Source organism: Passer domesticus, chromosome 2 (assembly GCF_036417665.1).
Source record: "Passer domesticus isolate bPasDom1 chromosome 2, bPasDom1.hap1, whole genome shotgun sequence".
Taxonomy (NCBI): Eukaryota; Metazoa; Chordata; class Aves; order Passeriformes; family Passeridae; genus Passer; species Passer domesticus.
In genome coordinates this window covers 58,924,263-58,996,351 of record NC_087475.1, presented here as the reverse complement: position 1 = coordinate 58,996,351, position 72,089 = coordinate 58,924,263, and the positions used below count along the sequence as shown (strand labels likewise).

Below are 72,089 nucleotides of genomic sequence, written 5' to 3'. Positions count from 1 at the left end.
GATGGTTAATAGACCTGTTATTTGGGTGACCTAAACAGTTTTTATGTCATCTGAAAAAAATCCTTGAAAAATACTCTGCTAGCAGAGGAAGCACATATTAGAGAAGAAAACTTCTGACTGAAAACTTAAATCTATTCTTCTCACCAGATACACTTTCCTCTTGCATCCATCTTCAACTTCACGAATATCATGCCAGAGTTCAAGAAGCATTTGGACAACTCTTTAAGACATATGGTGTGGTTCTTGGGTCTGTCCTATGCAGAGCTAAGAACAGGACTTTGATGATCCCTGTGGATCCCTTCCAACTCAGGAAATTCTAAATAAGATTAAAAAAAAAAAAGATGGAGAGAAAGTAGATTATGTCATCCCATACTATCCCAATATTGACAGTGAAGACATAAAGCCTAAACTCAGAAAAAAACATGCCTATTCACAGCACTCAGATGACAGGAAAGAGATGTCAATTAGTACATTAAAGTCAAATGCCCATTCAGAAGTGCATTTTTTAAAACAAAAGTTTTATATGGAGAAATGCATTGGATGTCAGCGCACATATACACATTTCTACACTCAGTTTAACCAATATATTTTCTAGTAATTCCCATGTATTAATGTATTGCTTCCAATATGAAGTTTCCACCGTATTATATTTCTAAAAAACCACAATGTATTAAAAAAGAGAAAATGTTCTTTTCAAGCACTTTATAGTGTCTTTTAGAAAAATCCCAACACACAAAAACCCTAAGAATCCTTCACGGTCTCTAATCCAGTCCATGGAAAGAAAATAATGGGATTAGATCACTATCATGGTTTCTTTCATTGAATTAAATGGAGACGACTGTGCTCTTCAATACAGCAGAACATGGAAATACTTTTGTTGGCATTAAAGTCAGATGTCCTCATTGTGCTCATTATGTTTAATCATGTCATTATCAAAACCTGTCCTTCACCCGACTGAAAAATCCTAGTATTAACAGCTGCTTAAGACTAAATAAAGAACTAGTCTGAACTAATTTTCTGTCTGGAATTTTAAATCATTTGCTTCATTATTAAGTGACAGTATCTAATTTTGATCTCCATTTCACTGCAGTGTTTCTACTGTATCTGAGAAAGTTCTTTCATGTCTTCATTTTACAGTCCAGCCATTTCATAAATATGTGGGTAGCTGGTTTAGATGACCATTCCTGTAAAGAGACAATATGGAATTCATCAAAATGCATTAAATCTAGTAGAATTATGGCAAATATATGAAAGGATTTATTAAATCCTTTCTAGAAGGATAATTTATCTTTAATGTGATCATAACAGAACATTTAAATATATCAGTTATATTAGCTTTAGGCACATATATCCTGTGTGGTTTATTTTCAGCCTGTAGTTTTATCACATATACAGGTTCACTGAAAATGTAATATTTCAGGAATTTTTATTGAAAATGAAGATTCAGCCACATAGGAAAAAGTTACCTTTTAAAAGTTGATATTAAGTCTAAATTTAGATTTTACACACCACTCATACATATATATATATATACATAAGAAGTCATAAGCATACTTTCATATTAATTTGTCATGAAAGCAATAAGATGATAAAGAGAAGTTATTAAATATTATTTTTGTAAATTATTTCACAATAAGATTTCATTTCCATGTAAACTGCCCTGTAATATTTCTAAAGATACTATTTTTTTTACAAAAAATATTTAAGAAAGGATTTAGAATTTGCTGATACTCTCCTAATGGTTTTAATGTTTGTTGAAAATATTAAAATTAAATATTTTAATTATTATATGACATCTTCCTTGTTTATCTACACTGACTTTGCTTTTCCTATAAATTGCATTTCCTGAAGTATCATGGTGCTCGTCTTTACCTATTTCCTGAGAGGAGGCAGTTTAAATTTCTATGGTTCATCCTCTACTTATTTACATTATACTGTCTTAGGTACCTACAAATTTTAGATATAATTAGCAAGAAAAATGACAGAACTCAGGAAAAAGAAGAAAAAGAGATACAGGGAGATGGAGGGAATGACTTCAGAGTAATGATAAATAATCTAAAAATAAATGTTTAGCTAAACAAAAACTATGGGGGATGACAGAGATATCAAGACAGAGAGGGAGATAGAAGAGAAGAAAAGAAAATATTTTATATGGAAAACCAGTTATCCTAGAAGTAAAGAGGTAAGATTAACAAATGGAATGTTTAGACTGAATATCTGTAGATATTCTGACAGGGAGATGTAATAGGATTTGGAATAGTCTCCTAAGGGTAGTGGTAGAAGATTCATCATTTAGCATTTTCAACACTAGACAGGACAAAGCACAGGAAAAAATATAGTTGGAGAAAATCCTGCCTTGACAGAGAGATGAAATGAATAATCTAATAGGCCTTTTCCATCTCTAACTTGTTGCTATGAAACTGCCAGAAAAGACTAAATTTAATCTTCTTGGTGTCTTTTATTCTTTTATACATAAATTATCTTAATCTTTCCTGTGCATTTTCTACCTCTTCTGTCGCCTTTAACACAGATTTAGAAAGGGTATTTAAAATACTTGTATTCTATTTCCTCAACTTTTGCAAGTTAATTGTAGTTCTCATATGAACGAAACATGAAAATGAATAGTGGTGAGCTGTGTATTAGAGATGAGGCAGAAGTTTTTATTTCAGTGTTTTCTCTTGGAATTGTTAGGATTTTCACTAAATGTCTGTAAAATTGTAGACAGCAGTTCCAAATGCAGACAAAATTAAAAATAATCTCTAATTACTTGCCATGTTTTGAACATTTTATTTAGAAAGTATATTAAAAAGATGGTTTACGTAAGCATTTTTAAAAAATCAAGAGTGATACTGCTGAAGAAAACATAAATATCACTGAAATCATTCAGGCAGTGCATTTTACTGTTCTGTTACTGTTGTTGATTTTGTTTGCATTCATATGTGCCGTTTTCTTTCAGCAAAGGAAATGGCTGTGGATACTTTATTCTCAGAGGATTGTAAAGACATGTGTCACAGTGAAGTTACCCTACAAGCGTAACTTCTCATCTCTGAAATTGTCTTCAGAGAGCCAAGTGCCACAGGAGACTTGGGAGTGACAAGCCACAAGAGACAGACCACAAATTTCAGAGAAGGTCCTGTAAGAATCAAAGCTTTGTCACCCATGTCAGAATGGAAAATCACAAGGAGAGGGAAAAAAATATTCTTGTGACGTGCCAAATCATAAGTGGAATAAACAGTGTGATTTGTGGAAAAAAAACCCCCACACAATACACTACTTTCATTAATTGCTTTCAATGACTTAATTTTCTGAAGATCTCTAATTGCTCTTGAGGTCAGAAAGCCAGGTGGGTTTGGCATGTTTTGCTACTGGCTTAATGAGTCTGAGATAAGCAAATGTCATGATCCATGGAGGGATTAATTATTGCTAAATTGGTGATACTCTCACTTATTGCATGACTGAAGGAACTTGTGTTTTATTTACACAACTTTTGAAATAGCAAGTTTAGTTATGAAATTGAAATTTTCCTTTTCTCTTTGAACAGAAATAATAAAAGTAATTGAAAGTTACTGTTCTTTTAAAGATTTGTAGTTTATTTACCATTTCATGATATTACTTAATAGCTCAGAGAACCAAAAAATCTTAAACTAGGAGTTGTGCCTTCAATTTTTCTCAGAATTTTGAATAGTTAACTAGCTCAAAATATCGTGACTAATATGTTATGTAAATAATTCAGTTCTGGCAAAAGTATAAAGACAAATACCTGAAAACTGTGGCTTTAATGAGATGTTTTATTTTGCTAATGTAATTGAACAATGTAATTCCAAATCTCTTTAAGAACTTACGTGATATCAATGTGACATATTCTAAAACACACTTCTGGCATGAGAGAGGATGAATGTACTAAAAAAATAGTATTCATAGTTTTAAAATTTTGCAGCCTTTTTTATGTCACATTAGAAAGTAAAATACAGTAGAACCTTTTCTTTGCCCCTGAAGACAAGTGGCAGAGTATTTCTTCCTGCTTGTCACCTACAGCTAAACATTTTTTCTCCCCATAAACAGAATTAATACTGGGATCTTTGGAATCTTGGGAACAATATGGCTCATCAATGGCTCTTCCTCAGCCAGGTGCTAAGAACTGCCTGGAGAGTATTAGCTGCCATGAAGCAAAACTTCTAAGGTTGCTAGGGAGTGTGCTTGCCTGCTTTCCACTGTGCAGATATTCAAGGTGTTCTATGGTCTTGGGTAACCAGTATCAAACACCTACTCTGTTACCAGGATTTTGAAAATTATAAACAGTGGAACTCTTCCTTTCTTAGGGTTGTCCTCAGGATATTTCAGATTGGTGTCCTCAAATCACTGTGTTCTAAAAGATGTTTTCCTTTTAATTTGATAGGTTTTAAAGCAAGTTTCTCCTGAAAACACAAGTTTTGATATTTTGATATATTGTGCCTTTCCTATCAAATACAAACCCAGAATACAAAAGAGGAAAAGGAGATCTTAAAATAAATAGATAAAAAGGCAAAGCATGAACATCAGAGAAAAATCTCAAAACAATGCCTGTTGAAATAATACTTGACATTCAATTACACTGTCTAGAAAATTCACTACTGCACTGATATCTGCACATATGCATAAGTAGCTACTCTGATTAATATTTGCACAAGAATATGAAAAGAAGTAATGATTTGTAACTTATTGCAAAGACCTGACATGGAAGCCTGCTAAAAAATATGAAATTTCTGGTTGTTTAGGTGAGGATGGCACTTTAAAATATTATCCTAATAATTATTAATTCTTTTGATATTTACTGTGCTATCATTAATCCAAAAGAATTATTTTGCAATTATTGAAGATGTCATACAGATTTCTAACATTAATTCAACATTGTAACATTTAGAAATTGAGAAGTATTGTGCTTAAATTTTGTGTACATTATCATTATAAATAAGGGAAATACTTTGCTTCTTCTGGAAGCAAGAGGAAAATGAGTAGGAAGCTATATGATAATGGTACCAAAACTCTAGGCTACAGAAAGTCTTATTATCTATGTCCCCTTTATTGGAAAAATGTTCAGAATGGTGTTGTGAGAACCATCTTAAATCATTCAATTTGTAACTGTGTGTCTCTCATCCAAATACTCCATTTCTGCTTTAGCTAGGTACATTAGTGCAGGGAGGCTGTCAAAGTTCTGGCAGCTTTCTAAAGTAACAATAGATAAAAAGATTTCTTCAGGCTTACAGATGTGAGTCCCACATGTGGTTATCTTGCTGTAACATATGTGTGACTTGTCTGCAGTTCTCTGAGAAAGATGCTCACAGACCTCATAATCTCTCTCCTTGGATGCTGGGAGTATCAGCCTTTGACTTCAGGAGTGACTTTCATTCAGAGAGACTTTCTCAAACAGCCAGATGGATGAAAGTTTTGCACAGAAAAGGCTGGATATTTCAGTTGTACCTGAAAGAGGTACAACTTTACCGTCAGGTGCTCACCTCACTGGCAACAGTATTCACACTCATAATTTGCATAATGCCTGACATGGAAGGAAAGCAGCTGGGAAGCTGAGAATGTCCCATCAGTTTGGAAACATACCTTGAAATTAATATGATTGTGTAATGGCAATACTAATACTAATACCCTATTTAACATTAGAAATTACTAGTTTGTTACAGAACTTTTTTGATACATACAGAAAAGATGAAGAAGAAAATTATGAATCCCATTACATTTGCCACCAATTATTTAATTCAAATAGCAAGGTACTTTCCTGAATCCATTCTTAAATCTTATATAGAATTAGCAGTATGAAAAGCCCAAACAGCACCATTCTGCAAGGAATAGAACAGTCATGTCATTATTACAAGCTAGGAGTGATAAATGTTGTGTTGAATCACTAGCTTCCTAATAACAAAGAGGAAATAAAAAAAATATTAAAAAAAAAGAAACATGGAGGGATGGTGCAAAAGACTGACCACAGTGGTCAAAGCTAGGGGAAAAAATGATGGAGCAAAGTGAATTATGAAGTAAATACCATGATCACTGCATGTAGCTAGTGCACGTCAATGAGAAATATTAGGTGTCATTAAGTATTTTGCTTGGGGATAAAATGTTACTGAAATTTCCATTTACTAAAATGCCTAGTAATATTGAATCTTTGAAATATGAAAGGATTTGAAGTAAAACTCTTGTCTTTAATTCATTCTATGTGTTTTGTACAGCTTATCAAAGTCAGGGAAAAATTCATGTGCAATTATCTGACATGCTGCTATACAAGTTTTTGATCTGTGGTCTGTTTTTATCAAGAAAATGATAGTAAAATATTGCAGCTGCTGAGATTTTTGTAATAACACATTCCATCATTTATCTTGTCCCACTCTTGAGGGATTAGTCATATTTTTTAATATTTATTTTCAAACATGTTTGTTTGTTTGTTTCCTGTGTTTTAATTTTCCTTTTTTTTTCTATTTGATTTTGCTTTCATCCAGTATAATTTTACATATTATTGCCCTGATGAATCTATGCAGGGCAGTCATATTCAGAAGAATACAAAACATTGTTTCATAGAGCAGTAAATGTATTGCAAACTGAATAGTATTATGAATATTGTTCAAAATTTTCAATATGGTCATTAAAGCTGAACACTATAGTGTAATGTTCTGAAGTTGTTTCGTCAGCAGGTATTGAATCATTACTGTGAAAATACCCATAACTATGCTTTGTATTCCCTTCTAAATGAAAACCCCAGAAGATAGCTTATAAATTGCAAAATATTTACTGCCAAGTAAAACTTGTACTTCTAAAGAAGAAAAACATGAAAAATGAGAAGAAAAAAGATAGATAGATAGATAGATAGATAGATCAACAGATAGATAGGCAGATAGATAGTTTCACCTTGAAATTAAGATGACTAAATGTAGATGTCTAATTGTAGATGTGAACATTTGAATTAAGGGTTTAGTGTTCTATTTCTGCAATCTTAGGATACAGTTGTCTAACTGTGCTCTTTGAGATCATGTAGAGAACTCAAGACTCTTCTGTGGCCTGGCATTTGCAAACTAGGGCTTAATCTTTTATAGGATAGCTGAAGACAAGTAGGTACTTGACAACACCCAAAAATGCCACTGAAAATGTATGTTTTCCCAATTAATTGGCCGTAGTCAATCAATGTAACCTGTACAGAAATTCACCTCACCATAAAGTAGACACTGAGGACCCAAATCACCTAGTGTGACTAAAACACCTTAGGGATTCTCAAACATTTTGATGGAGTTGACAGAGACAGCAAACAACACATGAGATATTCAGGCTCTTCTGGAGTGGCAATTGAAAGAAAGGCAGAGCTCCCAAATGGTACAAGACTTGTGTATATATGCTGACAGAAGAAATTACTCTGTTTTATCTAGTCAGGTCAAATAAAACATATTCTAAACACTTAGACGCTTTGGAAGAAACTCAGAGAAGTTGTCTAAATAAAGAGATTTAAAGCCATCTCACAATCTGACATACCATAACTTCTGCCACCTAACTTCCAGCTGCCTGAAGCTATTTGAAACATAGACATGTTTGGATTCCTTTAACTAGAGTTATAAGAGATTTGTCAATTTATCAACTGCTTTAGCCTCAGTCATAAAACTTCATTAAACTTTAAATTTTTTTTTATTATTAGTATTTAACTTACAAGAAACAGAAGAGATTATAGAAGTAATTGGAATTTCTATATTTATTCTGAGCCCTTTTTTCCTTTTCACATTCCCTTTTACTTTACTCTCTCTACTACAGTGTTTAATTTTCTTTTAAGGTGTTCTAACAGGAGCTGTAAAATGTTCACTTCAAAATTAATATAAAAATAGTCAGTGGAAATGACCCTGTCTGATCTAATATGTTAAAACCAGATCTTATTTTTCTAAAAAAAAAAAAAAAAAAACAGAATAGGCAAACTCTCAAGGGTAAAAAGGTCAAGGAAGATAAAAAATCTGGAGTTTGACACCAACCAGGTTTATAGCCCAAGATGAAAAAAATCACTTTACAAACTTAACAGTTTGTGCTCACAACCTCTTAGGACGTTTTTCAGCCAAGGTTTGCCATCCTTAGAAAACCCAGTTATATTTTCACACATATCATGTGTAATTTTTTCTTTTTTTCTTTTTCTTTTTTTTAAATTTTATTTTATTTCATGTCTTATAAAACCAAGAATAGAATCTGAAAATATTTCTGGAATACAACTATAGACCATTTTGTCTAAAAATATTGAGGGTGTTTCTTAGATAATACAGACTAATTTGAATTCCAGACCTACTTGCCCTACTTTAGCACAGCCTCCTATTTGAGGACCACTGGTAACCAGTGACAGAAGTTGGTGTGACTTCTGAGAATTTTATGGCTTCTTACTTCTAATTGCTGAATTAATAGAATCTATTTTTCCTCAGGTCTCTCCACAAAAGCAGCTGTGGGTCTCAGAACACCTGGAAATCTAGTTTACTGAAGCTTGTCAAGGGAGCCAAGCTATTCTCAGAGGATGTATAAATCACAGACATTATAAAACAGAGTGGAATGCCTGGAATTTGAAAACTAGATATACTATTATTTACTTTTTTTCCCAGAGTACAAGTCAGAGAGTTTCAATACTGCTTTTTCAGTTAGGGTTCCAGGATCTGGTTAATTAAAAATCCAGAAAACAGACTAGCAAGTTGGTTGTGGGAGAAAATTTGGAGTTCTTTATCTAAAGACAGCTAGATAATGGGGAACTACGCCAATATATATCATGGCAGTTGAACAGTGAGGAAACTCATGAGAGAAAAATTTTGACAGCTACTTCAGAAAACCTTGAAAATGAAAAAATTCCTATTAAATGGAAATTATTTGAATTCAAAAGATTCAAAGACTGCTAGTTGCTTTCAATTAATAATGTTCTATTAAAATTAATTTTTCAGGTTCATCTGTAAATACTACTAGGTTTACATTTGTTTATGTCATGCTAACATGTAACTTTATCAAGAAAAAAGTGTGGCTTTTACAAACTTTTAAATAAAATATATTAATAAATGTTATCTTTTTACACAATTCTTAAATACTTCTACATGTAATTTTAAACACAGGAACTGAATTAGATTTTATTACCATTATCATTATAAAGATGTAATATTTTAAAGCTGCCATTCACTTATGTGACAAAATTACTTGCTGGGGGAACATCTCTTTGCTAGTGTAGTAGCACTGAACAATTAACAAAACAGAATAAATAAACCAAAGTAGTCTTGGTGTTGTAAATTTCTCATTTACCAATGCATTTTGAAGATATTTAAACAGAGATTTAGAGAAGACAAGACTTGACAGAGCCATGTCATTTTATTCTATGATGTTTCCATATTCTTTTCCTGACCTCTTTAATCAATAGTGAAAATTATATTGGCAAACAATAACTTTACATCTGGAAATACTGAATTAATTGATCTCTTAATGCAAACAAAAGAAAAAAGATAATTTTGCCGTTTGGTGTCTAGGTGAAATCTCAATTTTTAAACACATTAATATCTTGAAAACTATGTGACAAGGTTCTTTTTCAAAAAAATGAAATTTCCTGTCTTGATTAGGGACACAGAAAATATTGGTCAAACAACTATGTTCAAAATAATATCATGAGACAATGGTTGTCCATCAAACAACCTCTGGAGATTCACTAACAAAAATTGTAGAAGTTCAGTGGAGATACTTCTATCAGTTTTAGCAATCTAAAACCAAACCTATGTGACTGGAGCAAACACCTAAATTTTGGATTGAAAAAGAAAGGTGAAACAAATCCACATATTGAAAAGTCTTTCAACTTTATTTGAGCATGAATTATTTGGAATACTAAACTATGAGAAACTATGAGTGGATAGCACACTCTAGCTAATTGAAGATTAAGTGTATCCTGTTAAATCTTGAAAAGTACATAATTTTGTCATCACATTTTTAAGTATAAAATAATCCATCAGGAGATCAAGATGGGTGATTAGTGGATTTAGAGCAGCCCTTGAGGAGAAGGACTTGGAACCATGAATGAAAAATGGAATATGACTCAGTAATGCATGCTTACAGCTCAAAAAGCCAATTGTGTTCTGGGCTGCATCAAAAGAAGTGAGACCAGCAGGTCAGTGGAGGTGATTCTGCCCGTCTACTCTGCTCTCACAAGGCTCCACTTGGAGTGCTGCATTCAGTTCTTTGGCCCCCAAAATAAGAAAGACATGGATGAGTTGGAGTGGGCCCAAAGAAGACCACAAAAATGATCAAAGAGTCGGAACGCTTACCCTGTGAGCACGCACTGAGGGAATTGGAGTTATTAAGTCTAGAGAATGGAAGGCTCCAGAGAGATCTTCAGGAAAGATGGTGAGGGACCCTCTTTAAGGGAGTGTCAGGGTAGGATGAGGGCTAATGGTTTCCAAAGGAAAGAGAGTAGATTTAGATCAGATAGCAGGAAGAACGTAACTGTGAGAATGGTGAGGGACTGGAACAGGTTGTGCAGAGAAGTGAATGACCCATTCCAAGAGCTGCTCAAGACAAGGTTGAATGAGTTTTTGGACAGCCTGGTCTAGTCGAAGGACACCCTGCCTACAGAAGAAGGATTGGAACTTTAAGGCCCCTTCCAACACAAAGCATTCTATGATTCAATGACACCTTCTCTTGTTTCAGCAGGTAGACCTTAAAAAGTAGTTTTGAGCTATTCTTCAGCAAACAGTGTGGAGATAGTTTGGATCTTTCTTCATTGTGAGTGACAGTATAATACCCAGTGAGAGTACTCATATATGAAATCTCTGTTGCTTATGTATTTAAATTAATGAAGTGATTGTGAGAAGGTGATGGAAGAATTGAAACAAGGTCTGCAGATGAAAAAAAAAACAATAAGAAAAGACTTCATAATACTCCCTGTTTCCCTTTAATATGTTTGCTGCTGAAAAAGACACTCCCATTCTGTCCTTTGGCTCCAATCACACATTCTCTCTGTGCCTTTGTTTTGCAGATTTGAGTATTTAGGTGGCCTTGAGAGGAAAAAGAGGGAATTGATTTACTTGGTAAGAAAAAAATTTTGCATTATTTGTCATGTGATTGCTGAGAAAACTCAAGAACTGTGCAGTGAGGGAAGAGAGGGAAAGAAGCCAACCCTTTCCCTGGTAGCCCGCCCCCGTATCAGTTTAACTGATAGTGGAGTTATAACTAAAGTTAGTATTTTGGATTCAGTTCCATTAATGTTTTTATCTTAAGAGACACTTTAGAACACAAGTGTTTCACGATTTAGCATATTAGGAACTGTATAGTCTCAGCTGCAGAAACAAAAAGGTAAAAAGAGGAGAAAAAGGAAATTAGGAAAGTGGAGACAAACAGTAGTAGGTTGGGAATGACTAATGTGAAAAACTGAAGTATATTCACTAGCTGAGCCGTTCAAAGTGAAACCTTTTGCTCTGTCATTGTGATGATTAATTTAGGCAAACGGAAGAAACAAGAACTAACAAAGAAGTGAGAAGCACCTGTCAGAGAGCTGATGAAAAACTCAATTTACCCATCAATTGAGAATGTGGATTAACAGGGGAGACTAGTCCTGAAGATATTGGAACAAGCACTACTACACAGTAACAAGAGTAGGTTTGGGGGCTACTTGAGAACAAGCTAATAATAAATGGAATCTTCCTAAGACTTTGTGGCATTTTCATGGGAGTGGCATGAGACTTGTGGCTTTTTGGGTTTTGTACATCAATCTTATATTAAAAATAATTGAGCTAAATCACAGGATTGCACACTGTTATCTGTAGTCCTCGAGGGTTTCACTAAACATCAGAAGTCTCTGTGCTCTGATACTATTTAGCTCAACAACATATATGGGCATCCTGTCAAAATGTTCATGTGACCAAAAAATCTAGGAGTTGTCAGATTTCCTCCATTCTTAAGCTGGTAAAAGCAAGTTGCTTAGTCTGTCATGTTATAAGTAGGTATGAAGTAATTTGCTGATTTTAAGCAAATCTAAAGTGAAGGCAAGGTATAATGCTTTTAATGCCAGTGAGACAGATTTTAATTTTGTAATGGAAAACATTTAAAATTAGCAAGACATGAAAAGTTCTCATTCATAAGATAAATTATTGCCCAACCAGATAGTGTCAAGGAGTGTAGGCACATTTGAAAGGCTAAAACAATCCACATAAGGTTTTCTGCCACTTTGGAATGTAGAATGTATGAATTACCGAAGGCAAGATGATACACTTTAACCAAAGAAAAATATTTGCTTCAGATGGCAGGAGAATTTTTTTGTGTGGTTATTTTTTGGGTTTTTTTAAATAAATTATTGACAATTCAGTTTTTCATACAGTTAGAAAATCGCAAGACAAGCACCCAAAGACCAACTGTGGTTGTAGATTTTTTGGATGTGGCAGTCAATACTTTTCTTCATGATAGGAAGAGAAATATTTAATGCGGTTGGAGCACAGACTTGGGTAAGATTTAAATAGAGGAGACGGGTAAGATTATTTCAGAGCACTTTTGGAAGCATGCTACTGGAATTCACTGAACAGTTTGAATAACAGTTACTGATACGAATAATAATATCAATTTATTCTTGAAACTTGGAAGAGGCCTTTTTCATGCCAAAGATGATTTCCATATAAGGAAATAAATTTTTCTGAAATTAGTGAGAATAATTCACCCTAACTGCTGTTACAAAGAGGCATTTTCTTGCATGTTTTCTGCAGTGAAAGATACATAAGTAAGTTAGCTCTCTACTCTTGGGCCAATGCAGAATATTTTTTGTTTCTGATCCCGATACTGTTGTGAATATGCGTGTACTAACTTTCTTGTCACAGCAAATTTCAGATGCAGGTTGTGGCGGTATAGATGATGTCCCTTGATTAGTTGAGCACAAATTAGCACTTATTTAAAAATTCTACTGTGATATCTGAAGTATTTGCTTAAAGTCCTAAATACCTTGGCATGCCCTGCTTTTAAAGAGGATGAAATTACCTGTGTAGTCTGTTTTCTAGTATTTTAGTAGGAAAAAAATCCATAAATTCTTCAAGCTATAAATAACCTTTCACTGCAGAATTTTCATACATTTTTTTCCTGATAGTAAAACATATTGCATCACATGATTTACAGGCAAATTTGTGTTAATTTATACAATGTATTTATTACAATTTTAAAATCTTCTTTATGAATTTGATATTTTGCTCTAGTATATTATTTCATATCTGTAATATATGTATATAATATTTATGATGTAAATAATACCACATCTATCTAAAACTGTATCACCTGATATCTCTAAATTATCACCTGATAATTTTCTCTCTGATTTTTAATAATAATTTTAAAGATTACCTATTTTTATTAGGTGTAGCCCATTATTAGTCATGAAGATCCTAATTTTTTTCTTTCATTATGTGTCATTTGTTTTTTTTTCTTTCTCTCTCTATTAATAATCTTGATTTAAACTTTGAAGACAAAACATCCACTTTTGCTATCCATTAGTATAATTTGTCAAATGATCTCCTACAAATCTCTAGTTATGAACAAGACATTTTGAATTTAGGTTTCTTTTAAATATGTAGCTATTCAGTCATCTATTTAATGATGCACAATTGTCTAGATTATTGAGTTAGATTCTGAAATCTCGATTTAAAAGAGGTTTTAGATATTTTATTTTGAATAGATTTACTTTGTATGAATAAGCTAAATATTATTAGCAGTAATACAGGCTGTGAAACAAAAGTAGCATGCCAAAATATGTGTAAGCTGCTGGGCAGTTAACTCTATCGAAATAATTTATACCTAGAAGCATAAAGGAAAAGATTGCTAGAGGCAAATCAGATTATCTTTTTCTGTATATAACATAATAGTTTGCATGCATATAGGAAGTATCAAAGATACTGAAAGTACACAGAGAAACATCAAAGACATTAGAAGTAATTTTTAGTGCCATATAGAATCTGCAGAAAAGAGTAATAGCCAAGTCTTCTAATACCACCTTCATCTTTCAAATAATAAATAACCCATTCTTCTCTTCTGAGAAGCACACTCAGGAGACATGAAAGCTTAAATAAAACATTTTTCCTGCTGACAGAAGTGCTTTTTCGGCATAAAAATCAACCTTAAAAAAGAACATGATACATTTTATTTCTAATGAATTATGTAGATTCAGATATTAGAGATTGTTACTGAGTTATAAAGTAGAATTAAGAGAAGTGCTATCAATAATAATAATAATAATAAAATAGATGGCTTGAACACAGATCCTTGATGGAAAACTTAGAAGAAAAGGTAACAGCATATGTAGTGAATATTGCTATTAATTATAAGAAAGTTTTTATTAAATGCTATCTAAAGATCTTAAATATTTTCATATCAATCTGATCAATATTGATTTTTTTTTCACTTAGTGAATCTTATAGTAGCAGGATAAATGGTCTATTATTTGAACATTTATTGGGTGAACTGGGTTTTTGATGTTTTCCATGGTTTTAACAAAGCATGGGCAATGTGATTGACAATATATTTGCTCTAAAAATCTGTTTATTCATTTAAAGTCTTTTCATTCACCTAAAATTGACCTTTTAAAGAAAAGAAACAAATACAGTCCTTGCTCAAAATATTTGACCATTCAAAATGCAAATATAGGCATGAGAAATTGCTGATTACTAAACCAATTTGGCTAATTAGCTTGAATTTCAGAGCAGGGTGGGATTCCAGCCAGAGAATCTTGGGACTTAGTATGGCCTCATATATATGTGGTCTCACAATATGGTTTTTCTGGCTGTGTTTTACAGAAGTGTGTCATAAGCCTGGCCTTAGCAATGACAGTTCACCTAATACATCTAAATTATGTAAATGTCAGGCCACAGATGTCATTGAAATACTGTAAACATGTAAATTCACTTTTTAAGTATGGTTAGAATACAACCTTTACAACATGCAGGGTCTCATCTTCCTATACAGCTGATAAGGCACTTAATTAGCCAAGTCTTTTCAAATATGATAATTTTATCATTTAGAGAAACAACTCCTTATTGATTAACTTTTTTTTTAAGTTTTATCTTATTCCAAATAATCTTTTCACTGACAATGACCAATATAGATACTGTTTTCAGCCAATAGTATGGATATTTATTTGTAGGAGAGGAAATATTTGTCTTAAGCTGTTCTGGACTGAGTCTTTTTCTGACATTTACTCTTATAGATGGAGAATGTGCCGTTTTAATTTACAAGTACAGATCTAAGCTTAGATAACCAAATGTTATTCAATATTAAAAGAGAGGTGGAAAGCATTTGAATTTGTGGAAATTAATCTGTTCTCATGACTTCATAATAAGATAGGAAATGTGCTGAGAATAATTCAAGTGCATTTTTGAAGTAACTGGAAGTTGTAAAATTCAAATTATTATAGTAATTCAAACTATAGAGGCTCCCAAGGTTAAATCTCATTTCAGACTGAACTGGAAATTTTTAACACATCACTTATGTTAGTGCTGAGATTTCTAAGTACTTCCTCTTGTCTTAAACTCATCTTTGGAATTCAATGCAAACTTTAGTTTTTTACATAATGAGAAAGTCAAGGACAATCTGGAACTCTTGACAACACCACTCTAAATGCTTGTTTAAACCTGTTTACACCTAAGTATTTTCTTGCTGAAATAATAAAATCCTTAATGTGTTAACTAAACTGGCTGCATGGAGTTTAGTTACTACTCTGGAGCCAGGACTCAGAAGCATGTTTGATCAACCTTCTCAACATATAATTCATAATTTCAACAAACACATTCCATCTGTGAAAATGGACCAGCAGTAAACTGAAAGGCTCAACATTAATTAATCTTAATTACCTGCCAGTAGAAATCATCCCTAAAATACAAATGTTCACATATAAACTAGCTATATTAAGTTTCCTAGCCTGTAGAGAAAAATAGGAAGTTTTACAGCAAAGGCCTTTTAATCCTGAAACATTTGTCTGAGATAAGCCATATGAGTAGTTGCCCTAAATTTACTAATTTTTATCTATCTGACAGGAAGTTTTTGGTTGTGCACCATGTATATGTCTACAGGGTAGCCATGTAAACCTTGAAACCTACCAGCCTCATAGTAGAAATATTTTTCACTATACTAAAATAGACTAATGTTTCTGAAAACTCAAAAATAATTCATATTACATTATTTATTGCTAGTATTGTTTTCCAGTTGCTTAAAATTACTTTCAACACATCCATATCTGTTTGGTTCACTTAGATATGTCTGTGCTAACTGACACCATTCAATGTGGATTTGCTTAGTGTGGAAAGGTCTTTTTAGAATACTTTGGACTTGGATAAGGCCAAAGGTGAAACCGAGATGTTTGAATCATCAAAACAGTGTAATTCTTTGAGCAGAGGAAAACAAAAAATGGACTATGCTCAGGTTGTTAGTCCAGAGCCCTGAGCACTTAGTGTGATAATCATTATGAGACATCATAACACATGAGGTGTGTCTATCCATGTGGGCAGGAACAGTTCCTGCTCCCAACTCTCATAAACATCTAGGCAGCACAAAAGAAAATAATCATGTCTGAATCATCAGAGGTTTTGTCTCAGATCATAATGCCCAAGCTCCATCATCTTTCCCTCTCCTTTGACTGGTATGGCCAGCTACATTAGCTAGGAATGCAGAAATATTTGGCTTTGGATACAGCAGCTGTCATGACCTGACTGGGGCTATCCAGCCTGTGGGTGCAGAGAGACTCTGCCCTGGGTTAACAGGGTTCTATGATACACACCAACATAGAGGAGTTTACCTTATAAATTTCTCCACTTTATTTTTAGAGTAAGTGCAGCATGAGAAGTTCTAAGGGAGAAAAAGTCCAGTTTGGGCAAAATTAAGTAATTTTTCTATCATAAAGATGTAAAAAGGCAAAAAACATTCTGCTTTAGCAGCCAGTACCTATAGTTATTTTCTATTTTTCAGCTGGTATAGCCAATAGATAACAATATTTTCTCTTCTTGCAGACCAGTATTTATGTTTCCAGGCTGTTTTTCTGCTTTTGCAGAAAACTTGCAGTTAATGGTAGCTATAGACTCTTACGTTATCAGGATGTTTTTCCCTTTTATTTGACTATCTTTCCCCATTTCACAGGATAAATTACACTTGTAATTCTGTCTTTTTACAATTACCTGTGTTATCCCAGGATGTCTCTGGTTTCTAGGTACCCAGCTGTATTTCAAAGGTGCCAGCTGCAATTTTCAAGGACGGTTCTGGTTCATATGCCTAGTTCCCAGGCTGGTAGGCATTTTCTCTGTTCATATTTCAGCAAACATTTTTTTGTGTTCAATGACTGTTTCCTTCCATTCAGGTCATCTTTCTGACTGCTCACATCTATAGCTTAAAATACTGGGTCAGATTACACTGAAACAAATTTTTCACCTCTTTTTTTCTTACCACCTATACAGAAGCACCGTGGACTTGTGCACAGATGACAAATAAATCTGTAGGAGAATATGACACTTTGTATAATGTCTGTTCAAAATAGGAGTCCGATTTAGAAAGCCTTAAGGTCTTCTTTCTGCTCAACAAAGTTGTAAATGCGTGTTGGCTTGGGAAGGAGTGTGAAGAATGGTCTATAGATGTGCGTCACTCTAATTTAAGTAGGTCTGATGAAGATTCATGCCCCAGAAAGACACAATGGTGTTCTGACCAAGAACTTTTATCAGGGGCCAAATGTTTGCTTGACTCATCGCAAATTATATTCCTTTCCTATTGTGCTTATCTCAGCCCAGGCTGTACCCATACTCCACTCTTCTGCCCACAGGTACAGATAAGGAAGAAAGGAAGACTTGTTACTTCCTCTGGGCCCCTGCACTCTGAAGCAAAAACTGCTCTGTTATGTGAAGAATCCTCAGTCCTTACTTACAAATAGTAAGGCAAACATATTTCAACAACCAGAAGGATCAAAAAGCCTTAACAGGTTCTCAGCCTGTGGGCAGAGACAGGCACCAGGCACAGCTTTGTCCTGAGGGTACAGTCAGAGAGGCAGGATGAAATCTTGTAGGGCAGGATGGAGGCACTGACTGTCTCTCCAGTCAGACTGGAAACTGGCAATGAAGGAATTGCAGGGTCAGACTAGGACAAGCAAGATGGTGTGTTTACTGCCTTCCTTCTCATTCTCTTAATCTCCAGCCATCCTCTTCTTTCTGCTCAGCACCTAAAGCTGGTCCAGAGTCAAGCAGAGCTGGAGCCAGCAGGGGCTGTCACATTTGTAGAATGGAGCAGGCAGTGACCTCAGAGTGGCCTTCTTGGCCTCTTTCAGGGAATTTCACCCAGCAGAGCTGCATCCTCTGCACAGGACTCCAGGAATGGAGAACTCCAGGCTGTAGCTGTAGCCACCAGCCATGAGCACTACCCAGGGGTACACAATCTCTGCTATTGTACCTCTGGTGTATACCTGCCATGGAGGTGGACATGTGCACCTCCATTGCAAAAGCAGAATCACTGACACATAACTATTGCCTATCCTAAAGGCACACACTAGTGTTTCAAAAAAAAATAGACAGATACAGGCAGAAGGTGCTGAAAGTCAACAACTTCTTTTAGTAAAGCAAAAGACCCAACAGTAAAAAGGAATTCTGATTTTCTAGCAGAAAATGCCCCAGGAGCAGGTATATGCAAAAATGGTGCTCCTAAGCTGGGGAGATGTATCTTCATTGTTCTGGGCAGTTTTTGGCAGAATTAGCAGAGCTGTTCCACCAAGATATAACTAGCCACCACCTGCCCAGTTCCATCCTCAATGCTGCTGCTCTCTGCTTCACTGATGGACAGTGCCTGTGTGTTACAGAGCCACTTGAAAGTCTTCACTGGGCCAGAAAGAGAGAGAAAAAAGTGACTTGGGGCTCACAGCGCTCTTTTTCTCTATGTACAGACCACCAAAAATAGTGGAGGAGTGAGAAGCCACCCATGATCAAGCTCCTTGGGAAAGAGCTAGGACACCACAATGATGTGAGTGTTCCACCTTCCTCCACTCTGCCACCAGATGATTCCTCAGCTCAGCATCAGGTGTGTGACTACTCACCACTTTTTTCCCCTTTTTTTCCCATCTGCTGTGGACCCTTCTTTCCTCTTGAAAATTAGAGGCAGGAGCAATGGCCACAGGACAGATTTTGACAGTCAAACATCAATGTACATAAATCCTCCATGACAACACCAATATATTACATTCTCTAATATACTTCCAAGGACTTGACCCTGAAATTATTAGCACTCTGCGTCAGTTAGTTCATATATCCAGTAACTAGTGCCCTGTACACATGTAAAAATTGGATTGACTTTTTTTTCCCTGATTGGAAAGGTATGCTGGGGGAAAAAATATGGACACATATTGATTTTTTCAGCAGTCACAAAGAAATCTATTAGGTTGCTTTCAGTATTCTTTTCTTCCAAAATAATCTTCCTTCTTTTTTTTTTTTTTTTTTTTTTTTTACAGCAAGGCTGCAACTTTTGTTGCTAAACTGTGTCTGTACTACCAAGCTCGTTGTAATTACAAGATCTTGAAAAATAAATGACAGCTGTATTAGAAGATCAGCAAATTGCCCTTCTAACAGCTTCTGTGTCATTTCCATTGATGTACCAAATTTCGACAGAAAAATCTCACATATCATCCTGGTTAGAGAAGCAAGATGCTGGTGGCAATTTATTTACAGAACAAGAGTGTGAGGGGCACAAACTTCCTTTTGACGTTGGAATATCAAGATCAAAGTACAGATCATTCTTTTTGGAAGCCTTCAAAGAATATTATTCACATCCTAATATTGATCCTGTAGGTCTAGGCCTGTTTATTTAAAGAAAGACATCGTTTTAAAATAAACATGAACCTAATAACTTATTTGTCATTCTCTTTTCCCTTCTTTAGGTTCTCTGAAGAAAAAAAGAACCAAACCAGTTTATTTTAGTACATGTTTTAGTTTAGATTGAAAGACAATATTATGTCAAACCCATGAGAACTGATAGTTCATTGGTTGTTTCATTTAATGGAAAAATAAAAACAGTTTTTGTTACAATAAGTGTCCAGACTTAGCTACTCTGTAAATATTTCTTGTCTGTTACAAGAAGTCATCAGGATTGTTCTCACTGACTTATTTTAGTATTTTAAAGACAGATTGGCAACTATGTCTGCCCTTGCATAGCACTATTTATTTATCCAAACTGAGGAACTGACCAAAGTACAAAAAACTCTCTTTCAGCTCATACACATTGTTTTCTTACTTCAGAAGTCACGATATGCAGTGAAACAATCAAATCTTGCATATATCAGTAAAAGCCTGTCCATAGATAACTTTGAGCCTTAGTGATCTGGAAATGGAAACTCTGCTTAAAGGATAGTAGACATGCATATTTCTCCCTAACCTGACATGCTGCACAGTGTCTTCTACCATTTAGTTGGTTTAGAGTGAATGGGTATCTGCAAATGATTTGGTATAAATCTGAAGATGCCACTACAGATATAACAAATCATTGATGTGGTGGTAAGATTCATAGACTGGGTTTAGCAACTGCAAACTGAATAGGGGATTGACCTTTAATACTGTTGAACATTATTGATATGTTTTATTTGGCCCTAGCTAAACCAACCAAAACCAAACCAAAACAAACAAACAAAAAATCCCTCTAAACAACACAAACCCAACAAATGAAGAAATTAAAACAAAAATAAAAACAAAAACAACAACAACAAAAAAACCAAAACAAAAACAAAACAACATAATAAATAAAGACAACCATAGAAAGAGAGAAAGAGAGGGAGAAGCAGCTTCATTTAGGAAAGACTCAAAGCAGAAGTACTGCTGGCAACAATGACAGATTTGTGAGATTATGGAAGAAGTGGTTATGATATGAGTTTCTACAAAAACATCTCCCTTTGAGCACTACATTTATATGCATGAGCACTATTTTATTTTCAGAAGCAGACAGGTGTCTAATAGAAGATTTTAATAATTTCTAAGAATATGAATCCTGCAACTGATTGAAAGTAAAACTTTTTACATAGCTAGCACTGTAGCATGCCAGTAAAATCAATACAAAATATGATTTTTAAAAATACCAGAGTGACTATAAACATATTTGAACAGGATCCTAATGCTAAGCAAACAAGGGAAAATAAATCTGTTGCAAATATACACATGAAAAAAATTGTTACCAGTTCAACCATCATGCTTTACTTTTCATACAGGTACCTTTCAAACATGCACAACATGCAATTGTGGACTACCAATTGCTCATTTGCAAAACTGTAATTTCTGTAGGTCTTTAATGCTGATATCTCAGACAAACCTATGCATGAGAAAAGCTACAGTAGTGCTTTTATATTTTTTATCCGAAGAAAATGATACCTTTAATGTGACTCACCAAAATGGCAGATATCTAATTTTCTACAATATCTTTACTGTTGTAAGGAAACCAAATAGATCTGATAAAAGACTGATGAGCAGCAGAATCTTACACAAATGGGATGATCGTAAGATAAGGTACTGGGAGAAGGTGTGATGGAATGTGGTACCAGAAACTTCCCATATTCCTTCTTGTCCAAACAAAGCAACCTCAACCACTTCTCATAAGACTTCTTTAGACCCTCGACCAGCTTCTCCATTCTTCTGTGAACAGTTGTGTATGTTTGACAAGTTAAAAACAAACGTGTTTTACATACAAGCTTTGTGCCAGATCAGTGCCTCATTTTGCATTACTACTCCTCGTGAAATAAAAGGACCGTGATTTTATTAAAATAATTTAAAAATTATTTCTCAGTTTTAAAACCATGAAAATTAAAACAAAACAAAACAAAAAGAAAAACCAACAAAAACCTCAAAACAAACCAAAAATGGCAAAATCTTCAACTTATAAAATCTGATACTACATTTTGAAATATACACAGAGAAATGATACCACAAAATGGCTGTGATTCTAGTACAGGTATATGTTTTTTTCATTAATTTCCTTCAGTAAGCAAACTCTTAGGTCACATAGTTTGATAAAGTTAGGATTCAGTTTGGTTCTGGGTAAAAAAAAAGTTTCACTCCACACTTGTTTGTGATTCACCAACAAATAATTTTCAACTATTTGTTCTTGACATACTTACACAGACTTTGACACAATGTATGTACTTCATTAACAAAGGTTATGACAGACAGAGAATTTCTGTTTTACAGTGTGTTAGAATAGCCCCAAAATACAAGTGGCTGGAATGAGAAGGGCAAGCTTTATTCCCTTTTTATATTCATATATGCCTCATTTTTCTTGGGTTTCTCTGTGCAACAAAGCAGCCTGTTAATAATTGGCTTTCTTTTCCTCTCATACAATGCAAGGTTGTAGGTTAAGCCATTGGACTTGCCACAAAAATCTTGATGTCCCTTGAAGTCAAATGCCTTCTTCTCACATAATAACCAAGCATAAAACAGAAAACACAAAAAAAACAGAATTCAATGTATTTCTTTTCTGTAAGGATTCTTATTTATTCATGGTTCCAAGATATCTGTTGTAACTTTAAAGAGTTTGGCTACTGCAAAACTAAGTGCTTCATCAGTTACCACATAGTTGTTGATTCTGTATTGCCCAGAAAAATTGATGTTCATGGAATCCTAGAATCAGAAACTCGTTTGAGTTGGTAGAGACTTATAAAGATCATCAGGTTCCAACCTCCCCTCCACAGGCAGGGACACCTTCCAAATCACCAAGTCATTCATAGGCCTACCAAACCTTGACTTGAACACTTCCAGGGATGAGGCATCCACAGTTTCTCTGGGCAACCTGTTCCTTACTACACTCACACTAAATAATTCTTTTTCTAATATCTAATTCAAAACTGTATTTCAGTTTAAATCCATTCACCCATGTTCTAGGACTACGTGTTTTTGCAAAATACCTCTCTCCAGTCTCAGACTGCTCTCACCAATCAGGGAATACATATTCTTTTCATATTTCCTGAGAGAGTAGCTATTGCATGTGATGTAATATTTCTACTATTGCTCATGATGTAACATTTCCTCCAAAATAAATTTTCAAGTTCAAAGAAAAGACCATAATTTGAAGGCAATGGATTGGAATAGATACATCTACCAAGTATCAACCTTACTGCACTGTTTTCCCTTACAGAAAACTTCATATATGGATATTTACACAAACACACACAGACACACAGACACAGACACACACACAAACAACAAACAGATACAAGCATAGTATGCATATTAATTAAAAATATCTGCTATGTTTGGGGGCAAAAAGAATGAAAACCACAGACTAGGGCAGCTTCAATTATCAGTTCACAAAATGTGAAAAGTGCAGCTCTATCACCTAGTTGAGCAGGGTCTTAAAGGTACCAAGGGTCAGATTTGTTCACTGGGTGGCTTCTAAGGTTTTGATTGTATTTGGCATTTTAGCAATCAGAAATTGATCCCTAACACTCTTTCCATCATGTTTTGGACTGGAAGACTCAAACTGCTGCAAGTAATAGAGATGTATCGGCAAGACCTACTTGGTAAAGTCTGTATAGCCTCTTTCTGCCATATACCTGGCCCAGCTAAGGTTTTTACTGCCTATTGATTCCTTTCATAAGCAGTACATTTCATCAAAATCATCCCCACGCATGAAATTGGTACAACACATGAGGAACATTTATTGTGCAGTCTATTATTGTCCCAGCTCAGTGAACCATCAACAATGAAGTGAATCACTGAAGCAAAGCGAGTTGAACTACAAAGTCCTGAAATTAGTAAAAAATGAAACTATGTTTAGGCTGAGGGATTTTTATTTAATTTTTCTAAAAATCCTCTCTTTTGTGATGCCTCTAGTATGAAACAATTTTCTGCATTTTCCTCACTTTTGCCTTATCTTCATATTTCAACTTCTGCAGTGCTCACATATTTAGGACTTTCTCCAAATCCTGTTACAGAGTGTCTGCTCTGTTTTGATGCTTGCAGTGTCCTCTTGATGACCAAGGAGGGGTGGGATGGGCCGGGGCTTGGTTGTGTTCACTTTAGGGAGATGGCTACCATGGCAGTGTGGAGGATGGAGGCTCCAGGAGGAAGAGGCATCTCCCCATGAGGTTTGCCAAGGGCAAGCACTGGCAGTATGGACTGTCCTACTGCTCCAGGCAGGACAGGATTGGGACATCTGGAGAGCAAGGGAAGTCCCAGTTCTGGGAATTGTGCACTTTCATGGTAATGGGGACAGACCAAAGCTAGGCTGGTACATGGGCTTAATGATGGGGGATCAGGCTAATGGCAGATCAAAGCAATGGCTGGGACATGGCAGGGGTGGAAATTCAGGTGGACACTGTGCACGGGAGCTTCAGCTGGAAGCATCTGTCACAGCTGGAGAGGAAGCTCTTCTGAGGTTCCCTAGCAGATATATTTGTGAAAGTTAGTGAAACATCTTCCGTTGCTCTCTTTTGGGGTGACCAGAAACACACTCTCTAGCTTGGTACTGAATCCAAATGTCTGTACCCTGGTAAGGAGGGGACTCAAAGGCAGGATACTGACCCACATTCCTAGCAAAATTAAATCATCTTATTTTTGTGCATAGGCTGACCACAGAGCAGCTGAAATCAGAAATTCCACATGATCAAATGAGTTTAAATGACTGCAGCCTCTAATGGCTGCATTAAAATAGAAAACCTTCCAAAGCAGTAAAAGCTTAAATAATATATGAACTCCACAACATCAAATATGTAAATTTATAAAACTCTATTTAGCACTCACCATGAGCTAATTTAGTACAATTTACCATAAAGCTGACAAACAAGGTCAAAAGTAATTTACAAAGGACTTGAGTGTGAACTACAGAACATGTATATGGCTGGAAAGGTGAAGCAAACTGCCTGAGCTATTAGATGTAGCTGACAGATCAGAAAAAAGATCCCATGTGAAATGAGATAAACAAATAATCTCTGTCATGGTGAAGGCAGTAGGTGTGCTTGCTCTACTTTGAACAAGGATGAGAAATGCAGAAGGATTTTTCTAAGCAGACACCCACTTTCTCACTTTCAGTACTCAAAACAATGTGTGGCTGCCAGGAATTTCTTATACATTGTAAACAGGGAAAAGGTATTTTAACTCTGCCTCAGAGCTTTTTGTTAGTAATATAAGTCCCAAAGACTGTAAGTGTAGAAGAGTAGTACAGAAACAGTGAGTGTCACAAAGTGAAGCATGTTGGAAAAAAATCCGAATTTCAGGCTAACCTGAATTTTTGTCTAAGACAGGAGAGAAAGTATCATATATGTCATCTGGGGATGCCACAGATGAATTCAAAAAACTGAAGCTGAACAGAGGGCAAAAGGGCCATGAAGAACATTGTAAAAAACCCCTCCATCAGTAACATCAGGAAAGAAAAAGGGAAAAATCATCCTCTGTGTGGCAATCTGAATCAAAAGCAATCAGGAAATGCAAGCACTTGCCAATCAGTAAAGTGCAGTTGAACAGTGAAAGAGAACTTCTGGCAGGTAAATGCTTCAGCCTCATCTACAAGGACTCAGTAACCTCACATCAAGCTCTTCCACCCTTCCTCAATGCCAAGCATTATCCTCCACTACAAATAAAGCATGACTATTTGTGGGTCAGAATGGCAGAATAAGAATCTGAATGATTTGTGACGCTGAAACAAAGAGCACTTTATCCTAGTCACTGGTGGAAATACTATTCAAGTAATCACGGTTTGTTACAAGAAAAATCAGGTGAGATCACATTGATCAGATTTAAATGTGAGCTTTTCAAAGTTAGATGCCTATTGTTAGTAACTTACTGGAGGTGTCTTCGCAGATGATATAGAAAAGCAGGCATCTCCAGAGGATGATTCTTTCACCTGCTTTAGACACCAACGTTAGAGAGGATTTATCACTCTCTGATAATGCCAATTCTTCTCCATTGACTCTAGAAAGAAACTGTGTGAGGACCACAGACTAAAATCAATGACTTTTAGATGCTCTGAACTTAGTGACATGAATCCTGCATTAGATTAACAAATTAAAAAGACAGGAATTTTGTCCTGTCCCTCTGCACATAAAGTGAGTTAAGACTTTTCTTTTTCCTCGTGCCTTTTCAAAACGTTCTTCTTACTTTCCTTTTAGGAAGTGGGGTGTCAGCAGGAAAGATGGGAATTCCATTTCTCTCATGAATTTAAGATACCTGTGACATGTGACAGCAACATTGTTGCTAATAAAATTGCTCATTCAGGACTCATCTTTTGTTTGGCTTGCATAATTTAGTGGTGGTACAAGAAGATTGTCTAGATGTTTAAATGCATATATTTCTATATTTGTCTGCAAGTTATCTGTAGCAATGTTCATAATTGGATTATCAATTTAGGGCAAACCTGACAATGGTTTTCTCTTTTATTTATGTAGCTAACTAAATAAATAAAAAAGCAGAATTCAATTCTGTGCTGCAAGATGGATTGGCCCTGACTCATATATACAGTGTTAATAAAGAACCTTATCAAGAGCATATCTGTACAGCAGGGAGATCTATCTGGAGCAATGCAAACCAGAGCCTTGGGAGAGCCAATATTTAACTAAGCAGTGATCCAATACTAGAACTTATTCCCAGAAGCTTCTTTTAATTACAAGTACAGACCTGAAGTTCCTACTGGTTTTGTGAAATGAACCATCTGTTGGAAGAGAGATCTAAATAAGAGAGATCTAAATAAGTTAGTGATAGAAAACTTCTATTCCAAGCTTTAAAAGCAGGAAAGTGACAGGATATAAGCCTTCAAATATTCTGTCTCTTATAGTAATGCTTGGTTTTTTTGATGACTGATCATGTTTTCTGCACACATCTTAGGCTTATTTGGTTTATTAGCCTTTCTCACATTCAGTGAAAGACTAATAAAAAATAAATATGCTCTGGTAGTAATGTGGTATAACTTTATTTGCATTTCACATTTTTGTTCACATTGCAAAGTATTTTATCTGGATAACCCCTAAGATTTCAAATGGAACAAATGTGGAGACCCTGGGGGGGCATCCCCTGGTCTAGGGAGACAAAAGAAACTTCCCTCAAAAAGATGTTAGACCCCATTGGCTCCTTCCCCTGTTCCTATGTCTGTTCCTATGTTCCTGAGCCACTCTCTCCCATTTCCCTGATTGGCCCTCACCTTTGTACTGCCTCGAGACCAGGGTCAGCCCCCAGGCCCCTGCAGAGAGGAAGCTTGGACCCTCTGGGTTCCTGTGTCTGGGACCTGATCATCTCACTGCGCCGCTGAATTAAACATCTGTGGATATTATGCAATGGTCTTTTTTGCTTCCTTACCCTGGACTATGCTAGCAGCAATTCAGACTGCTACAGAGACCTCTTCTCCTAGAAAACCTCTGCACTAGACCACCCTGAGAATTTTGTTGTCTTATGGCAAACTTCTTTAAAGTACCATAATTTTCATCCACAGATGTTAAAATACTTTTCATGAGGTAAAATCATTGGTTTGGCAAAACTTTCCACAATGAGTTAGTAATACCATAAACAATGTCAATGGCTTCTCAGTGGAAGTGAATCCACTCAGAGAAACACACTGGGGTCTGTATGATCTGTTCAGAGTGCCTCCTCTACGTTAGAAATGCCAGGAATGCCCTGCTATGAATGTGTCTAAGTATACATCTCTGAATGTGTAAAAATGCTGTACAGTAATAAATATTATGCACGTTTAACATTAATTGCCATCTTGGAAGTAATTTCAGATAGTCATACACTGAAACCATGGTGTGGATCTGAGTATTCTTTTGTGAGTTTTATTCAAATCCTTAGTGTGTGCTGCATGCAATGGTTTTTTGTTAGTGGGTTTTGTGTGGGGTGTTTTTTTTTTGGTTGGTTTGTTGGTTGGGGTTTTTTTTAGCTTAATGTGCTAGTTTCTGCTAAAGCTTCTTACAAAACAAAGAATCAAACCAGAAATGCCTAGGGAGAGGAACAACAGCCAGAAGGTGAGACAAAGACAGAGCATGAGAAGTAATCTCAGTTGGCAGGTCCAGCCAGCCACAACAGAGTGATAGTGTGGGAATTTGTTGAGAGAAATTTTCAGGACACCACTGTCCACACACATACCAGGGTACACATTATGCAGTTCATAGCACAGCCTTCTGCATTACTGCTCCTCTCAAATGCCTGTGCATGGCAGACATAGTTTACCCTCATATCATTTGTTCTTCTGTCTAAACTATACCCAGCCATTTTTATACGCTTAAAATTGGCTGAAAAGACTGTGCCTTTAAAAATTTTCAAAACTGTAAATAAACAGTGTAGTTAGTGACATAAGTTATCACCATTTGTCAGACATGAACTTCCAAGAATGAGAGGGTGGACATTCTCACAGAAATATTTTAATTTGTCTTACATTTGACTGGATAAAAGGCAAAGCAAAATGAGTGAGGAGTAACAGATAGCTGATTTACAGAAGTGAATATTGCACGTGTGTTATTGTTCAGCATTCCAGAAAGCTACTTCTGCACCAAATTGGACTTGGATCTACTTCAATTTGTAGAGGTGTATGTGCTTATTGTGTGCATTTTGGCCCACCTCCTAAAGACGTTTTGGGGGCCTAAATTCATTGAAAGAAATAGAAGCTAGGTGCACAAATACCTTTGAGAACCTAGCCTTGCCTAATTATATCCTTTGAAAACTCTGAAGTTATAATCATCCTAGAGAATTGAACAATGCCAGGCAGCATTCCCAGGTACTGAAAGAGTTTATAATGTTAAATTTTTAAGATAGTTGCCAGCATGGTTTTATCTTGTGCCAAAGGATTCTTGGCTGCAACTCATTGGTTTGAATGGAAGAGGAATAATTCCCAGTATGTAGCTTGGGTATATGTACCTTGTTCTGTTGTGTAAGAGTCCATTAGTGGGGATATAGGATCTTTCAAGCCAATTGTCCATAATGCTGAAAGTAGTCCTGCACATGTTTCGTAGACACAGTATGAATGGCTCTGGGAGAAGTTAAAAAGTAGAGCTGAAGGCTTAGGGTTGCCTTTGAAAGAGAGGAATTTCCTAAGGAATTGAAAATTCACAGCCTCACTCAACACAAAGTCAAGAAAGACAGGAAAGCAAAAAATACAGACTGGGAAAAGTCATGTACACCCCTTATTAAATATTTTGTGGCAGAATACAAATCCACTCAAATTGGTTGTTAGCTTACCGATACTTGGGTGATAACAGTGAAAGAGTGTGTGCCTTTCAGGCAGTGGAATATGATAATACATTTTGGCAATTTTATATATATTTATATTTAACAGGGTTAGGGGGCATATCACACAGTACCGACAAAATACCACACAGTGAATGACAAAATTGTATCAGATTGCACTGATTAGTTGCACTCTGAAATCCGGTCACTTATTAGATTTTTCTGTGCATAAATATTGGAATACACTATTGAAAAAAAAAAAATCAAATAATGATCCAGGAAAGAGCTTGCAAGACTGAGATATCTGCCAGAGAAAATCTAGGATCCTCTAAATGCTGCTTTCAGAAGATATTTTTACCTGCTATGATTTCAAGAGTTCCAAGTATATTTCCAATTTTTCAAAATATCTGTGTGCTTTATTATTAACTTCTTAAGAACATGTTGTTTACAAGATTATTTTGATATGTGTTTTTAACTGAAAAACAATCTTTTAAAATTCAAATATTCCTTACCAATAATTCAAGATTTGCTTACTACTACAGTAATATTCTTTCAATGATTACAGTAACATTACCCCAAGACCAACACATTTTTGGAAAGTTTATTAAATCTCTTTGATAAGAAAGTTTAAATATGAGAATATTAATATCTTTTTCTTTCAAAGGTATTCACAGAACATATATTTTTCTTCAAAAGGATTGCTTTTATTATGATTAAAAAGGAAAGGTCTCTCCCTAACCATTCACAATGTTTTAAGGCCCTTTTGACAGAGTGCATGAAACAGTACAACAGGTCAAAGATATCCATGATACAGTCCCTGTCCCTTGCTCAGGTAAAGACTATTTGCATGATAAATATACAGCTAAAATTAGGTTGCACTGTAAACTGAATTGATAATTTCTGTGTCCTGTTCTGCACCCTGTGATTTCTGTTCTTATTTGGCTCCAGTCGCTTTATCTTTTATATTTATACAAAACATATTTATGAGAAAGGAAAGTTTATCCCTTTATGGTAACTGGCTTTACAAACTGTTTTCTCCATTTGTTGTAGGAATTTATTAGCTGCTCTGCCACTTATGTGGTGTTATGTGCTTGACAAATTTTCCATTGTTTTCTATCTTTTGTCAAGAATATGAAACAATCAAGGATACCAATGTTAAAAAAAAAGAAAAAAAAAGAAAAAGGATTCTTTTATGTCCAATTGCTATTCTCCAGGTCCCAGGAAAAGTAATTTAACTTTCTGTGTTTAATGTGGCGATGACCCAGGAGCTTGGTGAGCCTGGCAGCCTTGGCAGGCATTCTTGACAGCTTGTCAGGCCTGAGGCTACTGCATGTTGTCTTTCCTCTCAATAATTAATAATTAATTGGAGTCCATGTTTTTTTAATGATGGACTGATTTGAATGTACTGGTTTTTGGGGGGTTGTATTTTTTTTAAATGTTCAATTTTTGAAAGCAAGAGAGACAAGTAAGAGGAATGATGTATATGCCTTCAAACAAGTCAAGCAATCACTAGAGGAGTAAAGACCTACCATGCACATATATTTATCTGTGTATATAAGGATGCATTTGCACACAAAGCATCTAGTCTCTACTGGCCAAACACAAGTGACTAAATACCTTTTTGCAAGCCCAGAAAATCAAACACTGCCTGAAGCACCTCATTTATGGATTTACTATGCATACAAAGTACAAATCCCAAAACTGTATTTTTTTTTGTCTTAATCAGTTGATATGTTCTGCAGAAATGTAGGAAAATTATTGCTCTAATTTTCAAAGACACTACAAGGATCCACAGAACAGACAAGGGAAAAAAAAAGGAAGCCATTGTTAATTGATGTGAATCCAGTTCTCTCATCTTATACTTCATTTCCATGTATATTATATATTACATAATAAACTTTATATAACATACATTACATATTATGCACTATGCCATGTATACTGTATATTCTATGTTGTATACTACATATTATCTCTGTTTCTACTCTGTAAAATTCCCCTCGTTTTACCTTTTGTTCTCTTGCAGACGCCCAAGTTCAGTGAAGATTCCTGATGTTGCTGAACTAGAGGAAGAAGTCCAGAACTGCCTTTGAAGTGCCACTCCAATCTTAATGTGAACATCCATGTTCCACCCCCAGTGCCTAAAGAACACCTTTCAGAGCAAAAGATGAGTCCAAATGTCCTCAACAGGGTTGGAGTCCCTCCTTTTGTGGATATTAGATGCTTTGTTACCAAAACATGTGTCTCTATAATCAGGAAACTGATCCTACATAAGGGTATCTGCATAAGACACAATGCCAGCTTGGTTTCCAGGAACAGCTCATCCACAGATAAACAGAGGTTCTTCTGGGGTGTTGCTGTTCTCTTGTATGTAGGTGAAAAAATACCAACAGAGAAGAAGTGATTTCACACTATGCATGACAGCTCCATACCCAGCTGCAGTCCTTGTTATACTAAGCCTCCCTGAGTGAAATTCCATTTAGTCCAGTAAATGTAATTGTCTCTCTACTATTCTCAGGAAAAAAAAAAAAAAATCATCAGTTTTCATCCATACATTTATTAACTTTTAAACACCTGTACGTTATTGTAACAATTTAACATTTGTGGAAGCTTTGTTTAACTGATACTAATAGATAGCACTATATATACACATACTCTTCCAAGCCTTCAGACTTGACATTATAGTCAGCAATATCCACCTGGATAGATAATAAAGGATGACCCAACAATAAACAAACAATATTTCCACACACAGTCTGTAACTTCAGAATAACAGTATTAAACATAAGGGAATATTCTAACAGAAAGGTTCAACATGGGAGTAGAAGCATTGTCTTTTAGGGTTTTTTTTTTGATTCTCCTCTTACAATTGCCAGATGGTAAACATCATGAGATTATGGTGGTGTGAAAGCTGTGATCTCTTAGTTCTTTGGAGAGGCATCCTACAAGAAGGAAAATGTATAAACACAATAGTATTATCCACATTTTCTGATTAACTGAATTCAGTTGCTGAATCTGAATTTCATTTGGGGACACTCAGTTGATGGATTGAGATTTCCGAGGCAAATTAATTACCAGCCTAACTTTTTTGCCATTTCATGTGGAAATAAATCTCAGGATCTATCTGAACTCCAGTGTTGTTTGTTTTATAAGAATTTAAAGTGTCAGTTTCCAATACCTTCCTACAACCACTCTTTGGTGAAATGATGGTACAACAGAAAGGACCAGAGATACCATTTTCTGACAAAAAGATGGGAATAGGTCTTGACAGTTTGACTGCCTTATTTCTGTCCAAAGGCAGTAGCAACCCTGCCAGTGTTGTTCTGGACAGTTGCTTTTATCAAACTGTTCACAAAACATCCAGTGATGTGGATCAGACACTGACTCTAGATGATCTATTTGACTGCTTCACTATTCTTACTGCTAGGAGAGATTTTTGTTTGAGTGTGCAACCTAAATCTGCCTTTCATATAATTCCTTAAGTTGATGTCACAGTGGTGTAAGAGAAATAGATCAAAACATCTCAGAGAAAATGCTTTCCTACATCTTTAGCTAACATTATCTAGAACTTCTTGAAAAAATGGTGGGATATTTTTTTAAAAATCTTAGTATTTGCATTGATGTATATGCTAGAAGCTGTAATACCTGGATTATGTAATTGCTGACATTATGATCTTTTATAGATCCTATATATTATACTGTATGCATATATCCATTTCAGTGAAAAATAATAATAAAATACACACAGTTTCTATAGCCCAAGGGGTAAGAAGTATCTGGCAGATTAATTAATTGAATAGTAATCCAGAAGGAAATGTATTCCAGTGGAGGCAGTGGAACACTCCCTTTCCAATTGATCATATTTAGTTAAGAGGATTGGCAGTAGTTTGTAATTCACTCAGGTGCTGCTTTGGGCAGGGTCTGTGTTACTTAATCTAATAGCTCTTTTTCAGCTTTGATGTTGATAAAGGCCCCTGAAACTCATCTTCCTTAATTGTATTATAATAGAAAGAGTGCCCTAGGGACAATAACAAGGAACAAACCCCAAAAGACTGAATTCATTTGCTACAATTGGAATGTGTTAGGCTGTGTGATAAAAGCTCATCTGTACACCCACTGAGAGAAACAATGCCAGGTGGAAACTTAAAAAATACCCTTCCAGGTTACTCCCAGGTCCATCGCAGGAGCCATCAGCCTATCAAAAAACCCCCCGCATTTCTACACAGGATCACAGGAGTTCAATGGCAGATATGGAAAATCCAAACTAAAGACTCAGAGAAGTAGATAGTACATCTGTGCTTTTGTTAAGGCTAACTCATGAGAGTCTTAAACCCAGTGCCCAGAGATTAAATCCATCAAGATCATGTGAACAGTGCACCTTTTGGACAGAAGAGTTACTGTTAAGTATGGGACACATTCTGGTATATAGGCAAAGAGCATTTTGGGATGGCATAGAACTTCTTATGTGTTGTTTAGAGGAGAAAACAAAGGCAGGAAAGGGGTGGATTTAGTTAATCTGATTAGCAATGAGGATTGGAAAATAGATGGATGAGGGGATAGAAATGTTTTGTCATATGCAAATAGTTTGCAAGTCAGTAAACTTGTTTGCAAGGGATCAGTGCAGCCTGCTCTATTTTCTTATTAAACACCATTTCTAAATAATTTCCTGAGTGAGGGACTCTCTTTGACATGCATGTGTGGATGAACTCAGTGCCAGCAGCTGGAGTCACATAGTCCTGTGAATGCAGTAACTGGAGGAAGTATGGATGAGTTCTAGGATAGTGGGTTGAATCTAGCCAGCAGCTGAACTTCTCCCCTATCATCTCTCACTCTTCTCTCCCACAAGATGGGGAGAAAGTTAAAAGAAGAAGAAAAGACTTGTGGACTGAGATAATGAAAATTTAACAAGGAAGGCAAAACATGTGTGTGAGAGCATAACGAGGAACTAATTCACTGCATCCCATCAAGAGACGTGTCAAGCCAGCTCCTGGAAAGCAGAGCCTCAGAATTCCAAATGGTTACTTGGAAGTGAAAGGTACTCTCTTCTTTGTGCTCTTAATTGCTGAACATGGTGTCAAATGGTATGGAGTATCTGTCTAGTCAGTTTGGGCCAGCAGTCCTAGTACTGTCCCTATTTGACATTTAACATTTTTTAATGTCTCTTCAACCAGTAGAAATCTAATTCTGTTTTTAAATATGTCTGGTTGTATACAAGATAAAGTGAAAATATACTTCTTATAAAGGACACTGGTCTTAAATATCCTCACACTAATAATTTGTAGAAAAGCCTTCATGTAGAAGGTCTGATTCCTCATTTGGCTTTTCCACTTCTCCTCTCCTAAATATATGACTCCTGACTTCAGTAGAAAGGGGTGGAAAGAAGAGAGTTCTGCTCCTTCATTCTGAAACCTGAGGGGCTGCCATACTAAACTCTTTGCCAAAAGAAAACTTCACTGGTTGACATAGTGTGTCTGTAATTAATGAACAAAAGAGATAAAACAAAAGTCTCTTTAGAAAGGTGAAGTGCCTATCTTTAAAACAAAAGAAATCAAAAAACAAAACAAAATGGATGTGAGACTTTGGTGACAAAAGTGATCCAGCGCCTACCACATCAGTCAGTGTGTCAATAGTAACAAACTAGCAGGTGAAATATTAATAAAAGGCAGAAGAGGACCCAGAACTCCGTGAGTCATGCCGTCAGTTCTCTGGATTGTGCTGGATATTGATTATAAATAAGTAATCATTCCATTCTGCTGTTGATCAAAATGTTAGTAAAAATACAAAGTTACACGATCAGAATCTAAAACCATACTGTAGCTATGAAAAATCTATAAAAGGGGTCAAAACATTTTTCTTCCTGCTTAGTCCTTCTTACATTAATACAACCTTCTTGTCACATGGATTTTAGAAAGGATAACATGTCTGAAAGATGATATTTTAAGTTTCCATCTGCAAGTGATAAATCATTTTTCTTGAACGTTTATATTATATTGTATATACACTTGTTTTCACTTTCTGTGGTGTAAGAGCAAACACGTAAAGCAAAGTTTATATAAATCATACATAAGCTTACTTATATAAAAATTTAAAGGAGGTAAAAATTACTTTCTTTCTCAGTATTGAGTTTCTGGACCAGATTTAGTGTGCACTTTATATCCTTTTGCAACTAACAAAAAATTAAAAAGGTAAAGAAGGTTTTTTAGTTTTACTGAAGTACTTTTTCTCTCTCAAGGCTCAGAATATCTTCTGTACAATGTCAGTTCCTACGGCCTTTATTTCAATGAGCAAAATGGCAGATTGATCCTCTTTAAGTGTGTTCAGAGGCTTTAAATGAAACTGTAGAACATTATACTGAAACCAGCTGGCTGTTATGTGAGGTGATAACATCCAGCTGAGAGGTGGCAATAAGTAGCTGGTAGGCAGTGGCATCTTAAAACGACAGTCCTTTTTGAAATAACACCAGAATAGTGGCTCACATTGCTGTCTTTCAGCATGTTTTATTAGGTTTCATTTAGAGAAGCACCTTCATGGCTAAAGAAGTTTTGGGTAAAACTAACTTATGCCTGCTCACTTGGCATGTCTCACTTTCAGTGCTGTTTTTCACAATGTAAAAATTAGCTATTGCAACAACTGTATTTGAAATTCCTGAGTTATTGTTCATGCATACTGAGAATATTTCTAATTTACTATGGCAAAAGTATTCCTAATTAGCAATAAATTAATTAACTTAAAATAAGCAAAGAAAAGAATTGTAAAGAAATTAATACAAAATTACTTTCAGTATGAAATAAATAAAATATCGAGAAGGAAATTAAATGGGGAAAAAGAGGTTCTCTGGATAAGTATTAATTACGTAAAGAGCCTATGACCAGAGTATCTGAGTGCTCATTTAATAAGGAAAAAATAAAAAGAAAATAATGTGAATTCACACTGCATTTAATATACAAACTGAAATACATTCATCTTGACATGCTATTAGGAAGCCAGATCTTTTCTCAGTCAAAAATGAAAGGCATTTTTTGGTTGTTTTGACTAAGGCAAAAGAAAACTAACAAACAAAACCCCTCTAAATTTCCTCAAATAGAGTAAAAGATTTTTCTGGAAAAAAAACCCATCAATTTGAAGGTTTTAGGAGGAGGGAGGGGTTGTATCTGTTCTTTTGAAATTTTTCAAGAAAAATATATATCGTTAAAAGCATGAAACAATAAAGGATACTGTAAAATGGAATGTTAAAATTTATTTCCTTGACGAAAAAAATTGCTTTCTCTAAAGGTTCGAGGTGATGAACAGTTGCTGTGGTCCAAGCCAAAAGTTGCTTTGTCACATGAGGTAGCAGAGTATATTTCTGGTGCCTGGCTACCCATTTTCTCCCCTGCCAAATGGCATAGCTGGGATTTGAGATCCACCTAGCAGCAATCAGTGAATTGCAAAGCAGTGACTGCAGTTTGCTGGGTGAGAGATCAAAGGAGCTTGGCTGTGAGCACAGGAAAGAACGGGAACAATTACAAGCAGCCTTCAAGGAAATTGAGCTTTAAAAACATGTACACACTAAATGAACCACATAATTACCTGGGGAAAGAAGAAGCAAAAAATATTCACAGAATAAATGGATACAACAAAGAAGGAACATTTTAGATATGTTTAGTTATTTATGTACATGGGTGTTTTTTTTAATATCTGAAAGGTCTCAGTAGTAATGAGATAGGATAAACTGGGATTCAGCTGAAATATTAACTGGAATGTAGAGAAAACACTAAAACAAACATATTGCAAGATATCAATGATTCTTTATGTTTCTTTATAGCTTTATTAGGTTTTGAATTTGCACATTTTACAGGAGGAGAGATGACAATTTTTAAAATGTCTTGCAGGAAAAGAGGAATTCTTCTCCAGTAACTGCTGACATCTCAGGATATGTATCTTTACAATGCTACAAAAAAAGGGGAAAAAAAGAGAAAAAACCCTAAAAACACACCTTTGGCAGAAAACTTTAACATCAAAATAAGCTTTAGGCAACCACAATGACTGACAAATATACATGAAAGCTACCAAATTTGCATTCATCTACAGCATTTCTCCCCTACTACATCCATTTTAAACTTAAAACTCTAACATTTGTTATGAACACATTCTTCTTATCCTGTCATCTATTCTTGATAATAAGAGTTTTTTAAGCTTCATAATAATTCAGTCATAAAATTAATTAGTTGGGCTTTTGTGATCTATCTCACCCTTAATTCAAAGCTTTATTTCTTGAACAACATACTGAATTTACTCCAGAAGACATTATTTGTATATCATGAAGATAGTCTATTTTATAGAATAATTATAATATGAATTTGCTAAAAACTTTACTATTGTGTTGGGATTTTTTGTGTTTGAAGCAGCTATGTGAATTATCAAATAAAAGACATTACCAAGAATGAAATCAAATGGATGAAACTGTAGGTCTTTTTCTCCAGAAAAAGTTCTACACTATGTGTCTGTGATTGTCATACTCACAGTATTTGAGCAATTCTATAAAGCAGGGTGCAGAAATTCTGCTATGAAAAAATATTTGTTCTACAAAAATTGCAATTAATTGTATGTCATGGTCGACCAGATGCATTAATTAACATAACCAACTTCCCAAATCAAGGGAAAACTTTCACATCAGCATAGAAGACAGAAGGCAAAATTCCTCTCTCTAATATTTCTGAATCATATTGAGATTATTCAGCATTAAATACAGTATAAAAAAGATCCAAACTATAAAGAAGCGTGTTATCTTTGCTAATAAGGAAAATAAGAAATTTAGATCATATAAATAGGAAAAAGGAAGCATTTTATGAAAATCATTTTCAAACCATTTCAGAAATCCATCCACATTGTCATGCTCAGGTCTGGCCATTTCTCTCTAAACATGATTTCTGCAGGGAATAAAAAATAGAAAACTTAGAGATTTATTATACACATATGACTGCATGAATGGTATTGAATATGAATCTTGAGCATGAACATTTTCAGTCATAGAATTTGCCTGAGATTCATTGTAGTTAATGGAGATTTAATTTGTGTAACAAATTAGTTCTGAAGACTTGATTGTGTCCTTTCAACATAAGCAGTGCTATTTCAGGTGACCTGTGACACCCTACCCTGTGTCCAGCTGATGCACTGGGACTTAAGCCTTCTGTATATTTTATGTCAACTCTGACAGCTATTATGACAAATCAAGTCTGTCACAGCCTAGGACAGTCAAATACCAATAGAGAATTCATTCTATCTGTAGGTACCTATTATCTTGATCCAAATATACTCTAAGACTTCAGGTTTCAAGAGAAGTCCTAAAAATTGGGACCATATTGATGGATAACATGCCTCTTACAGATATGCCACTTCACTGAGCTGGGGGGAAGGAAGTGGGCATACACCCTTTAAGTGTGCTACTTAATATATAGATAAACATTTTTTAAAATGCTGCCTAAAAAAGAAGTCCACCTATTATGTTTTCAATTATTTACCTTTCTGAAAATATTTGTAGCAGACTTACAATTTTCACACATATATACAGAACTGTAACCCTACATACACGTGTACTTTATTTAATCTGTGCCTCCTCTCCTCATACTCACATTTACAACAGAATAGCAATTAATAAAACCAAAAACTAGTAGAAGTATAGAAACTAAATTCCCATTTCTCAGTATTTTTGTGATCAGTAATTTGTTTAACTTATTCCATAGTACCTATCAGGAAAACAGTGCAATTGTTGAAATATTCTTTTTTTCCTCAGCAGAAAAAATTAAAACATATGTTCCAGAGATCCCTTTGGAAAGCAGGATTCTAGCTGATATTGAGAAAAGAGAAGATGTCCCAATAATTAAGTTATTAAATTGATGACCAGTAGGTGTTCTAGGCTAACAATGCCAGGAAGGATGTGCTGGTGGGCACCAAATACTACAAAATACTGTAGCCTATAAGTAAGTCCTGGGAATCAAATAATACTTGGGCAGATGAACAATACAGGGAAAAAAATGTGAAAATGTTTCTAAAAGGCAAGGCAAACTTGTATGATGCTGTTAGAAATGTTTTTTATTCCACTTTTTAAACCAACTGTCAAATTACTAGGAACTGGGAAAACTTTTGAAATAACAGAAAAGGGACAGGCGAGTTCCATGTAATGAAAACAAAATTCAAACATAAAATAAAGTTTATGAGGAAGTTTTAAACTAAAGACTGAGGAAAATCCAACAGGTGTTCAAGGGTGAAGTAATAAATTCTCTGCAGTATTATAAACCCTGACAGAAGTCAATAATGTTGAGAAAGGTGATAGATATGAGCAATCTCTATAAAAAACACTCTACTGAATCAAAACGCATGAAAAATATGATAACCAGAACAGTGCCAAATATGTAATTACAGAAATATAAAGAATTTGGTAGCCAAGATCAATGCCCTGACTTTACATAAGAATGTTGTGATGCTAGGGATTGAAGAATATGATGGAAGTCAGATAACCAGAGCAGCACTGTATCTTGGATGTTAGCAGACAATTTACATTAGGAATGGCAGAAGCTGTTTGTGCGGAAGAGTGGCACTGTATGATAAAAGAAAGATTAGATTGAAATATGGAAATACACAGAGCAAAATAAACACTGGCGTAGAACATTTATTTGTAGCAAAATCTTGTGCCCAAATACAACATATAACAGTAACGTTGTACTATCAACATCTTGGAACACTTAGATATGAAAAACTGGGGAAAAATATTTTTGCAGGTGTAAGTAATGACTGTTATATCCATTAAATTTCCTTAATGAAGTAAAATACTATATTTGTTATCAGATTTTTTGTTATCAGATTTTTTTTTATTATCAGATTATTTTCTCTACATAGAATTCCAGGAACATTTCTGGAAAGATTCTCTAAAAAGACACTATGGTTTTTCATAGTAACAAAAGGAACTTGCACAGATGGATTAATAACTGCATGAAATAAAGGCAACAAAGGACTAGTTAGGCCATCTAATCTGCTGGATTCCAGGGGAATAAACAATAAAATTTCAGAGTAATTTCCTCAAAGACTTCTGTAGGTCAATGTATTCAGCTGATGAATAGTTAAGTGATAAATCTTACTGATAATGTGGGATTACAGAGAGAGTTGCAGAAGGATCTTGCATTGCTAAGTATCTGCTAATCATAATGGCAGATAAAATTTAGTGCTGAGGTGAGAAAAGTACACCTGAAAAGCACCAGAAATTTAATGTCTACAATTATTTGTAGTCATTGCTTATCACTTTATTAAAAAGAAAAAAAGAAAACAGAAATCCTCAATCCAAAACATATCATCTTGAAGCTCAGCAATGATTAAAAATACAATTAGCATCATTAGGAAAGGAACAAAACAGAAGTCAAAATTACCTCACTACATAAATCTAAGTGGATTCACATTTTGTCTACCAATTATGATAAAGACTTTCCTGCCTCAAAAAAAAAGGATACAGAAGAACAAAGTACAAAATGATCATAATTACAGAAGAGCTTACATGTGAAGAAGGATTGAATAAACTAGCATCCTCCAATAAGAAATAAGAGAAGATAGATGAAATTATTATATGTATCTGTTAAAAATTAAAACTCTAGAGGCAAAAAATGTATTGTTTTAAAAATGAGACTAAAAAAGGTTTTTTTAACTTTTAAGTTAAAATAACCCACAACACAGTGAGGGAAAAAAGTAATTTTGATTTGTTTTCTTTTTATGAAAAGGACTTTATATTCACTTTTCATGCCTTCAGGACACCAGTAGACTTTGTAACCTCTTTCACTGTCTAGAATTTTGGCAGTTTGTACTCCAGATCAGCTCTAGTATGGTGCTGCTGTAACCTTAGGTCAGACTGCTGGGAAAAGATCTGTGTGAGAAGCATTAATTGCATTCCCCCATCCTTCATTACAGAATTGGATTTAAGTTCAGAGCCTTGCCCTTGCCTGATCCATATTTCAAGTGTACCCATGCTTGGCTACATCTTGCTAACACTGACCTGCCAGCTTGACTGGGCGCCTTGATTATTGTCCTGCCTTAACCAAGTCTGGGCCTCATCAGTTTGGGCTTGGCTGAAACTGGTTTTGGTCAACTTTTCTGAGCAGCCAGTTCAGGATCACTGGCATAAACCCCTTCATGGAGCCACTGTCTCTGTTTGCCTTGCTGTCCCACTCACGTCTTTGCCCACACACAGAAAAAATGATATCACAGGATACCTTGAAGGGTAAAAAAAGACTTATGGCCCATTCCTCTGCCTGTGACACGGGATTAATCTTTATACTACTTTTCATAAACAGTGGAATGCTTTCTGTAGATGGCTGGGGCCAAACTATTGTCATGACCAAGGCCTAAAAACCCTTGTCCAACTGGTAAGTATTTATTTAAGTTTTCTGTTGATGCTTTTGGTTGTGGTAAAAGGTGATTGATTATTCTCAAGCACAACATTTCTTGATGCCATTAATGAAGTTCTACAACTTCAATGATTTTTCTCATATGGTTTCACCCAGAATCTTCTATATTCTAATGCAGTTTAATAAAACTCTCTTGTTCTGACCAGGAAGATAATCTGTTTTTAAATAGGTCTTCAGTAACAAAGAAATAGTAAAAAAAAGAAAGAAAAAAAACCCAACAGATAAAAGCGATCATTTTGTTGTGGAAAAATGGATGCGATTTTTTGAGAAAACTGTTAACTGTGGGGACAAACGCTAAAAATGTTAGGGAAAAACGCACATACACTTTGGTAACTGTAATAACAAGTTTGTTAACAGGAAATTCACATACCGTGGTATCTAATGTCTTACACAGATTTGAACTCAATTCTATTGGATCTTAGTTTAAATTTTTAAATTATACATTGTTGTACATTCTGGAGAAAAAGTCTGTCTTTCAACAAGTAGAGGTGTACATATGAAAAACTTTTTTTCTGTAATTGTTTAAATGCAAAAATTATTTTTAAGTATTTCATTTTTCACAATTCAATCTTCTCCAAAACAACAAAACAGCATTGCTTGACTGATTTTTTTTTGACTAGTGGTAGGGTTTTATTAAAAACATGAGTAATATTGACCCTTAAGGTATAAATAAGTAAATACATAAGTTTGAAATCAAGCAATAAACATCATAATCATACAGAATAGTCACACAGTGCTGCACTTACAGTTAAAAATATTTCCCAACATATGACTGTTAATGATAGCAATTGTTAGAGAGCAAGTTTACCCCTCTTCTAAATTTAGATTTTTTTTGAAAACACAAATGACAACAAATCCTATATCATTATTCTGCAATGAACAGTAGTCCTTGTACTTTAAAAAATGCCTTCTCATTAGCTTTTAAACAAATATCTGTGCAGAAGGGTGGGCCAAGAGTAGTACAATAACTATATCTTTGTGGAAAGCATGGCTTAGTGATCCTTTGCAAAAGATGAAAGTTTGTCGTATAAAATGTTTCCGTGGGAGAGAGTTGTTGAGTTGCTAAAAAAAATTCTACCTACACGTTTTAACTTAAAATGACTGTTTCACATTACTGTTGATAGACTAACACAAAGGTTAATATTGAGAACTGCCTGTATACATGGCCTTCATTAACACCATATAATTATACTGAGATTTCTTAAGCTTGACTTGTCAGATAAGATCTTATCTAGATGAATGGTTTTTCTTGCTTTGAATGCTTGAATGAATCTGAGAGTCATTTGGCACTTGGCAGCCTACATTATGACATGTTATCAGCCAAGTAGTGCAAAGAAAAAATTAATTATTTCAAAGAAGAAATACATGACAGAAATATTTTAAAATGTAACAATAGCTTTGTTGGCTCTAAGGAGAGAGAAAAAAAAAAGACGAAGCGGAGACAAGTCCAGTGAAGAAGAACAGCTTTCTTCAGAAACTTGCAACAAGGTTACCTATCAGTGAACACAGCTGTCAAATATCAATCCCCAGCTGAAACATTATTTGGAGAATGAAAGCTAAAACAATTCATGAAATGTTTTATTGTCCTCATCCCCATAAATTAATGGAACCACTTTTGCTGTTATTGTCATTGTCTTCAGGGTGTTTCTTGACATACTTTCTTTCAAGGGTAGTCAAAAGACAAATTACATATTGAGATAAAATACTGGTAAGCTTTTTTTTTTTTTCCTATTTCACTATAATTTCACTCTCATTCTATGGCTATGTCATTGATTTGGTTACCTGATTTTGGGAAGTCTTTGTACAGCACAGAAATGCAGCTGTTGTTTCATAAGAAGACGTGAAAACTTGTGGATGTTTGGCCACTGTTTATAGAGGAATTACATTTAAATTTAGTACAGCAATAGTGAGATAAGTGGCTGCCCAAATGTATAAAGACAGATAACAGAAATTTGAACGACTCATGTGGTGATTTGCTGTAGGCACCTTTTAAAAATAATACCTTGTCTGCTATTTATACTCTCCTAAACCTAAATCAGGTAAAGCCTAGTATTTGTTAGACTTTTTTTTTTTTTTTAAACTTTGTAAAAGTGCATAATTGCACTTACCTCATGGAATCATGGACTCAGAGAGTGCAGAGGGGTTGGAAGGGACCTCTGGACATCATCTACTCCAGCCCCATTCCTGAAGCAGGTTCAACCAGAGCAAGTTGCACAGATCGCCATCAGGTGGGTTTTGAACACTTTCTGAGAAGACTACTTGATATACATGCAGTCACATCTCTCAACATTTTTATGCCAATGTAACTTATGATTGTTCTCTGCTTGACATTAATGCAGATTAAAGTACAATGCTAATTAAAAACACGATAGTTCTTCCTAATTTGATTACCTAAATAACAAGAAAATACAATGATCTATAACTTTTTGTCTGTGAGTACAGATGGTTTGTTGTCTGAATCTAAATTTCAAAGAACATGCATACTACAGTGAACAGTTAGATTTCTTCCAGGCTTGTGATCCACTTCTAACTACTGCGATCCTGTATGTGGTCATGATCCCTGGTTTTGGAATTTGTGGGCAGGACAAAATCAGAAAGGAAAAAAAAAAAAATCCAAACCCACACAAAACCATGCCAAAAAAATCCTGAAAAAAACCCTAAAACCCAAAACCATGAAAAGGCCCCATACAACAAAACTACAAACAGCTGTATGGATTTCCACAATGATTTGATGGGGAGCAATCTATGCTGCCAGACAGTTTATTTAGACACCAGGATCACAGTAAGCTAAAATAAATATTTCTACCATCTGATACAGGTGCTTGTTGTAAACTTTAAGGAATATTTAAAGGAGCAAATTTTAAAACATGAACAATCTCAGTTTTCCCATTTATTCCATATACAAAGAATGTAATGAAATATCTTCATATCCTGCATCAGTCTTCATTGAATGTCATCTTTTTAGGACAATGACCCCTTATCTTACCAAGGGGTCTAGCTCAAAAGGAAGAAAAAACATTTGTTGAAGATTCTAAGTGTTACAACAATGTAAATTATGCAAATATTTTAGGGTATAAAAGCCTTAAAGAAATGAACAGATGTGTTTTCAGTGCTAGCATGCTGTAATATGTGTGCAATAAGGACTTGCCCACGTAAAACTCTTATCTCCAAATTATAACTGCAGTAAAAATAATAGCAAATGCAATTTGATAATCTGTCAACATGCAGTTATTTCAAAATTGAAAATAACATAAATGCTTCCTACCATTATTTTTTAGCCCCTAGGTTAATTTCTTATGAATGATAGTCTAAGCTTCTAGACTTTATCCTCCTGAGAGGATACTAATGTCCTTTTGTCCTTTAATTTAATGCAGTGCTTCTTTTGGTTTAAAGAAACAAATACTACGACAAAAAACAATCTCCTAATTTGTTTGTCCTTTAAAATTGTGTTAATCCTCAAACCCTGTGGAAAGTTAGACTGATTATCAAAGAGGAACATTGAAGATGTTCATTGGACCTTTTCTCTCATTTTCTGTATTTACAGAAACAATGTCTGTCCACTATAATTGTTTGTGTCTCTCTTTTCATTTCTTCAGATGTTCCAACCTAGATCAAATTACTAGATTCAAGTCTTTTCCTCAATTTTCAGGCATTTTGCAAAGTGAAGGTTAAAATATTACTGAAAAATCTTTCTGTCCTAATAAAGTGTGTTTATGCTACAGCGTACTGATCTAGATTATACACCAAACTGCTGAAGGAGGTGACTTTGAGTCCTAAACTTCATTTTGTAGCAATGCAGTGTGAGACTCCTGGCAGAAATCATGGACCTATAGCAAAACCACTGTAAGCAATTACCATTTTCCATATACACTTGATAAATACTATTCTCATATTCTTATCAATGCTGCTTTAAAGTCATTGCTGTCTCTTGCTTTCACTGATTGCTGTGTTAGCAGACTGGAGATGGGCAGTGAATGACTGCAGCGAACATTGGTAAGCAGCAAAGATCTTTGCAGGGGAATAATATCCAGTGCGGGGATAAACTAGAATAAAATGCTTGAAATAGAACCTTACACCAGCAAATAGATTCTTTCCTACACTATAATCCACTTGGGGCACTTAATCAGATTATTTCTGTATTATATCTAGATTAGCTAAATCTGGTTAACTAGCTTTTTGAAGATTTGGACAACTTCCAGGCGTTAAATGCAAATTTCCCTAATTTCTCAATATGATAAAAAGTCTATTCAGTTTGGGAATCTACTCTCTAAACACACTTTTTGATGCATGGTTAAGACTGTTTTATGATTCAGTACCACTGAAGCAGGCAAATTAATAGGACCTTTAGAGATTTGTTAATCAAACTTTTTAATTGTGGATAGTTAGTAGTCCTTAGCCATACTTGATATTTAAAGTATATAACACTTTACGAACATTGAATAATTATAGTCTCAACTTCTTCAGGTGATAGGAAAATTGTTTTAGCATTAATGTGCAGACAGGGAAACTGAGGCAAGGGAGCTTCCCAGTTTTGGACTAGCCTACTGACTGGAAAGAGACAGCATAATATCACTGTCCAGACAGCATTGATCTGGGCATTTAGAAAAAATGCTAAGGAAACATTGGCATTACAAAAAATGTCAAGGAAACATTGGGCAAGGTGATACTATTCTACCATTTTCCACAATATGCAATGTGATGGGGTAATATCTGTTACTGAAATGTCCATATATTAATTGTATGAATGAATTGCTCAACAATAATTTTTGCTGCCAGTGAGAAGGTGCAGGCTTAAAGAAAAATCCCATTCATCCAGTTTGGATGGGAAGGTAAAGAGGGATTTTGGAGTATGCATTGTAAAACTGGAAAGTTAAAATTAAACAGGTGAAAATAAGAACTGTAGAAATTTTATATAAATGGTAAAGAACTTATACCTCTGGTAGTCTGTGTCATTCCTAGGGTGAGCTTTATGGGTTCTTTTGTTATTTGTGGTTTTTTAAGAGTCTTTTGAAAAGAGAAAGTGCATAAACATACCAGCAGAGGAAAATCTCAGAAGATGTATTTTGACTGTTATAGTAGAAACTCCTGAGCTGAGTTCAAGGCTGCAATACTTTTTTTTATTTCTGACCTTCCTTTAGAATACTCAGTTTTCAGAGTTTTGTTGTTTTACACAGACTTTTGTGTTAGGACCATTTCCTTGTGGAGGCAAATGAGCTGAAAGAAAAACATATAAATGCATGAAAAATTGTATTTCGGTGGATTCAGTTTTACTTGTCCTTTCCACTCTTTATTTTGTTCACTCCTCTTTTGTTCACCACATGTAAGAGCAAATTTTACAATGTAATTCTTCTAGGTAACATAGTATGTTACTTATAGAAATTTTAAAAAATCCTAATATTTGCTTTATTGCTCTATGTAGTGGTAAACATGTTTCCAGATCTGGGAATTAATTAGTAAAAACCATTTCCTCATTTAACTATTCCATTTATTATTTTCTATAGAGAATTTCAGGTAATTTTTAAAAATAATATAATACTTGTCAAAATTTGTTTTGTCATTTAATATGACTGGATGTTGTGCTATACTGAAAGAATAGGTCCCCGTATATCTCCATAGTGCTCTGGAAACATACTTCATAACTCTCACATCTGCTCATAATTCAAAACCAGAATTACGACCTAAATCAAGAAACTTCTGATTTTATTTCATGAATCAGTGAGAAAACATGGTGTCGTGGTTTCAGCTAGGGTAGAGTAATTTCTTCTCAGTAGCTGTTACAGTGCTGTGTTTTGGTGTGTTGGCTTTTTGTTGTCATATTTATCCTAAGCCAAGGACTTTTTGGTTTCATGTTGTGCCAGTGAGGAGTGGATGCAAAAGAAACGGGGAGGGAGCACAGCTGGGACACCTGACCTGAGCTGACCAAAGGGATTTTGACACCTAAGAATGTCCTGCCCAGTATGTAGTCTGAGGGGAGTTACCCAGAAAGGAAGCTGATCTGCGTTCAGGAAGGGAGGTTTGCCATCAGTCTGTGGTGTGGTGAGCAAGTTTATTGTACATTACATCTTTCCCCCTTTTTAATATCAATATTATTACAATTAATCATAATTATTGTATTTTACTTTTTTAAAAAATTATTAATATGTTCTTCTCTCAATCTACAAGTTTTTCTGTGATTTTTCTCCCCCCATTCCACTGGTGAGAAAAGCGGTTGCACAGGCGGCTTAGTGGTGCTTTATTTCCTGATGGGCTTAAACCATAACACATGGTTTAGCTCTCACTATATCCAACTCCAAAATGTCACTCACTTCAAAATGTCCCTGCATATAAGTTTATAAGTGCTTTATGAATGTGTCTTGCTCCTACAAGGCTGAATGACTAGCATAGAGATAGCCAGTATTTATCAAGCTCTTCAAAACAGGAGAGAGGTACTGAACAATTACCATTCTTACAAGTTCAAATATTACCATCCAAAACAAGAATTCTAGCTAAAAATTTAAATATTCCTGAATTATTAATGAATACCTATGCAGTATGCAGGATAATAATAATAATAATGGTAATAATAACAGCAACAACAACTCCACCATTGAAATTTAAGCTCTTATTTTAAATGTCCTGAAATCCCACATGCACCATGAAGAAGGCAGAAGAACCAAATTCTCAATTAGAAAAGGCTTAAAAATAGATTGAAAGTTGACGTTAAAGCTGCAAATGTCATTAGTTATTATCCATTCCCCTGCTCTACTTCTTGAAAAACAAAAAATCAAGCAATCAAGCAATTAAATCAAGCAATCCTCCCACTTCTCCAACACCACAAAAATAAAAGCCACCCCAAAGCCCAAAATATACCACTACTAGTCTCTTTTATCTTCTGCTAGCAGTATAAAAACATCCTAAGTTTCATAAACCAACAAAGAGTATAAAAATTAAAAAGGCATTTTCTTCTTAACATTTGCAGGAAATGAATTACTCTGCTCTAATAGTGATATTTACATGAAGTATAATTAATACTTTCACAGAACTAGAAAGGAGTCTTATAGAAACTTGGTTCATAACTTTATTAATGTATTTAATTGGGTGCTTCATTGTTAGAATGAAGAGGCATTAATTAGACATGAGAGATCTGAAACTGGACAAGAGATGTGCTTGGATTCCCAGAATAGCTTTTAATACTTTGGTGCCAGAAAAGCAAAGTAGATCTTAAGAAAATTAAGAATTACCAGATGGTTTTACAGAAAAGCTAGGGTGCTATTTCTCAGCAGCATAGACAAGATGCAGGCAACGAGATACACAGATTTTGGACCTTGGTCAAATGAACTTTATAAAAAAAAAATTGGTTGACTAATTATATATTGACACAGATACCTGTATCAATAAAACTCTGGATTTTTAATTTTTTTTTTTTTTAATTGTTGTTGTAACTGTTAGAAGATAGAAATCCTAAGAGGCTTAGATTTTGCAAGCAGGATGCTGAGACACGAGACTGAAATTGCCGTGGAATTTGTAACCTGAAGTTATGGAATCAGTCCACTGTGAAAAAGCTGCTAAAGATTGGAACTAGCTAGTCAACAGATTATACTAAGAAGACAGCAGGTATTACATCCTACTCTAGAGGAAATTTTTGTCTCACCTTTCATGAGCACTCAGGTAACCTGAGTATTTAATTGTTCTAGGACTAGATGGAGGTGTTTCCTTCTAATATGCAGTAGACAAGTGATTAAAGCACTCAGTGATGATGTGTACATGCTAATTAAGCATTTAACAGGATAAAGAGTTGGATGGCATGTTGGGGTCAGTTTGAATAATGGAGAGAAATTCAGTCTGAAACCATGGGAAAACCCTCCGTAAGTTAGGCAGCAGCTACTACCCAGGATTCTCCAGTTCTGTTATTCAAATTATTGCCAGAAAGTTCCACATTCTCTGTATTCCTATTAGATAGTTTTTGCTGCATTAATTATAATATTCCAAATCACTCTTTCCTGTTGAATCCTCTACTTAAACCCCACCTTAAACCTCCCTTCCCTTTCACAAATGTATAAATACCCCTGCAGATCTAGACCCTAGTTTTTTCTGGTTTGTTCCTTGTGGTGTGCACGCTGTTTAGTTTGTTGTTTTATCATTATATTAAAGTTGCTTTTCCAAACAACTGGATCAAGCAGTCTCTCTCATCAAAGTCACCAGGACCGGTTCCCAGAGAAGCCAGCGGCCAACTGTCGGGGCTAGAACCAGGGGGCTTCAGTGGGAACTATCTTCAGTGGCTATTCCTCTGCAGACTCACACGTGTGTGACAAGTTTCTGTCAAAGCCATGTGTTCCTAAACAAAACTGACCATTTTTCAAAGGTTTAGCGCAGATCAGGCCACGTTAAATCACAAACTGTCTGGTGAGCTAGGTAGTCCCTTTAGGAAGAGCAGAAGGAGAGAAAGATCCCACCCCACAAAGACAAATGAAAGAGATTGGAAGTGGAATGCCTCCTTCACAGATAAGTAAGTTCTTGGTAGGTTTCTTTTAAAACCAGCTCTGAAGTTGCAGACATGGCAAAATGGAAACAAATAATATTTTTCGATCATGTGCATATTATTTCTTAGAATAGATTATTAATTTGATGCTTTAATCAGAATATATAACAAATACTTAGAAATCATAGATGCTATTTTTTTATGATTTGTTTTGATGGCATATTCTGCCATGAATAACATTTTCCTCACACCAACAAAACCAGTCAATATTTTCCTTAAATTTTATATTTGAGCTCAGTAAGAGCTCACTCAGTAAGTAGTTTAGAATTATCTTTCTGATTAGTCTGCTGTTAGACTCCATTATCTCAAGTTTGAGAGAATTAAAAAAAAAACAAGAGAAGGAGAGGTAGGAGAAACAGACATATCTTAAACATTTACATTTCATTCCTTTTGAATCTTCTTACGTTGCTTACATATTCTGATATGGATGACTCCTGCAGTACATGCAGAAATCAACTGTGGATGCATCTAGTAGCAAATAGAAGTTTGAAGTGGGATATTTTGCCACAAATTGGAAAACATTAGTGCTTTTATATGTGTGCTGCAGCAATTATCTTTGTGGGCAGCATTTCACTGCTAAACCAATCAGTTCCAAAGGATACTTCTACTCCCCTGTACCAGGTTGGCACAGAAACAGTAAAGCATGAGACTGATTTAGTTTTATCCAGGGACATAGAAAATAATATTGATATAGGACGTATTTTCTACCCATGAATAATAGAGAAACTGAAGAATAGGTTCTGATTATTGGCTTCACTTAGAGGTTTAGATCTGCTTTTGGATCTACAGAGGTACACCTGAATATGAGTTAATTACCATATCCTGCTCTAAATGTGAGTTTTCTCTGTCCTAATGAATGGAGAAAGATGCATCTATTCTGTGTTTTCTGAGAATATTTTGCCATAATTTCCTTATGGTTCAGTGTTGCAACTTATATATGCTGAAGAAGAGATGTCTCCAGTATGACTATCAAATAATAAGAAGACAATTTATGTATAATATTTTCATAAGTCACTGACCTGCAATTGGATGCTAAAATTTACCTGTGAACCTAAATGTATTGCTTTTAAAGTTCTGACTTTGTGTATACACATAATTTTCTAAAAAAAAAATAAAAAAAAAAAAATTGAAATGCTACCTGTGAATGGTAAATCAATCTAAATATTTTTTACAACAGCAATTTTTTCCTGATCTGATTCCATGGACTATCTGAATAGACCAATCTTAATCCTCTCAATAAAAATATTTTATTTTATAGTGTTTTGTCCCCCCAGCCTGGGACTGAAAGTTGTTATACTGGGATAATTAGAAGGAGGATTGAATCAATGGAAAAAGCTAAGGTATGTTTTCAGCTGGAACTGCTCTCAGAGAAATGGTATTGTGAGGCTCCATCTGAAGTTTTTAATGGAATTTTTTTTTTAAAGACTAATATTCTTAGAAAATAATCTAATGGAGCATAAGCAGTTCTGTAGTGCATTTCCAAATATAGTTTTGACTTCTTTTAAAGAGATAGAGAATGAGAGGACTAATCTGAATCAAATGGTTAGCCTTCTTATATAAAATAGAAGTTGACTGGACCATAATAGCTCTTTTCAATCTATATTCAATTATCTGTTAAAAGCAGCTTGTACATGGCCTGTGTATTGTGGTGATCACAGACCTAAAATTACTATTCTAAATGGATGTCTTACAAGACAAAATAGATGATGAATACTTTTTCAGAAAATAAATAGATGGTAGAGCCATCCCCAGCAAGATCTACACGTTTGCAGGTAACAAATTATAATTCTCATATAAATTATTCTGTTCCTTGTTGGCTTTGTAACCAAGCTACAATTACCGTAAATGTCATAAATGACATATATGAGTCAGAAATATTTATTCAGATGATAGAGGACTTAAATATTCCTACAAATAAAATTGTAAGAATATTTTGGATTCAAAAATGCTTTCCTGCAGTAGAGATTTAAATGTCAACATGGGACAAAATAAGTGAAAATTTTTTGTCACATGCAGGTACAGTAGTTGAACACCTCTTGCTTTCAGCACAGTTGTAGAATGGTAAACAAGAGAAAAGGGGTGTTCATATTCAGAGGGTTATACATGTATATGTGTATCATCTACATCAACAGAATCAATATTGTGACTGTACCCTGCTGAGAAAATCATCTGTATTAAAATGCAGAGATGTAAAGAAATCAAATATAAACACATCAGAAGGTTTTAGAAAGAGAAAACTTGTTGTTGAAAGCAAAATTTTTAAAGTATATAAGGGTCTCTAGATTATAAGTAATGGAAGTTCTTTTCTAATGAACTATTCAAATCTTTAAGGAGCAATTGACACCCCCAGTCATAAGGTTGTTTCAGTGTTATTACTGTCAGTGTTATTACATGCCCATGTTATGGGCATGGTGTTCAAGGATTCTGTTTCTTTTTATAAAGCATAAGAGTCTTGGCTAACTGGTCACATTTAGATTCAGGTACAATGAGAAACAATCGTACAATTGTGTAATACTGCCTTACTTTTTATTCTAGTTAAATTTATAGCTTTTACAGGGAAATGAAGTGTAGGCCCTTTTTTTTTCCCCCATGCTAACAAGCTAAAGTGAACAGGGGAATGTGGTAGTCTGTGCTGTGATTTGTCTGCTCTATTCTTTCATGGCTACAGTCTTTGCCTTGCAGCAGACTTTGTTCTTCCTGGGAGACTTTATATAAAGCAGCGTGCTTTAAGGCTGCCTACAGGGTGGCTATGACTAGGGGTTGTGACTGCTAATAAAATGGGGTTTCTTTTGGTAGCAAAGGTAAATGGGTTGAAGTAGTTCTATATAGGAAGTTAGGGTTGTTTTTTTAATGGAAAAAAGAGGAAATTTTTGTTTCAGCTGAAGTAGAATCAACATGGTATTTTAAAACAATGTATTTATGAACAAGAACAAGCAAACAAAAGATTGTGGTTGGGAAAAAAAAAAACCAAACAAAAAACCATAAAACAAGCACAGTAATTTCTAGAAATTCCAAACTGAGGAAGAATAAAATGAAGGTGTGATGTTGAAAATATTAGTCTGGATGTATGCAAGTAATTAAGTTGACCCTACCACTTTGAGAAGACTTAAAATTATAAACAATGGGAGTTAAATGATGAAAAATTTAACAAGCTATTAATATTAGGGGGTGTTTAATTTTATATTTTTAATCATAACACCTCATTGGTCCTTTCTTTCATAATTTTTAACAAGAGACATTGATAATCAATTACAAGGTCTTCAGAGAAGTAACCTGAAAAAGTATGAAGATCTTCCCGGTCACTACAAATATTTAGACAGTATCTATGCACTTTAGGTATTTCAGAGACAGCTCAATGCCAACAAGTCTTGAAAAATATCATGTCACGCACTAAGAACTTTTTTTTAGCATTTCTGAGGTTGCTTCCCTGTGTTTATTTCCCTAGGTGTCTCCATTCTCTGGGGTTTTTCTCTCTTTTCTCCATTCCCTTTCTCTCTTGGCTTCTGACCTAAGACGGAAATCAATTGTTTCCTGCAGCATATGGCACAGACACACTGAGATGAAACAGTTTATCCATCCCTGACCAAACTCAAGAGAACCAGGAAGAGAAAGACACCTGCCAAATTCATCCAGATGGTATCCCAGACTGAGGAAGCTGGCCAGGGCCCAAAGCTGCACCTATTATGCCAACCTGCCTGCTCAAGACCTGCAGATATACCTGACCTGCAGTGACCCCTGCGAAGAGTAAGCTGAAACTGAATTTTCTGAATCTTCTTATTCTGGTTTTCAATTATTTAATTTTTTTTTAATAGCTCTCAGAAAAACATGGTTGTAATCAAGGGAGAAATTTTATTCTATTAGTGGTGAAAGAGTTTAATGAAGTAAAAGAAATTGGGGTCCATTCTCTGAATCAAACACTGTTCTTTACAAGAATGGTGTATATGCATTTTTTCAAGATCTACTCCAGTTTAAATACTTCTATTTTATTTTATTTTGCATTTTTGTTTTGTTTTGTTTTAATTTTTTAAAAGACAGAGTTAGATAATGCTATAGTGCTTTCACTATGTTGGGTCCTCTGGGCTCATCAGATAAGAGTATTTTCAGCAATTAACTTCTTTTTTTTTTCTCTTTTTTTTTCCTTGGTCGAGAAGAGTAGGAGGTGAAAGAGGTAAAAAATTAGTGTCATTTTTGTAGTGTACATTTTAAGAAATAATCTGGAAGCTAATGGATCTGGAGAGCTTGAGGGTTCACATTTGACCTGCTTATAGTTATTGGTTCAGGCCTTTGCAATCATGTAGTTGTTGAAATTCAATAGTTCTCAGTTTCTGGTAGAGTCAGCATCTAGTTTTCCACTTACCAATTTAATCATAAGTGTTCGAGAGTCTGGATCCATAAAAGAGACTTAAGTATCACAATGCCAAATATTGCAGAAAATCTAACTTTTAGCCTTCATGCTAAACAGCCCCAAGTCAGTTTTCAAGGTTCTCTATGCAATGTCTAGTGAATTAGGCACATAAATATAGCTTTAAAGAAACCAGAATTTTCAGTAGGAGACTGTTTAATTCACCTTTTGTGAAATATGAAGGCCAACATAATATGTATGTATGCCTTTCACACTTTGGCATCTCCTTTATTCAGATATTTATCTGTGAATTTTATCTTATTTTAGTTCATGCACAATTGGTCTTAGCTATATCTGAGATCAAATCTGAGAAAAAGGAAGAACTGGACGTGCAGAAAAGTGAATCTTCTTGACAGCTAGAAAAATGTAGTGGGCAAGCGTCTACAGACTTGGTTGAGAGGTATGTAGTCTAAATCACCTACTTGCTTGTTTCATTCTAGGACTCATCTGAAGTTTTGCCAATACATTAAATATTTTATCATGTCACTGTGAAAATAGCAAGACTTATTTGGTGACCGGGACACTGTCTTCTAAATCCCAAGTTCTATTACTTGCTCCAGTAAACAGTTGTTAATTTTAGGCAATATAGCTTGATTTCAAAAGGATATTTCCAAAAGAGGACTGCAGTTCAAATAAACTTAGTTCTTCAAACTAAGAGAAAAATATTAGGTTATCCAAGAAGAATAAGGTGGGAGAAATGAACTATGGAAATTTTTTAAAAAGTGTTACAGTAAAACAGCTTTGAAAAGAGATACTGTTCTTTGCACAGGGATAAGTAAGATTAAGAGGTCAGAGCATTTAAATACCTTTTACAGAACAGACACAGAGGAAGATAATTGCACTGGAAGCTGAACAATTGTTACTAGAGATGTGTGTCTATTAATGAGAAAGTGTACAAAGAAGCATGGCACAGAGAATGCACTTCATTCAATCATTAAAAGACAACAGGCAGCCATTGATGGGCTTTAAGTAACTACAAACAATGTGATAAGAGATTAATTAAATAAACTGAACAGTCAATAATTAAATAATTCTCATGTTTGAATGTTTTAGGGGCTCTGAGGAGAGAAAAAAAAAGCAATATTAAAAAAAAGGACAAACTCTTTACTTATCAAGCCCTGAATGAGAAACAATGTCTAGTAACAAACACAAAGGAGCCAGTTTGTGACTCACAGATCTAAAATTTGCTTTATTGTACCTTCTTTTTTCCAAAAGCATCTTAGTACCTGTAAACTGTCATTTTAGAGCTTAAATTATGTAGCAATGAAGATGAAAAGCAAAATATCCTGACAGAATTTAGAGAGATTCAAGAGTCATCCTCAACAGGACCACACAAAATATTGATATAAACCTAGCCATTGGTATAGGCTACAGTGAGGGCCTTCACGATGACAGCTTGAGGCACATTACCCTGCAAAATATATCTGTATTATAAAATTAATATATATTAATTCAAGTACAGGAACTGTTCCTGGACTGGTCTGGTGTACCTGTAACCTTCACTAGGTTGAATGGCTTCTATTTGCCTGGGGCAAAGAACTTACTTTCTGTAATTATATATGTATACATTCTGCCTCTATTTATAAACCTGAACAAAGACACAGCTCATCTCTAAACAAAAAGTTCACTTTTTGCTGAAGAAAAGACTATGTCTACTTAACTCTTTTCAAGGACGTCCCTCAGTTTTAATAAGCTAGAAGATGGTCAGAATAGGCAATATCTGTCAACATTTTAGTGTGAGATAACCTATCGAATTTTCTAATCTTCCAACAGGTTTTTTTATCCATCCTGCTGAAGAAGGCTGGCAGCAGCACTGGAGGTCTGCCATTCAAACTTATCTGAAAGTTAATGAAGTGACTCCATTTTTCTCCTATACAAAAGCTCTGTATACTTTAAATGTCTGCTGAGACAACCCAGGCAATACTCAGTCTCATAATTTCTTCTAGTTTTTCTTTGATTTTCCACATCTTCTTATTTTTTCTCATTATTAGTATATTCCACTTTGAAATTCAGGCATATGCCATCCAGTTGCATTATTTGTTTCTTGTGTTCTAGGAAGATTATTAAAACAAGCAAGAAAACAGAAACAAGGCTCTTTTTAAAAAATTTCTGCTGATAAACCAGATTACTTCTTTTCCACATAGTGTACAAGACATGAGAGAAGATGGGACCTTTCCTAATGAAGACACATCTCATCTGCTTCACCACTGATTGAATATCCTAACAAGATTACTGCTGGAGCCTTTTCTTTCCTTAAGTTAGTTCACCCAGACTGATAGAAGTATAGACCAGCTTTCCAGCTCTGTGATATATTGCAGATGTCTCAGTGTTCCCTATAGACAAAACACAGACATGAGTCTGTGTAGTCTTACTGTGATTCAGTGTCCTCCATGCCATAATGTTCTAAGAGAACATCTAGAGCTACAAATAGATGTACATTCTTATATATCTGTACCTCTCAGGGGAAACCAAACATGAATAATTTTTAAACCATAAAGGAATTATTTTAGGCCATAATATTATGCCTAATGTAAAAAATATTTTAAAAATTAAAGTAATTAATGTGTGTGTTATAGCTGCCAGAGTCTTAAAGAACAAAGTATTTCTAAGTTGTCTGAATAATTGTTTAATATCTGTTTCTGTTGTCCGGACCTTCTGCACAGCCGTACTATCTTTTTGTTAAAAAAAAAAGGATTTGCAAGAACTTGAGCTTTCCTCAAGACAAAAATAAACAATTTTCCATTGCTGCTCTAAAGCTGTTAAGAACTTTACAATCTGAAATGATTTCTAAAGCCAGAAAGGACCTTATCTTCTTTCATGATTCTTCATCTACTGAGGCTGGTACAGAAAATAGATGAGTCCTAAACATATGATTGTTTTTGTATTTGGAACCATCTCCTGCAAAGAAGGTGCATATTTCATTTGCTAACAGAAGTTAATAAAATATGCCTACAAAAGTTGAATGAAGTTGTCTGAAGAGCACAATTTTTCAATATAGCTTACTTAACTTCTACTACACTTCATGTACAGAGCAGAAAGTGCTAGAATTTCTTCATGCAGTAGATGTAAAGAGATCCATCTTATGACAAGACATGTTATTATGGTTGTGTTTCAACTGTTACTGTTGTAAATAGACACACACCAATGCTTGGAAGAATGTTTTACTGTAACAAGTAAATTACAATTGAAGAACAATCAGAATCGAGATTTCTTGGTTGAATGTTAAACCTCAGAGTGCTGCTTTGACCAATAAGCCCTACCTAGTCAATTTTTTTTGAAAATTGGATATCAAATATGGTCCACCTATCAGACCACCTTATTGCTGAATTTATATCTAAGTGATGGTGCCTGAAGATTAGGCCTTGTGTTTCTGACAGAGAATGCAGTGGTATGTTACTAGGTAGCAGAAAATGGAATGGGACTCCCTGTAGTGGCCTTATTCCTGGGAACAGTTGTCCTGAATTAAATGTATCTCAGGAGTGCCTCTGTGCTTCAATTTAGTCAGAAGGGAAGATGGTGCCTGAGTTTCACTGGGATGGTGCACTGAGACTTTTCAGGTTTAAAGCTGTCATGCTGTGGGAGCCTGCAGAAGCCCTACAGATAAAGCTGTGTAAGGCTGACATTTGCTGAATACAGTCCTTAATGATCACACTAGATCTCTCTGAAGTCATTTGTGATTTGAAAGCTAGAAAAACACCCTGTTAAGGGAAAAGGTAAAAAGCTGTAATGAAGATAAGAGGCATCCAACAATTCACATTCTGCATTTTTTGGAAGTAAGTTGTAGCCTGTGATCCCAAAGTACTGAGTGTTATGTCAGCTTATCTGAATAATTTTACCAACAAAATAACAGAGCTAGTTTTGCCAATTTAAATTTCATCTCAAATTCCATTATCTTCTCGGTATATAGACAAATACAAAGATGAAGGTCAGTTATCTTCTGAGTCTTCTTTTGTGAAAATATTGCTTGGATGGCAGCTGCCTCTATCTTGGATAAAAAGGAAAGAAAGGAGAGCAGGAGAAATGGAAAAGTAATGCTTACATCTCCATTTCTAAAGCATTTCTAAAAGACAGAATTGGGGCAAAGACACGGGTAAAAAGTATTTATGCTTACTGTAGCTGTGGTACAAGAGAATAATTCTTTGGATATCCAAATGAAATGAAAAAATAATTTGAGGAAGAAATAGGGGTATGTCAATGTGTTTTGTTTAGGAGCTGAAAAAAGAATCTGGGAGTAGCAGGTCTTAACTAAATGATTCATAGTGAACATTGAACTCCTGGTGTAGACTTTATTAGCTGGTGAATCATTTGTGGCACATTTTTGCAGATACATTGTTTCTTTCAACAATGGAACCTATTATGTCAGGAAAAGCATCCAAATAGTATTACTCATGATTTTATTTGCTTCTGTTCAGTTTATGTATTTCTTATTGTTTTCTTATCCTGTGCCTTTTCGGAGTGCTGTGCTGAGACAAATGGGTACATTTCCTTTTAAGTATGTTTTTCCTCCTCAAAGACTTGTTTTGTTTTGTCTGCCTGAGAGCTGCAAAAGAAACAACTTGTATTTGGACACAGAGCAATAATCAAACCATTGTACTGTTAGATGTAGGAGCATTAAAGGACATGATGCTATTGTGTGTTTGTGATACTTGGAGCCATAGTCTAGAAAATGCAATTCTAAATTTTTAGCTCAGAGTAAAATTGCAAAAATTAAAATTAAAAAAAGGGGGATAATCTCATCATTTAACACAAAGATATATTAAAATTATGCATGATATATGTCTTAATGACACTAAAAGTAAAATGTTTCAAAGAAATTTTCATATAACAATATATCTTTCAATGTCATATCACTATTTCAGCAGCTGTATCAGTGAAATTTAGTTCATATCAGCTCTTTTAGGTGTCAGATTTAGTTTCACTCTTCAATAAAGGGGAAAACTCTTTTCCATCCCACCTCTCCATAAACACCTACAATTCTCTGGGCTTCTTTCTCTCATGTAACTACTAAAAATGCCACTTCAGTGCCTACTAATTTCTATACAGGATATTAGGTGGATTTAAACAAAACATCAACACTCTTTCAGATTATCACAGCACTTCTAAAGTGAGTTCCCAAGTTGTACCACAAGAGTGCATTTTTTTGAAACACTGAGAATATTCTTAGCCAGTGAAACCAAAAGTGCTTTTGGAGTAAAGTACACTGGGCTCTTCATTTCAGTCAGTTACAAAATGTGCACCAGAATTTTATAAGTATCTGAATCACCTATGAGATACTATCATCATTTCACACTATCATGAGTTTCTGCAATACACACACATCCTGTTAGAAGTATAAGTACTGTCACGTCTGCTATTGCCCACAACCTCTCAACCCTTTAAATAATGAACCTTAATCATTTATTCATACTTCCTTTCACTTAAATGAATTTCTGTTTTTTCATGCATTTGTAGTTTAGTGATATCTTGCATATTTTGCAAGATATCACTTGCATATTTTGCAAGATACTCACTCTATTTTATTATTACCCCATTATTAGTGCTGTATTTACAAAGATTCAACATGATCCCAGATGAGTTCCTGAGGAAGTGAAAGAGCTCATTCCTAAACAAATGACAGCATCAAAATTTATGAATCAATATGATAAACTTCTGCAAATATCTAACTGCCAGTGGGTAGGCAAAAAAATTCCGCAGTTCATCTCAGAAGATGAAGACCCTATTCATGAATGTTCAGTAGGAGCACTGCACTTTGGGTGCAATGCAGATGTTAATTGATTACAAGCTCTTGAACTGACCTTTGTGGTGGAGGGTACCATCAGCACTGCTGTCTGACTGCATGCTCACACCTTACGTCTTGGGATCTCCATATAGGGAACTTTAGGAAGCAACCTAGCACTGCTTTATTGTTCTTATTTCTCATTGAAGACAACAGCACATCTACAAATACCCTTCCTGCTTGCTCCCTGCCAGAGTTTGTATCAGGAACCCCCTGGGTGAGGACTCCAGTTTTCATCCAGAAAAGAAATTGTGGTGTTCTTCTGTACCTGTCATTGTTACATGTGCAGTGGGAGGGAGGAATGACAGCCCTGGTGTCAGAGTTGCAGAGAGATGACACATAGCACTGAATCATAAAGGCTGTTTTGTCTTTAAAAGCTGTTCTGAGGCTCTGAGCTGTGAGGGAATCTCTGCCTGGAATTTTGGTATGTCAAAAAACACCTGCCCAGCCTATGCCGTGTGAATCTAATTCAGCCCCAGTACTAGGCAAACCTTAGAAGTGCACTCACCAGAGTCCTCTCAAGACCTATGCACATGTCTTTTTCAGAAACAGTGGGTTATGAGCTGATGATATGATCAAAGGCACAAATGGGCTGCTTTTCTGTCATATGGCCTTTTGATTCTCAGCCTACAAACTAGAATGACAAGCAAGAGAGAAGGTATTTTCATTCAGGGAACAGAGTAGTTAGTGGTAATGTTTGTTTTTTGTAATGCTCTCCTTCCCTGTCCCTTGTTCTTTTTTCATCTTTCACAGGATGCTCCAGCCATTGATAGACTATTGAGAGCAAGCAGTGGCAGAGAAAACCTGCTCCAGAGACTTGACTGGGTCATGGATTTCCCTTCATATGAAGTTTTAAGCAGCCACTTCAGGCTCAGGTGGCTAAAGGCTTGCAGGACAGACAGCAGGTGCAGGTTTTTATCTCTTGTTTTAGTAGACAGTCTGCAGGTAAAGGCTCAGCTGTGAGTTGTGAAATTTTTTTGATCAGGTGAGGAGGAAAGCATGTTTTGCCATATTTGCTGGCACACTATAATTTCTAATGGTACATGGTTTCACTGAATGCTCTATTTTCACTTGGTTTGAAATCAGAAACAGTAAATCTTATTCTCAGTAAGAATTTCAGGCTGTTGACTCTGAAAACCAGCATTACGGTGTTTTACACGGTCTTTAGGAAATACATCACAGGCAATTGCAGTGAAAGGAGTAGAGTCATAGAAAATACAGACTGGGTTACCCTGCTAACTCAGAACAAGAGATTTTTATTTATTTACTTTTTCTTTTTTTTTAAGGAAGATTTGTGTGTATTTATTCTTATGAAAGAAACCAAACAAGAATTAAGAGATTACCAGTAGTGTGGGAATTACATGTGTTTATAGAAAGCACTAAATTCTTGAAGGCACTTGGAGTATCCTGCACCACTCTCATATCCCCACCCCTGCTCCTAAATTTGTCATATAGTCCCAACTGCCTTAGATTTAGTCAACTAAAGGTACACCCCACTTTATTAAGATTTACCTCTTTCTCGTTCAGGTATAAAAATCTGTTAAGTGATATGAGTAGGTAACATTTCCCAGTGAACTAGCCAGAACCAAATTGTGGTGAATTATTGTGATCCTTTTAGAGAAATCACTGAAATCCCCTCAAATTTGAGATAGGAGTGTATAATTTACCACATTGATATTATCCACAAATTTATCAGTAGATAATTCAATAGATAGGTACCACATAATTTGAAAGGCTGTAACTAAAAGCCTGTGATTTTTTCTTGGTGTTATCCACATTATCCAAACAAGTTTTGGAGAACGGCATCTAAAGTTTTGAGAATAATTTTGCCCAAGGTAGCAGATTTGGTGACCATAAACTTGTCAGGCCACTGATCTCTACTAGTTCAGTGTCACAGGACTTCACAAGAGGAAGGGAGAGAGAAGCACTTCCTTTTTAGCATAGGTGTGATTTTTTAAAAGGTTAAGCCATGATAATGAAGCAGTAGTAGCTCACAGTTCCATGAACTGTGTCTCCAGAAAGGGTATTACCATCATTGCTGCTGTCCATTCTGTATTCCTAAGACAATTGCATGCTGGTGTGTTACTTTGAGATGAACAGGAATAGAAACAGGCAAAAATAAAAAAGGAAGAAAAAGAAACTAACTCCATTTTCATTTATGAGATTTGTATTTGAGTCAGGCTGATGTGGGCTGATATGCTACTACAGTTTGCCTGACACAGAAGGTCAGTATGACAGCTGGTAGTGTGGTCAGAGCTGTAGAATACCTTCACTTTTTATGGCTCTGTATAACACATAAGACGGAAATATTAACTAGGAGACAGAACGAACTCAAGACCACACAGACAGTGCTGTAAGGACAGAGTTTCTGTTTATTCACTCCTGTTGTACCATAAGGAGGTAATTGCCTGCTAATGTAGAACTAGCCAATGAATCCTGGAGAGTTAAATTTTCTCTTTGGAAAATTTAAATTTTTTCTCATTAGCCCTGTCTTCAAACCATCTAACTTCTTATGGTTCTTTGGACATGAAGAATGATTCTTGTAACACTAGAAAGACCTAGCAATGATTATGCAGAAAAAAACATGTCAGATCAGTTATATTATATTAAAGGAGAAGGGCCACCCTCTGGGGGACAGTGAGAGTAACCAGCATGGAAAAAATATAACTAAAGAAATCCTTTCATAGTGCCCGTTGATTTGCTCTTTAGGAATTGGAATGGAAAATACGTAGTATTTCTATTCTTAGCCATACCACTAGGGTAATCCCTAGCATTAACAAAAATTATTTACCGTTGTCTCATTGGAGTTTTGATTTTCTATAGCCATCATGGTGTTCAAACACTATGCAGTTCAATCAGAGATTTTCAATGAGGAATAAAACAGAACTATAGAGAAATTTTTTTTGATTGGTAGTAAGACCACAAAACAGGCTAAAAAAAAATATTATGAGACAAATTGTCTTCTCCAGCAAGTTTGCAGGTCTAAGAATCACAGGTGCATCTAGGACAGTAAAGTGATCAGATCCAGTCTATATATAACCTTTCTTGAATAAAACTGCTGTTAGGAATTTAAGATGTTCTCTCTCCAATGATTATTCAGAATGTATTTTTGGTGCAGCTGGAAGTATTATACTAACAAATAAGCAAACCTGAGGAGTGAGAATGTAGCAGAGATGATAACTTTAAAGGTAAATATGAGAATTTGTATTACTTCTAGTGCAAATGCAGATGCAGCTCTCCACACTAATGTGTGATGAGTGACTAATGTCAGCTCAACATGAAAGACTTCAAAGGCAAGGGAAGTTCTCTGATCATGAATCCTCACAGGGTACCACATGATCACATGAAAGTATTGGAGTTTCTGCATAGAAGATGACTGGTTAAAGGTCATAAAAATAGATTTATTTATTAACAAACCTTATGACGATTTCAAAGCAAAGTTATAGAAAATATTTGTCAAATAATGTTATGTTATGTCCATTAAGTGACAATTTAATAACAGCGGTTTTATAAACATTTTATACAAAAATGTGTAGCCTACTAGTAGGGGCAGGGAAGACCCACGCCATATTCAGGACATAAAGTAAGTTTGTTTAGACTTTGAAATACTAATGTTAAGAAGAAAGTGCAGAAACATGCAGAAAATATGGTCAAATCCTACCCATCTTTTGATGTGAATCAAGAGTATTTTCATCTACTCTGTTTAGAATATTTATTTAGAATATTTAGAATAAAACACAAAATTAGAAGAAAAAAGAGAGTTCTGTCTAATCACTGGTCTATGGAGTAGTAAGACCAAGTCTGGTACTAGCTTAGCATTGGTATAAATCTTGGAATTACTCCAGTGAAATTCAAGAGATAAATCTGCAATTGGGTATATTAATACAGCAGAGGTCTAAAGTTCTAATCTCAATTTTAAATTAATTTTTGACTTGGACAAAATAAATGTATTCTGAATAAAGACATAGTAAGCATACTCTTTAAATATCCCAAAAGGCAACAGTTCTTGATCTGAGTATGTCAATTTAAATTGATTATATTCATCCTATTAACTTACATTGAGTACACAGAGAAAAAGAATGAGAGGAGATCAGGCACTATGGTTTTTTTCATAATCCTGCATGCTGGAGGTAATTAGGAAACAGTAGCAACCATGAGATAGGCTAGACCAGAAGTTCTTCCCTTGGAGAAAGAAGAGGCTAGAAGCAAATTTAGTTTGTCATAGTTTGGTTAAGGCTGAAAGAGACACAATCTGCACATCCAGAAAACTGAAAGCTTTCAACACTCCTAATGAGCTTCTTATAATCTGTTGTTTCCGAGTCATTGTTCTGGTCCCTATGTCCATTTTATTCATGTTGAAATTCACATTTGAAGAATAAATATTGTTATTGTATATCAATATACCCCTTTTTATATTTTGTCTTTGTTTCAAGATTCCTTTTGCACCAAAATTTTATAGCTACTTCAATTTGTCTCAAAAAAATATTCTTGAATTACAAGAAATTTTCAAAGCTTTAGAATATTCCAGATACCCTGATGGGATTTGTGGCTTTGACAAGACAATTCTTTGTGCATAGAGCTATGAATACAATTATATTTTTTTAATGATACATAGCAAATCAACAAAGAAATACTTTTACAACATGGGATGATGATATTTGCTCAATTTGTAATTCATTATGGCATGGAAATGAAGGTTTATGATGTCATTAAAATCCATATAAAGTAATAAGAAATCAACATTTATTAGAAAAATAATGATTTGACAACACCCTTGCAATATGACAAGTAAATAAACCTATTATATATATACCAGTACAGTAGCAGTAAAATTCAATGTCTGAGAAAAATGCAACAACACAATGAAAAGGAAAAAGGCCCTCTAATCATGTCCTTAATTATAGAAGAATTGTAACAGCTCCAATTTTCCTAAACTCATTTCAAAATCAACTTGTAGATTTTAATTCATACAAAGTGATTTAATACTTGAATTGTATATAGTATATGTTGGTATTTGCTTGCCATTCAGTGTTACATTTAAATACTAGTCTATAAAAGAGAACTGAGGATAAATTCAAGCTGTTCATTTGGTGCCTGTCAGGTTTTGTGAATATTATCTATCTAAACATTTTGAATGGAGTACTGAGAATACAACACACAATTCTGTGATGCTTCCTCACACATGGAAACAATTTGTTCTTCTACAAATTCTGCTAGCTCCAGAGGAGCTTTTCATGAAATATGTACTTGAGATTGGAAAAAAAAATTTAAAAAACAGAGCTGCTGAGTACCCCAAGTGCATATTAAAAGACACAATTCCAAAGAACTAAACAAAGAACTAAGTTCCAAAGAACACCAAAGAGCTAAACAAATACATATTCTTATAGAAGCATTTAGAGAAATTCTGGAAAATTTAATCACCTTTATTTTTCCTGCTTCTTTTTTTTCTTACTTCCCGAAATATACCCTAGCAGGCACTCATATGTCAAATAACTAATTATATAATGTAGACATGGCTTTCAAATTAAACTGAAATGTTCATTAATCATCAAAATAAAATATTTTTTTTTCTCCTTGAACTCTTAAAGGAAATATTAACAGAGGGATTACTTTCCAGAACTGTGTAACAAAATTTAAGTGTCTTACACAGATATCCTTATGAAAGTTATAGATATTTAGTACTTTAAGCAGTACAGACACTGATGTCTGAAGGGCAATTTTTCTAACCAGTTGCCTACTGGTTAGAAAAACTGCTTTGACTCCATTAACTGTATGGATTAGCTCTTCCAGTTGGGATCAAATTTCTTATACACAGGAATTTTTGTTTTCATCTCATCTTACTTCAACCTTTTACATTTTGTTGTATAAATAGGCTCCTTTAGTACATAAACTAACATTTTTAAATAAGAGTATCAATAAAACAAAACATTTTTTTGTCTTCCCCCTCATCCCCTAACCCCAGATCTAAGTTTGCTAGATATTGGTGGTGAGATCCCTGAACTGGGATGCTGCCCCTGAACATCACTATCAGAACCATTTCATTTGACACTCTTGTAATACTGTTCTCAGGGGACTGTTTTGCATACAATAAAAGAGTTGGCAGTTATTGTATCCTATTATTATGTGTCAGACATTTCTGACAGTTAAAAATACTAGTCTTCATATCTCAGCAAACAGTTGCAATCGAAGCCTCTTGTTGGAATTCTGTATCACGATGTGAATTGGAGGATTTTGGGCTGCTTGTTGGGGTCAGTAAAGACAAATACTGCACAGAAGAATAAGATGGAGAAACCTAAGTAATGTATCTATTTGTGTAGCCCCTTAGATACCATAATTAATGTTTTAGTATACTGAGATAAGCATGAATAAATGATGAGCTTTACTTAACACAGTGAGCTGAGAGAAGGGTCAGGAGTTTGAGGGAAAATATCAGGACTCTAAAGAGAGGAGTAGGAAAATTGATGAATAATCAGCTTAGTCTTTGAGAGGAGATATGTGGTGAGTAATCTTGCATTTCAATTTTTCTGCTATGCTAGGATATTAGGACTGTCTTTCAGACCCAGGAAAATTGCCCCCAGTGTTAGTGGAAAAGATAATGTAAAATATATACAAATACTAAAGCAATAATGGAAAACCATACTGTTATATGACTATTTCAAGGTCAGAGAATGGACTAAGGAAGAGGCTAATTCTTTTACTGTCTCTTTCTTCTCTTTAATGCGTAGACAGCCATGTGCAGAATAATCTAAGCACACTACTTCAAACTCTGCTTTACAGATGGCAGTGCTGAGAATGGTATCAAAATAGATCACTGCATCATGAAATGGTGCCCCAGGGAAATGACAAGAAGTTATGCATTAATTACATTTCTAGTGGGATGGATAACTCCACCAATTAATATATGAGCTCAGCTTTAATGCATATTTTATATTCAGAAAGAAAAGGATACCAAATAAAACCCCTCAGAAAGCAGACATCTTAGCTAAATAACATGAAGTTTTGAGGGAAGGCAAAGTCTGTGCTTCACTCCACAAAGGAAGTGTAAAGCTTTTCCATACTACTATTTATTTACATGTCTGAAACGTAATGTGTGGTTGATAAAACATTCAGGAGAAATCATAATATAAAGCAATGAAATAATATATCTTTATCTTCTGGGACATCAGCCATAGACAGGAATGTGCATTGTGCATTCACTTGAGCAAGTTTATTTTCCTTTCTGATTGAGTTTACATGCTGAAAGCTGATAGCCCAAACAGGTAATCAGTGTCAGGCAAGGAGTTTGAAATTACTTTGTTTTCTACAATGCTTATGAAATTTGAACCATATTGCTAGTTTATCTGAAATAATATAAAGAATTTAGCTCTTATGTCTTTTTTATCTTCTTTTAATAATCCATTTAAAAAAATCAGTTCCCTACATTCTCTTGAACAGTTTTATGTTAGCTTAGAGTAAAAAGATATCTCAGAATATTTCAAAACACCATGAGATTTTTTTTTTTAATCAACAGTGATTATATCAAAGAAATTACTGAACTCTAAATAATCACACACTTGTTTTGTGTCTATTTTCAGAGCATGTTTCCAAATCTTGTTAGCACATGGCACTACCAAGAAGAAACATTTAGGTTAGTATTTCAGGCTCACTAGTGGAATCTAAAAGCTAAACTTAAGTGACAATGGGATAGTATCATGAGTCTGACTTAAAAAAGAAAGAAGTAGTACTGTAACAAAAGTTTTGCCCAAAAATGAAGAGCTCAACAAAAATTCAACAGTTCCAGGCACACTTTAATTTTACTTTCCAGCAAATTTAGACTTTTATTGGCATACTGCAAAGCACGAAATTTTCCAAAGTTTTTTCAGCAAAACAGTAAAATATGCGACCCTGACCTGACAAGCTGAGGACCAGCCAAAATTAAAATGGTCCACTCCATGGAAAAGGGAGAGGAAAAAGAAAAGGGTGGAAAATGTAGAAGAAATAGAGAAAAAGGAGAAGGGACAGCAAAGAGTGCAAGAAAGCTGATATACTGTTCTCATTATTACCATGGAGAGATAAAGGCAACAAATGTTGCTCTAAACTACAGAGCATCTGCCACCTTCTCCCTACCACATCTTTGGTAGCAGCAAGGGGCTTGATTTTCTAGGGTTCTGGCAAGGGAAAAGGAGGTAAATTACTTGTTTTTCCATCTCCAATGGTGTGATCCCCTCATCAGCTGATAACTGCGGTAGCACCTAAGGGTTTCATGGGCAGGGTGTATATCATAAAAGGAGTGAAAAATGTCCTTCTCATCACTTGACAAACAAAAGAGGTATAAAATACGTGAAACAAAACCCCATCACTGTCAGATGTTAGTTCCACATAGTTGTTGGTTTGTTTTTTTTTCCTGTAGTGAAACTGAGATAGCAGAAATTATGTGCCAGGTGAAAGATCTGATTTCATATCTCAGCATGTTTGCTGAACCCTGTGCAGCACGATGACCATCAGCTTTGGGTAGCTTTCAACATAAATGACCACAGAATAGATTTCATTACAGAGTAAAGAGAAATACTTTAGAACACAATACAAAGACCTGTCTGGCTTTCACTGAGTAAGCATGTAAGTAATTTCTTATGCAGTTTGGATTTCCAGAAGTAAAAAAAAAAAACAGACAACAACCTTCTTTCTTGTCTTTTTCTTGCCTTCCTCTTACTTTATAATGCTCTTTGGAAGTGTTGTGGCCTAACCACAGATGGTAACTAAGCCCCACACAGCTGCTTGCTCACTGTCTTCCAGTGGAATAAGGGAGAGAACTGGAAGGTGAGACAAAGAATTGATTCACCACTTCCCACAGGCAGCCAAGTTTCCGAAAGGAGGTTCTGATACATGTAAAAGTGACTTGGGAAAAAAAATACCACCACGCCAAATGTTTCCACCTTCATTTTTCTGGCCAGATTTATATGCTGGCCATGATACTATATGGTCTGGGATATCCCCTTGGTCAGTTGGGGTCAGCTGTCCTGGCTGTGCACCCACCCAACATCTTATGTGGACCCCTCCTCCTTTCTAATGGGGTGGCATGAGAGGCAGAAAATTCCTTGCTGTGTCAGCACTGCTCAGCAATAACAAAAACATCTCCATGTCAACTACTCTGTTTCCAGAACAAATTCAAAACCTAGTCCCATACTAAACATTGTAAAGAAATTTAACTCTACCCTGGGCAAAACCAGCATAGTGAGCTGTATAAAAACTTCAGGAATAATGTAAATTTAAAATAGAATTAAAATAAGGAAATCCATTACTTTTATCCATAGCTTCATTAGAAAATTTCTTTAAAAATCTAAGGCATCCACTGGAGAATAATTTTGTTTTCCTTTTTAAATTGTTTTCTGTTTTTCCAGTGATCTTTGTCCTCTTTTTGCCTTTGTACTTGTCAGAATAACTCAATTCTATCATATCAATATTATATTGTTAAGCGGGTTTTTTGTATACTAGAAACTCATAGAAACTAGAACATCATTCATAGTTCTACTTCTAAAATATTTTGAGATATTAAATTAGACATTTTGAGATTTTTGAGTGCCTTAGATTGTTTGTTTATTCTATTTTTAGGAATTTCTTTTGTTTTTAAGAACATCTCAATCAGTAATAAAAGATTGTCTTTGTCTCTCAGTGAGCTGTTTAAAACCTATCCCGTTCTGGTGATAATATGGCTTGAATCCTTGAAGTGCTGACTTATTGAGTTTCCCTTATTTCACGAGATGCTGCCAGTGAATTATGGTGAGTTGATACATCCACGGATGAGGAATGTAATGCTTAGAGGCAAGTAAATATTGTTGAAATTTCAGTAGCAGTTAAACAATTTTTGTGGATTTTTAATATTATTTTAATTTCTGATTTCTGTACAGAGATTTAGATCTTAAAATTAAGCCATAATGAATTAAGTTCCAAAGTATGAATGAATGATATATTGTTTTCATAAAATCCAGATAATGCATTTATCCTTCATTCTCTAATTTTGTTGATTCCCTGGTACAGATGGATATGACAGTAAAAGCGAGATGCTGATCCATTGGGAGGACATAATTTGAAATCAGTATCCACAAAATATTACAGGGGAAATGTGGGTGGAAAATGATGAACAAATTATTTGAGTCAAAGCTAGCAATATTTCAGCAGTAGGCTGGGAAAAAAATGTAAGACAGAGATGAATGAAGACAAACTGGATCTCTTGGCAAATTACTCTAAATATTTGGCTAGTAGCTAGCCTTTTATCATTTTGGAGCACAGTGGTGTTATGGTGTGTTACACAATGCAATGACATTAAGGTTTGGCATGATGAATTGCTCACTTCCTGTAGAAAGAGTAACAGACTTTAGGTTGATCCAATTATATCCCATCCATTTGCTGTGTACATAGGGATTGTACTGCTACCCATAAAACGCATTGTTTAAGCTTCTTCATGAATTTGCCTGCTTCTGAGCTTTAATAACAACTTTATAAATCAAGCATCAGGAATGTGCATGCATTTCAAAGCAAGCTCACCTTCAGTCATAAGACTACAAGACCTCCTCTCCCAGCCACTGCTTTTTTGGGGGTAATTCTAATAAAGAACATGGAAATACACAATTTTTAATGGAATTTGACTTTAAGATGCTGATTTCCCAAATGGTAATTAAAAAAAAATAATTTAAAGGAGATAAATTATATTGATGCTTTTTTTTAAAATTATTTTTAAGAGATTGTGGAAAAGCAATATGATTTTAATGTGTGGCTTTCATAAAAACCAGAAGTGAGATAGGAATTCTATATCAGGCTAAAAGGGAAAAAACCATTAAATATTAAGTGGTTGATCTAAACAGATAAAAGGCATTTTCATCTGGCTTTGACTCAAGTTTTTGTTTTTGCTAGTGAAGGCTACTTAACTGACGGTTTTTATATTACTGGTAATACAGCAAACTTAGCTAGCTTGCTTAACTAGTGACCTGTACTAATTCAATAAATTCAATATTAGTGTGGCCTCTGCTAGTCTTCCTGATATTCTCTGTTGTAGTAACCACATGGAAAAAGCCAACATATATGCAAGTGGATCTAAGTCTCTAAGTGCAAATATTTTTCTGCATTTCTGTAACCGTTGTTCATAATGCAGAAGATTAAACAGCCTAAATTTTGATTTAATTTTGATTTTTTTTCTGTTTTTTTTTTCTTTTTTTTTTTCTTAACCTAAGGATAATTTTTACCTCCTTCCTCTATGTTTTCCAGCACACAAAGATTTATATTACAGTTTCCTGGCTCTGATCTTTTATTAGAGTTCTGGTCAGTACTGATATCAAATCTATGGTCTGTAAGAGAGTCACAGAATCACAGAATTATTAAGGTTGGAGGGGACCACAGTGGATCACCTGGTCCAATCTCCCTACTCAAGCAGGGTCATCCCAGAGCACGTGGCACAGGATTGTGTCCAGACAAATCTTGAACATCTCCAATGAGTGAGACTCCACACCCTCTCTTGACACTCTGTTCCAGTGTGTGGTCTCCTGCATGTTAAAGTTTTTCCTCATATTCAGGTGGGACTTTCTGTGCATCAGTTTCTGCCTATTGCCTCTTGTCCTTTTGGTTGGCAGCACCACCAAGAAGATCCTGGCTCTGTCCTCTGGACAGCCTCCTTTCAGATGGTTACAGGCATTGATGAGGTCCCCCTGTTGTCACTTTTGAGGCTGAACAGGCTCAAATTCCTTAGCCTATGCTCCTAAGGAAGATACTTCTGTCACTTAAACATGTAAATAATCTGGGGAACAGTCACATGCTAAAGGAAAAAGGAAAAATTGTACAGTTTATTTTTCATAGTGTAAGGACAGAAAGC

General features: G+C 35.1%; 1 long non-coding RNA gene across 1 annotated transcript; it reads right to left on the bottom strand.

Moving 5' to 3' along the window:
• Positions 1 to 36,924: 36,924 nt before the first annotated feature.
• On the bottom strand, positions 36,925 to 38,298 carry LOC135295450 (uncharacterized). Its single transcript, XR_010357552.1, has 3 exons — positions 38,261 to 38,298; positions 37,973 to 38,035; positions 36,925 to 37,056 (listed from the first exon to the last, which is right to left on the bottom strand). It is a non-coding gene; the product is annotated as an uncharacterized LOC135295450 (long non-coding RNA).
• Positions 38,299 to 72,089: the final 33,791 nt, after the last annotated feature.